This window comes from Sciurus carolinensis, unplaced genomic scaffold, assembly GCF_902686445.1.
Source record: "Sciurus carolinensis unplaced genomic scaffold, mSciCar1.2, whole genome shotgun sequence".
In the NCBI taxonomy this organism is placed as follows: domain Eukaryota; kingdom Metazoa; phylum Chordata; class Mammalia; order Rodentia; family Sciuridae; genus Sciurus; species Sciurus carolinensis.
In genome coordinates, this window is record NW_025920159.1 from 90,830 (window position 1) to 162,918 (window position 72,089).

Consider the following 72,089-nt stretch of genomic DNA (forward strand, 5'->3'; position numbering starts at 1 on the left):
CGAATATACGAATGATGATTCCTATTTTTGACAGCACAAGAACCATGAGCACAGGCTTTCCCAACTTCACTGCACTTTCCCCCACTACCTGCAATTTAAGCCAGTTGATCCAGGATATGCAACACTAATCCCTGCACTGTTTCTCCTGAGGACATCCATGAATGTTAACAAGAGTCCACAAAAGTGATCCATTCCTCTTGTCAGTGGAGCTCCAATGATATTGGGTGAGTATGTTGTCAAAGCCCTGTGATCATCCTGAATGCTATCAATTAGCTAATTTTGATTTAGCCCCAAATCCTAAATTTGTTCACCAAGAAATCACAGTCAAGCCCCTGCAACTCAAAAGTGTCAGAGACATTACAGGGACAAGAACAGCTGTCCTTTGTGTTCACCTCCTGGCTTTCCAGTAGGCATTGAGGTACAGGTGGTAAGTGCTCTGGTGTGGAAGTCCCCTTCATTGGCAGAGTGTATTGCAGTGTGTCTAAGAAGCCTAGAGTGTGCCAGGTACAAGTGCAGTTGTCATTTTGAATTTCCTGCCACTGAAACCTGGTGCACAATGCACAGCTGTAGATTGTTCTGAAGAATTACCTTAATAGAAATTCTCTTGAGAGACCTGTGCTCTCTGTCCTCAGAGAGAGTAGAATGATTTCATGGAACAAGTACTCTGAGGAAATGCAGGTGAGTGTTGAACACTGCTTTCTTGGAGCACAGTAGCCTGCTGCAGGTGTTGGTGCCATAGTGTTGCATGTGAAATTGGTGCTGTTTTAGAATGTTGATTCCTTTTGTGACGAGAGGAGAAAAGATAAGAAAAAGAGAGATGATGGAGGGTTGGGAGGCTCAGAATTGGATGTGTTTGTTTGTTATTTCCACAATCCCATAGTGCTGGGGACTCGAACCAGGCCTCGAGCATGCGATCTAGGCACTCTACAAGTTGGGCTATATGGCCTACGCTAGAATGGCTTCTCTGAGTTACAACACTTGATCACCTACAGTCTTAATTTGTGAAATTGTATGCAGAGAAGTAATCATGAAAAAAACAAACTATCTTCAAGGAATTCTTAATTATCCTCTTCCCCAAAATCCACCGAAATGTTTTTGCATGTCAATACACAGGGCTAGCCCTGTGTCCTGAGAGAAAGATTTTTCCCCTCTTCATTAAGGATGAAAATGGAAGTAGGTGATTGATCCATGAGTAGAAAAATATATCAGGGATCCAAGTACTCCAGGTAAAGGGGCAGAATCTGGACCATGTGGGATTGAGAATATGCTCTATTGGTGAATACCATTGGAGATATGGGGGATCATTCACACATGAACCTAGCCATTACTTTCAAAATCAACTGACACATTCCTAAAAAGTATTTTTTTTCTTATTTTTACTTTTGACCTTTTCTTTGAAAAATTTTAAAAAGCAGAGAGCTGTGCTTAATGCACAAGCCAGATCAGGTGCTGGATCTTGCCCATATTCTCAGGAAACAGTGAGGCATAGGAATTTGTGCCTCCTGTTCTTCTCCTGTTTCCCTCAGTAAAAGTGCTTCAGTAATTTAGCCTGATACTCTTGGGAGATATAAACAGGCAAAGGCATGTGGCGATGGATCATATGTTCTGGGGTCCCAGAATGGAAATGTGGTGACAAAGAGAAAACATTCCTTATCCAATTTCTATCTTCTTCTCGTTATATTTTCAGTTATTTCTCTCCAGATTTATTACAGAGTGATAAGTGGCTAATGTCCTATCCTTGATTCTTCATTCATTTTGTTGCAATCAATTTCCCTCAGAAAAATGTAACCATTGTTTACCAGTTCTCCTGTGACATGAGAGCCATTCATGGGAGAACTCGTCTAATCAAAGGGGAAGGAGCAGACACTGGTCAGGGAGGATGTGAATGGCCCAGTGTTTTGAAACCCTGGAAGGAGAAGGCACTTGATAGCACTCCCCAGAATGATGGTAAAGCCCTGGGCAACATGATCTTTCACAAGTGGGTCCAGTGACATTGTGCCTGCACCCCAGATTCCCCCTGAGGTCATAGAGGATCAGAATGATAACATGGAAGCGTCACCATCCCATGGCATCCAGAGAACTTTCAGCTCCTGATCACTTCAAATCCACATTGAAGACATGCTGTGGCTCATCTCTGAGGGTAAGAGGATAGATGAAGAGAGCGGGTGCCAGGGTCTTGCGATTTTGAAGAAAGGATTCTATCCTTGTTTCCTGGTCAGTGAGAAAACAGGTAGTAAGCGGTATAGAGCCTCATGAGCCATAAATTCCCCCATGTCCAGGCAGGACTAGGGATCCCATTAAAGTTTGAGAGCTCGCACTTCCACCCAGGTCCACGAGGTGGCGCTCTGCTCTGTTGGCCACATCGTTCTTGCTGACAAGAAGCTCATCTGGCTCCTGATGCAGGCTAATAGCCTCCACAAATTCCACTGGAGCAAGCTGGGACCAAGGGGTGCTTGAGAGCACGTGGGTCATCAATCTTAGCACTGGCACCAATGGATTTGCGCTCCAAACCCACTACTCCCGTACTGGGAAAACCCGGATCTTCTTCAGAGTCAGGAAACTAGCCTAGGGGTCTAGCAGCCACACGGAGAGAAGCTTGGTGATTGCTCAGCTCAGTACAACATGTAGTGCTGGGCCATGTTTGAGGTGATCATTGATTTGGGACACAACACATTCCATCTGTCAGGTTTCTTCTCCTGTCCTACGAATTCTGGAAAGGAGACTGATGGAACCTGGGATGACCATGTTCCATGTGAAGGTGTGTGATTCCTCTGGTGGCTCATGCAGTGAGCAGGGAGTCATTCACTCATCATGTTGGAAGGAGGACAGGACGAACCTGACATGCAAGGAGAGTTGTTCTGTGCTCACTCTAACTGCCAGGCACCTCCTCCTTGGCTGCTGCCTTACAACTAGACTGCACCCTGAAACTTACCTCCTGGGATAATTCCAGGGTCACATCACATCGAAACAAGATGAAGAAATGACTTGCCACACTTTATTCACAAATTGGTTAGTCTTCATGAGCAGACAAATACCCCTCTGTCCCAAGAGCCTGTGGGATATTGCCAGGAGTCTTACACCCAGACCCAGGATGGAGAAGACCACAAGCTGTAGATGAATTAACATCCTGGTGACTGCATGATGAGCACAGATTAACAGGGCATAGCAACAGGTTGAACATAGGTCGTGCTCAAGGTGGATTGGTTCAAAACTTCCAAACTGCATATTCAAAAGAGGAGAGTAAGTACATTGGGGGACCAGAAAACTTGAAGTGTGTTGATGCTGGAAAACAACCTCACAGAAGAGACCCTATGAAACTCAAAATCCAAATTGGTCAACCCACAAACTCCACAACATACATTCAGCCTCATCATACACTTCAAATACAGGATGTAGTTATTGCCCCCTCATTCTCTATGCAACCATAAACACCTAAGCTCATTACTTTTCTTAGAACAACATGCCCATGCACATTCCTGTCTCTTTTCTGTTGCTCCCTAAGGGACAGCCTAATATACGAATGATGATTCCTATTTTTGCTGGCACAAGAACCATGAGCACAGGCTTTCCCAACTTCACTGCACTTTCCCCCACGACCTACAATTTAAGCCAGTTGATCTTGGGATATGCAGCACTAATACCTGCACTGTTTCTCTTGAGGATGTCCACCAATGTTAACAAGAGTCCACAAAAGGGCCCCATTCCTCTTGTCACTGGAGCTCCAATGATATTGGGTGAGTAGGTTGTCAATGCCCTGTGATCCTCCTGAATGCTATCAATTAGGCTAACTTTGATTCAGCCCCCCCAAATCCTAACTTTGTTCACCAAGAAATCACAGTCAAGTCCCTGCAAAGCAAAAGTGTCAGAGACGTTACAGGGACAAGAGCAGCTGACTTTTGTGTTCACTTCTTGGCTTTCCAGTAGAAATTGAGGTACAGGTGGTAAGTGCTCTGGTGTTGAAGTCCCCTTCATTGGCAGAGAGTGTCGCAGTGTGTCCAAGAAGCTTTGAGAGTGCCAGATACAAGTGCAGTTGTCATTTTGAATTTCATGCCACTGAAACCTGGTGCACAATGCACAGCTGTTGATTGTGTTGAAGAATTACCCTCACAGGCATGGTCATGAAAGACCCGTGATCTCTGTCCTGAGAGAGAGAAGAGTGACTTCCTGGAACAAGAACTCTGAAGAAATGCAGGTGAGTGTTGAGCACTGCTCTCTTGGAGAACAGTAGCCTGCTGAAAGGTGTTGGTGGAATTAGGTTGCATGTGTATTTGGTGCTGTTTTAGAGTGTTGATTCCTTTTGTGACGAGAGGAGAAAAGAGAAGAAAAAGAGAGATGATGGAGGGTTGGGAGACTCAGAATTGGATGTGATTGCTTGTTATTTCCGCAATCCCGCAGTGCTGGGGACTCAAACCCGGGCCTCGAGCATGCGAGTCAGGCACTCTACAAGTTGGGCTATATGGTCTATGCAGGAATGGCTTCTCTGAGTTTTACCACTGGATGACCTACAGTCTTAATTTGTGAAAATTTGTGCAAAGAAGCAGTCATGACCAAGCCAAATAATCTTCTAGGAATTCTTAATTCTCCTCTTCCCAACAATTCCCCAAGGAACTTTTTTGCATGTCAATACACAGGCCTAGCCCTGTGTCATGAGGGAAAGATTTTTTGCCTCTTCATTAAGGATGAAAATGGAAGTAGCTGATTAATCCATGAGCAGAAAAATATATCATGGATCCAAAGATTCTAGGTAAAGAGACAGATGCTGGACCATGTGGGATTGAGAATATGCTCAATTGGTGAATTCCATTGGAGATATGGGGTATCATTCACACATGAACCTAGTCATTACTTTCAAAATCAACTGACACTTTCCTAAAAAGTATTTTTTTTCTTATTTTTCCTTTTGAACTTTTCTTTGAAAAATTCTAAAAAGCAGAGAGCTTTGTTTTTTAATGCAAAAGCCAGATAAGGTGCTGTATCTTGCCCATGTTCTCAGGAATTGGTGAGACAGAGGAAGTTGTGCCTCCTGTTTTTCTCCTGTTTTCCTCAGTAAAAGTGCTTCAGCAATTTAGCCAGATGCTCTTGGGAAATATAAACAGGCAAAGGCATGTGGTCATGGCTCATATGATCTGGGTTCCAGAATTGAAACGTGGTGATAAACAAAAAACATTCCTCATCCAATTTCTGTCTTCTCCTCGTTATGTTTTCAGTTATTTCTCTCAAGTTTTATTACAGAATGATAAGTGGCTAAAGTCCTATCGTTGATCCTTCATTCATGTGGTTGTAATCAATTCCCTTCAGAAAAATGTAACCATTGTTTACCAGTTCTCCTGTGACATGAGAGCCATTCATGGGAGAAACTATCTAATCAAAGGGAAAGGAGCAGGCATTGGTCAGCGAGAATATGAAGGGCCCTGGGTTTTGAATCTCCATTAGGAGAAGGCACTGATTGCACTCCAAAGAATGATGGTAAAGCCCTAGGCAACATGATCTTTCCAGAGTGGGTCCAGTGACATTGTGCCTGCACACCAGATTCCACCTGAGGTCATAGAGGAGCAGAATGAGAACATGGAAGCGTCATGGTTCCCATGGCATCCAGAGACCTTTCAGCTCCTGGCCGCTTCAAACCCACATTGAAGATATGCTTCAGCACATCTCTGAGGGTAAGGAGATTGATGAATGGAGTGGTTTCCAGGGTCTTGCGTTTTTGAAGAAAAGATTCTATCCTTGTTACCCCGGCAATTAGGAAACAGGTTGTAAGCGGTATAGAGCCCCATGAGCAATAAATCCCCCCATATCCAGGCAGGACCAGGGATCCAACTGAAGCCTGAGAGCTCACACTTCTGCCCAGGTCCATGAGGTGGTGCTGGCCTCTGTTGGCCACATTGCTCCTACTGACAAGCAGCTCATCTGGCTCCAGATGCAGGCGAATAGTCCCCACAAATTCCAGTGGAACAAGCTGGGACCGAGGGGTGCTTGAGAGCACGTGGATCAATAATCGTAGCACCGGCACCAGTGGATTTGCCCTGGGACTGCACTCCTCCAGGACTGGGACAACCCGGGTTTTCTTCAGAGTCAGGAAGGGACCTAGCAGCCACACAGAGAAAAGGGTGGTGAGTGCTCAGGTCATTAGAGCATGCAGTGCAGTGGCATAGTTGAGGTGATCATTGATTTGGGACACATCACATTCCATCTGTCGGGTTTCTTCTCCTTTCCTACGAAGTCTGGAAAGGAGACTGGTGGAACCTGGGATGTCCATGTACCATGTGAAGGTGAGTGACTCGTGAGGTGGCTCATGAAGAGAGGAGGGAGTCATTCATTCAGCATGACATACAAGGAGAGTTGTTCTGTGCTGACTCCAACTGCCAGGCACCTCCTCCTTAGCTGCTGCCTTACAACTAGGCTGCAGTCTGAAACTTACCTGCTGGGATAATTCCAGGGTCACATCACATCAAAACAAGATGAAGAAGTGACTTGTCACACTTATTCACACAATGGTTCATCTTCTTGACCAGACAAATAACTCTCTGTCACAAGAGCCTGTGGGATATTGCCAGGAGTCCTCTAACTAGCCCCAGGATGGAGCAGACTACAATCTGGGGATGAATTAACAGCCTGGTGATGGCATGATAAGCATAGTTTCACAGGGCATAACACCAGATTTGAACATAGACTGTGATCAAACTGTAATGGTTCAAAGCCTCCAAACTGAATATTCAAAAGAGGAGAGTGAGTACATTTTGTGGGCCAGAAAAGTTGAAGTGTGTTGATGCTGGAAAACAACTTCAGAGAAGAGACCCTATGAAATTCACCATGGATCATGGTCAACCCACAATCTCCACAACATACATTCACCCTCATCATACACTACAAATACAGGATGTAGTTATTTTCCGCTCATTCTCTATGCAACCATAAACACCTAAGCTCATTACCTCTTTTATAACAAAATGTCCATGCAAATTCCTTTCTCTTTTCCCTTGCTCCCAAAGGACAGCTGAATATACGAATGATGATTCCTATTTTTGCTGGCACAAGAACAATTAGCACAGGCTTTCCCAACTTCACAGCACTTTCACCCACAAACTACAATATAATTCATTTTATACTGGGATATGCAACACTAATCCCTGCATTGTTTCTCTTGAGGATGTCCATCAACTTTAACAAGAGTCCACAAAATGGTTCCATTCCTCTTGTCACTGGAGTTCCAATGATATTGGGTGAGTAGTTAATGCCCTGTGATCCTCCTGAATGTTATCAATTATGCTAACTTGGATTCAACCCCAAATCCTAACTTTTTCACCAAGAAATCACAGTCAAGCCCCTGCAAGGCAAAATTGTCAGAGACGTTACAGGGACAAGAGCAACTATCTTTTGTGTACACCTCTTGGTTTTCCAGTAGAAATTGAGGTACAGGTGGTAAGTGCTCTGGTGTGGAAGTCCCCTTCATTAACAGAGAGTATCACAGTGTGCCCAAGAAGCCTTGAGAGTGCAAGGTACAAGTATCATTGTCATTTTGAATTTCCTGCCACTGAAACCTGGTGCACAATCCATAGCTGTAGATGGTGCTGAAGAATTACCCTCATAGGCATGCTCATGAGAGACCCATGATCTCTGTCCTCAGATAGAGTAGAGTGACTTCATGGAAAAAGTACTCTGAAGAAATGCAGGTGAGTGTTGAACACTGCTCTCTTGGAGCACAGTATCCTGCTGCAAGGTGTTGGTGGAATTGGATTGCATGTGAAATTGGTACTGTTTTAGAATGTTGATTCCTTTTGTGATGAGAGGAGAAAAGAGAAAAAAAGAGAGACAATGGAAGGTTGGAGGCTCAGAATTGGTGTGTTTGTTTGCTATTTCCCCAATCCCACAGTGCAGGGGACTAGAAACCGGGCCTCGACAATGCGAGGCATGCACTCTACAAGTTGGGCTATATGGCCTGTGCTGGAATGGTTTCTCTGAGTTACAACACTTGATCACCTACAGTCTTAATTTGTGAAATTGTATGCAGAGAAGAGAAGCAATCATGACCAAGCCAAACAATCTTCAAGGAATTCTTAATTCTCCTCTTCCCAATAATCCACCAAGGAACTTTTTTGCATGTCAATACACAAGGCTAGCCCTGCAAACTGAGGGAAATTATTTTCCTGTCTTCAATAAGGAAGAAAATGGAAGTAACTATTGATCCGTGAGCAGAAAAATATATCAGGGATCCAAGGACACCAGGAACAGGGGCAGATGCTGGACCATGTGGGATTGAGAATATGCTCAATTGGTGAATACCATTGGAGATATGGGGGATCATTCACACATGAACCTAGCCATTACTTTCAAAATCAACTGACACGTTCCTAAAAAGTATTTTTTTCTTATTTTTTCTTTTGACTTTTTCTTTGAAAAATTGAAAAAAGCAGAGAGCTGTGCTTAATGCACAAGCCAGATCAGGTGCTAGATCTTGCCCATATTCTCAGGAATTGGTGAGACAGAGGAAGTTGTGCCTCCTGTTTAAGCCTGTTTACCTCAGTAAACTGCTTCAGCAATTTAGCCAGATGCTCTTGTAGATATAAACAGGCAAAGGCATGTGTTGACGGCTCATATGATCTGGGGTCCCAGAATTGAAACGTGGTGGTAAACAAAAAACATTCCTCATCCAATTTCTGTCTTCTCCTCGTTATATTTTCAGTTATTTCTTTCAAGATTTATTACAGAGTGATAAGTGGCTAAAGTCATATTCTTGATCCTTCATTCATTTCATTCCAATCAATTCCCCTCAGAAAAATGTAACCATTGTTTACCAGTTTTCCTGTGACATGAGAGTCATACATGGGAGAACTCGTCTAATCAAAGTGGAAGAAGCAGGCATTGGTCAGGGAGGATGTGAATGGCCCGGTGTTTTGAAACTCTGGTAGGAGAAGGCACATGATTTCACTCCCCAGAATGATTGTAAAGCCCTGAGCAACATGATCTTTCACGAGTGGTTCCAGTGACATTGTGCCTGCACCCCAGATTCCACCTGAGGTAATACAGGATCAGAATGAGAACATGGAAGCGTCATGGTTCCCATGGCAACCAGAGACCTTTCAGCTCTTGGCCGCTTCAAACCCACACTGAAGACAAGCAGAGTCTCATGTCTTATGGTAAGAGGACAGATGAAAGTAGTGGGTGCCAGAGTCTTGCGTTTTGGAAAAAGGATTCTATCCTCATTGCCCGTCATTGAGGAAACAGGGAGTAAGCGGTATAGAGCCTCGTGAGTGATAAATTCCCCCATATCCAGGCAGGACCACGGATCCCATTGAAGTCTGAGAGCTCGCACTTCCACCCAGGCCCACGAGGAGTCACTGTGCTCCGTTGGCTGCATCATTCTTGCTGAGAGGCAGAACATCTACCTCCTGATGCAGGCTAATAGCCCGCACAAATTCCAGTGGAACAAGCTGGGACCGAGTGTTTCTTGATAGTCCGTGGGTCAACAATCTTACCACCGGCATCAGTGGATATGCGCTCTGACCCCACTCCTCCAGCACTGGGACAACACAGGTTTCTTTCAGAGTCAGGAAACTAGCCTAGGAACCTAGCAGCCACATGGAGAGAAGGGTGGTAAGTGCTCAGCACAGTAGATCATGCAGTGCATCACCATGGTTGAGATGATCATTGATTTGGGACTCAACACATTCCATCTCTCGGGTCTCTTGTCCTATCCTATGATTTCTTGAAAGGAGACTGATGGAACCTCAGATGTCCATGTTCCATGTGAAGGTGAGTTACTTCTATGGTGGCTCATGAAGGAAGTAGGGAGTCATTCACTCATCATGTTGAAAGGAGAACAGGATGAACCTGACATGAAATGAGATTTGTTCTGTGCTCACTCAAACTGTCAGGCACCTCCTCCTTGGCTGCTCTCTTACAACTAGGCTGCAGCCTGAAACTTATCTGCTGGGATAATTTCAGGGTCACATCACATCAAAATAAAATGAAGAAATGACTTGCCACACTTTATTCACATAATGGTTCATCTTCTTGATCAGACAAATAACCCTCCATCCCAAGAGCCTGTGGGATATTGCCATGAATCTTACACCCAGACCCAGGATGGAGAAGACCACAAGCTGGAGATGAATTAACAGCCTGTTGACAGCATGATGACCACAGTTTCACAGGGCATAACACCAGATTTGAACATAGACTGTGCTCAAAGTGCAATGGTTCAAAGCTTCCAAACTGAATATTCAAAAGAGGGAAAAAAAGTACATTTGGGGGACCAGAAAATTAGAAGTGTGTTGATGCTGGAAAACAACTTCAGAGAAGAGACCCTATGAAACTCGCAATCCATCCTGCTCAACCCACAAACTCCATGGCATACTTTAAGCCTCATCTACCCTACAAATACAGGAAATATTTAGTGACCTCTCATTCCCTATACAACCATAAACACCTAAGCTCATTACCTCTCCTAGAACAACATGCCCATGCACATTCCTGTCTCTTTTCTGTTGTACCCAGGGGACAGCCAAATATATGAATGATGATTCCTACTTTTGCTGGCACAAGAACCATGAGCACAGTCTTTCCCAACTTCACTGGACTTTCCCCCATGACCTACAATTTAACCCAGTTGATCCTGGGATATGTAACACTAATCCCTGCACTGTTTCTCTTGAGGATGTCCATCAATGTTAACAAGAGTCCACAAAAGGGCTCCATTCCTCTTGTCACTGGAGTTCCAATGATATTGGATGAGTAGGTTGTCAATGTCCTGTGATCCTCCTGAATTCTATCTATTAGGCTAACTCTGATTTAGTCCCAAATCCTAACTTTGTTCACCAAGAAATCACAGTCAAGCCCCTGCAAAGCAAAAGTGTCAGAGACATTACAGGGACAAGAATAGCTGACTTTGTGTTCACATCATGACTTTCCAGTAGACATTGAGGTACAGGTGGTAAGTGCTCTGGTGTGGAAGTACCCTTCTTTGGCAGAGAGTATCACAGTGTGTCCAAGAAGCCTGGAGAGTGTCAGGTACAAGTGCAGTTGTCATTTTGAATTTCATGTCACTGAAATCTGGTGCCCAATGCACAACTGTAGATTGTGCTGAAGAACTACCCTCCTAGGCATGCTCATGGGAGGCCCATGATCTCTGTCCTCAGAGAGAGTAGAGTGATTTCATGGAACAAGTACTCTGAAGAAATGCAGGTGAGTGTTGAGCACTGCTTTCTTGGAGCACAGTAGCCTGCTGCAAGGTATTGGTGGAATTGACTTGCATGTGAAATTGGTACTGTTTTAGAGTGTTCATTCCCTTTGTGATGAGAGGAGAAAAGATAAGAAAAAGAGAGATGATGGAGGGTTGGGAGGCTCAGAAGTGGATGTGTTTATTTGTTATTTCCACAGTCCCACAGTGCTCGGATCGATCTGGGCCTCAAGCATGCGATTCAGGCACTCTACAAGTGGGGCTACATGGCCTGCGATGGAATGGCTTGTCTGAGTTACAACACTTGATCACCTACAGACTTAGTTTGTGAAATTTATGCAGAGAAGCAATCATGACCAAGCCAAACTATCTCCAAGGAATTCTTATTTGTCCTCTTCCCAACAATCCACCAAGGAACGTTTCTGCATGTCAATACAGGGGCATAGCCCTGTGTCCTGAGGGAAAGATTTTTCCCCTCTTCATTAAGGACAAAAATGGGATTAGCTGATTGATCCGTGAGCAGAAAAATATATCAGGGATCCAATGATGTCAGGAGCAGGGGCAGATGCTTGACCATGTGGGATTGAGAATATGCTCAATTAGTTAATACCATTGGAGATATGGGGGATCATTCACACATGAACCTAGTCATTACTTTCAAAATCAACTAACACTTTCCTAAATAGTATCTGTTTCTTATTTTTTCTTTTTACCATTTCTTTGAAAAATTCTAAAAACAGAGAGCTGTGCTTAATGCACAAGGCAGATCAGGTGCTGGATCTTGCCCATATTCTCAGGAATTGGTGAGGCAGAGGAAGTTGTGCCTCCTGTTCTAAACCTGTTTCCCTCAGTAAAAGTGCTTCAGCCATTTAGCCCGATGCTTTTGGGAGATATAAACATTCAAAGGCATGTGGTGATGGCTCATATGATCTTGGGTCCCATAATTGAAATGTGGTGACTAAGAGAAAACATTCTTCATCCAATTTCTGTCTTCTCCTCATTATATTTTCAGTTATTTCTCTCAAGATTTATTACAGAGTGATAAGTGGCTAAAGTCCTATCCTTGATCCTTCATTCATTTCGTTGCAATCAATTCCCATCAGAAAAATGTAACCACTGTTTACCAGTTCTCCTGTGACATGAGAGCCATACATGGGAGAACTAGTCTAATCAAAGGGGAAGTAGCAGGCATTGGTCAGGGAGAATGTCAAAGGCCCGGTGTTTTGAAACTCTGGTAGGAGAAGACACTTGATTGCATGCCCCAGAAAGATTGTAAAGCCATGGGTAACATGATCTTTCACCAGTTGTTCCAGTGACATTGTGCCTGCACCCCAGATTCCAACTGAGGTCCCAGAGGATCAGAATGAGAACACAGAAGTGACACAGTTCCCATGGCAACCAGAGACCTTTCAGCTCCTGGCTGCTTCAAACCCACATTGAAGATATGCGGTGGCTCATCTCTGAGGGTAAGAGGTTAGATGAAGGGAGCGGGTGCCAGGGTCTTGCGTTTTTGAAGAAAGGATTCTATCCTTGTTTTTCTATCCTTTTTGCAATGAGCGATAAATCCCCCCATATGCAGGCCGGACAAGGGATCCCAATGACGTCTGAGAGCTCGCACTTCCACCCAGGTCCATGAGGTGGCGCTGTGCCATGTTGGCCACATTGTTCTTGCTGACAGGCAGCTCATCTGACTCCTCATGCAGGCTAATAGCCCCCACAAATTCCAGTGGAACTAGCTTGGACAAAGGGGTGCTTGAGAGCACCTGGGTCAACAATGTTATCACCGGCACCAGTGGATATGCGCTCTGAATCCACTCCTCCAGGACTGGGACAATGCAGGTTTCCTTTAGAGTCAGGAAATTAGCCTAGGGACCTAACAGCCACACGGAGAAAAGGGTGGTGAGTGCTCAGTTCAGTAGAGCATGCAGTGCAGCGCCATGGTTGAGGTGATCATTTATTTGGAAAACAACACATTCCATCTGTTGTGTTTCTGCTCCTATCCTACGAAGTCTGGGTAGGACACTGATGGAACCTGGGATGTCCATGTTCCATGTGAAGGTGAGTGACTCCTCTGGTGGCTCATGAAGAGAGGAGGGAGTCATTCACTCAGCATGTTAGAAGGAGAATAGGATGAACTGATTGCAAGGAGAGTTGTTCTGTGCCTATTCCAACTGCTAGGCACCTCCTTCTTGGCTGCTGCCTTACAACTATTCTGCACTCTGAAACTTACCTGCTGGGAAAATTCCAGGGTCGCATCACATCAAAGCAAGATGAAGAAATGCCTTTCCACACTTTATTCACAAAATTGTTCATCTTCCTGACCAGAAAAATACCCCTCTGTCCCAAGAGACTGTGTGATATTGCTAGAGTCCTATAACCACACCCAGGATGGAGCAGACCACAAGCTAGGGATGAATTAACAGCCTGGTGACTACATCATGAGCACAGTTTCACAGGGCATAACACCAGATTTGAGCATAGAACAAGTTCAAAGTTGAATGATTCAAAGCTTCCAAACTGAATATTCAAAAGAGGAGAAAAAGTACATTTGGGGGGCCAGAAAATTTGAAGTGTGTTGATGCTGGAAAATAACTTCAGAGAAGAGACCCTATGAAACTCGCCATCCATCATGGTCACCCCATTAACTCCATGACATACATTGAGCCTTATCATACCCTACAAATTCAGGAAGTAGTTATTTCCCGCTCATTCTCTATAACCATAAACACCTACACTCATTACCTCTCCTAGAACAACATGCCCATGCAAATTTCTGTGTCTTTTCTGTAGCTCCCAAGGGACATCTGAATATAGGAATGATGATTACTACTTTTGCTGGCACAAGAACCATGAGCACAAGCTTTCCCAATTCACAGCACCTTCCCCCACGGTCTACAATTCAAGCCAGTTGATCCTGGGATATGCAACACTAATCCCTGCACTGTTTCTCTTGAGGACGTCCATCAGTGTTAACAAGAGTCCACAAAAGGGCTCCATTCCTCTTGTCACTGGAGTTCCAATGATATTGTGTGAGTAAGTTGTCAATGCCCTGTGATCTTCCTGAATGCTATCAATTTGGCTAACTTCGATTTAGTCCCAAATCCTAACTTTGTTCACTAAGAAATCACAGTCAAGTCCCTGCAAAGCAAAAGTGTCAGAGACGTTACATGGTCAAGAGCAGCTGTCTTTTCTGTTCACCTCTTGGTTTTCCAGAAGACATTGAGGTACAGATGGTAAATGCTCTGGTGTGGAAGTTCCTTTCATTGGCAGAGAGTATCACAGTGTATCCAAGAAGCCTAGAGAGTGCCAGGTACAAGTGCAGTTGTCATTTTGAACTTCGTGCCACTGAAACCTGGTGCACAATGCACAGCAAGATTGTGCTGAAGAATTACCCTCCTAGGCCTGCTCGTGAGACACCCGTGATCTCTGTCCTCAGAGAGGGTGATTTCATGGAACGAGTACTCTGAAGAAATGCAGGTGAGTGTTGAGCACTGCTCTCTTGGGCACAGTAGCCTGCTGCAACTTATTGGTGGAATTGGGTTGCATGTGAAATTGGTTATGTTTTTGAGTGTTGATTACTTTTGTGACGAGAGGAGAAGAGAGAAGATAAAGAGAGACAATGGAAGGATGGGAGGCTCAGAATTTGTAGTGTTTGTTTGTTATCTCCACATTCCCACTGTGCTGGGGACTCAAACCCGGGACTTGAGCATGCGAGGGAGGCCCTCTACAAGTGGGGCTATATGGCCTTCCCTGGAATAACTTCTCTGAGTTACAACACTTGAGCACTCACAGTCTTAATTTGTGAAATTGTATGCAGAGAAGCAATCATGACCAAGCCAAACAATCTCCAAGGAATTCTTAATTCTCCTCTTCCCAACAATCCACCAAGGAACTATTTTGCATGTCAATACCCAAGCCTAGCCCTGTGTCTCCAGGGAAAGATATTTCCCCTCTCCATTAAGGATGAAAATGGAATTAGCTTATTGATCCATGAGCAGAAAAATATATCAGGGATGCAAGGAAGCCAGGAACAGGGACAGATGCTTGACCATGTGGAATTGAGAATATGCTCAATTGGTGAAAACTATTGGAGATATGGGGGATCATTCACACATGAACCTAGCCATTACTTTCACAATCAACTGACAATTTTCTAAAAAGTATTTTTTTCTAATTTTTCCTTTTGTCCTTTTCTTTGAGAAATTCTGAAAAGCAGAGAGCTGTGCTTAATGCACAAGGCAGATCAGGTGCTGGATCTTGCCCATATTCTCAGGAATTGGTGAGGCAGAGGAAGTTGTGCCTCCTGTTCTAAGCCTGTTTCCCACAGTAAAATTGCTTCAGCAATTTAGCCTGATGCTCTTGGGAGATACAAACAGGCAAAGGCATGTGGTAATGGATCATATGATCTGGGATCCCAGAATTGAAACGTGGTGCCAAAGAGAAAACATTCCTCATCCAATTTCTGTCTTCTCCTCGTTACGTTTTCAATTATTTCTCTCCAGATTTATTACAGAGTGATAAGTGGCTAAAGTCCTATCCTTGATCCTTCATTCATTTCGTTGCAATCAATTCCCCTCAGAAAAATGTAACCACTGTTTACCAGTTCTCCTGTGACATGAGAGCCATACATTGGAGAAATCGTCTAATCAAAGGGGATGTAGCAGGCATTGGTCAGGGAGGATGTGAATGGCCCGGTGATTTGAAACTCTGGTAGAAGACACTAGATTGCATGCCCCAGAATGATTGTAAAGCCATGGGCAACATGATGTTTCATGAGTGGGTCCAGTGACATTGTGCCTGCACACCAGATTCCACCTGAGGTCATAGAGAAGCAGAATGAGAACACCGAAGCATCACGGTTCCCATGGCAACCAGAGACCTTTCAGCTCCTGGGTGCTTCAAACCCACATTGAAGACATGCAGTGGCTCATCTCTGAGGGTAAGAGGATAGATGAAGGGAGCGGGTGCCAGGGTCTTGCGTTTTTGATGAAAGGATTATATCCTTTTTTTTCTATCCTTGTTGCAATGAGGAAACAGGTAGTAAGCAATATAAAATCTCATGAGTGATAAATCCCCCCATATTCAGGCAGGACCAGGGATCCCATTGAAGTCTGAGAGCTCGCACTTCCACCCAGGTCCACGAGGTGGTGCTGTGCTCCATTTTCTGCATCGTTCTTGCTATCAGGCAGCTCATGTGGCTCCTGATGCAGGCTATTAGCCCTAACAAATTCCAGTGGAACAAGCTGGGACCGAGGGGTGCTAGAGAGCACGTGGGTCAACAATCTTAGGATTGGCATAAGTGGATTTGCCCTCTGATCCCACTCCTCCAGGACTGGGACAACCCGGGTTTTCTTCAGAGTCAGGAAACTAGTCTAGGGACCTAGCAGCCACACGGAGAAAAGAGTGGTGAGTTCTCAGCTCAGTAGAGCATGCAGTGCAGCGCCATGGTTGAGGTGATCATTGATTTGGGACACATCACATTCCATCTGTCGGGTTTCTGCTCCTATTCTATGATGTCTGGAAAGGAGACTGATGGAACCTGGGATGTCCATGTTACATGTTAGGGGGAGTGACTCCTCTGGTGTCTCATGAAAAGAGGAGAGAGTAATTCACTCAGCACGTTGGAAGGAAGGAGAGGACGAAACTGATATGCAAGGAGAGTTTTTCTGTGCTCACTCCAACTTCCAGGCTCCTCCTCCTTGGCTGCTGACTTACAGCTAGGTTGCACCCTGAGACTTACCTGCTGGAATAATTCCAGGGTGACATCACCTCAAAACAAGATGAAGAATTGACTTACCACAATTTATTCACAAAATGGTTCTTCTTATTGACCAGACAAATACCTCTCTGTCACAAGAGCCTGTGGGATATTGCCAGAAGTCCTCTAACCAGTCCCAGGATGGAGCAGACCACAAGCTGGGGATGAATTAACAGCCTGGTGACAACATAATGAGCACAGTTTCACAGGGCATAACACCAGGTTTGAACATATATCATGCTCAAAGTGGAATAGTTCAAAACTTCCAAACTGAATATTCCAAAGAGGTTAGTAAGTACATTTGGTGGGCCAGAAAAGTTGAAGTGTGTTGATGCTGGAAAACTACTTCAGAGAAGAGATCCTATGAAACTCGCCATCCATCATGGTCAACCCACAAACTCCACGGCATACTTTCAGCCTCATCATATCCTACAAATACAGGAAGTAGTTATTGCCCGTTCATTCTCTATGCAACCATAAACACCTATGCTCATTACCTCTTTTAGAACAACATGCCCATGCACATTTCTGTCTCTTTTCTCTTTCCCCCAAGGGACATCCAAATATACAAATGTTGATTCCTATTTTTGCTGGCACAAGAACCATGAGCCCAGGCTTTCCCAACTTCACAGCACTTTCCCTCATGACATACAATTTCAGCCAGTTGATCCTGGGATATGCAACACTAATCCCTGCACTGTTTCTCTTAAGAACATCCTTCAATATTAACTAGTGTCTTCTAAAGGGCTCCATTCCTCTTGTCAGTGGAGCTCCAATGATATTGAGTGAGTAGATTGTAAATACCCTGTGATCCTCCTGAATTCTATCTATAAGGCTAACTTCAGTTCAGCCCCAAATCCTAACCTTTTTCACCAAGAAATCACAGTCAAGTCCCTGCAAAGCAAAAGTGTCAGAGACGTTACAGGGACAAGAGCAGGTGTCTTTTGTGTTCACCTCTTGTGTTTTTCCAGTAGACATTGAGGCACATGTGGAAAGTGCTCTGGTGTGGAAGTCCCCTTCATTGGCAGAGAGTACCGCAGTGTGTCCAAGAATCCTGGAGAGTGCTAGGTACAAGTGCAGTTGTCATTTTGAATTACCTGCCACTGGAACCTGGTGCACAATGCACAGCTGAAGATGGTGCTGAAGAATTATCCTCATAGGCTTACTCATGAGAGACCCGCAATCTCTGTCTTCAGAGACAGTAGAGTGACTTCATGGAACAAGTACTCTGAGGAAATGCAGGTAAGTGTTCAGCAATGCTCACTTGGAGCACAGTAGGATGCTGAAAGTTGTTGGTGGAATTGTGTTGCATATGAAATTGGTGCTGTTTTAGAGAGTTGATTCTTTTTGTGATGAGAGGAGAAAAGAGAAGATAAAGGGAGACGATGGAAGTTTGGTGGCTCCGAATTGGATTTGTTTTTTTGTCTTTTCTGAAATCCCTCAGTGATGGGGACTCAAACCCGGGCTTTGAGCATGGAGGCAGGCACTCTACTAAATGGATATATGGCCTGGACAATACTGTTTCTCTGAGTGAGAACTCTTGATCACCTACATTCTTTATTTTTGAAATTCTATGCACAGAAGCAATCATGACAAAGGCAAACAATGTCCAATTAATTCTTAATTTTCCTGCTCACAACAATTGAGCAAGTCACATTTTACATATCAATACCCAAGCCTAGCCCTGTGTATTGAGGGAAAGATTTCTCCCCTCTTCATTAAGGATGAAAATGGAAGTAGCTGCTTGATTCGTGAGCAGAAAAATATATCAGGTATCCAAGGATGCCAGGAACAGGGGCAGATGCTGAACTTTGAGGGATTGAGAATATGCTCAATTGGTGATTACGAATGGAGATATGGGAGATCATTAACACATTCAAAATGAACTGACACGTTCCTAGAAAGTATTTTTTTGCTTATTTTTTTGACCATTTCTTTGAAAAATTCTAAAAAGCAGTGAGCTTTGCTTTATGCACAAGCCAGTTCTGTTGATGTATCTTGCACATGTTCTCAGGAATTGGTGAGGCTGATGAAGTTGTGCCTCCTGTTCTAAACCTGTTTCCCTCAGTAAAATTGCTTCAGCAATTTAGCCAGACACTGTTGGGTGTTATAAACAGACAAAGTTATGTGGTGATGAATCACAAGGTCTGGGTTACCAGAATCGAAACGTGGTTTAAAAAAATATATTCCTTATTGAATTTCTATCTTTTCCTCGTTATGTTTTCAGTTATTACTCTCAAGATTTATTACAGAGTGATAAGTGGCTAAAGTCATATCCTTGATCCTTCATTCATTTTGTTGCAATCAATTTCACTCAGGAAAATGTTAAAATTGTTTACCAGTTTTCCTGTGACATGAGAGTCATACATGGGAGAACTCGTCTAATCAAAGGGGAATGAGCTCGCATTGTCAGGAAGGATGTGAAAGGCCGGGGGTTTTGAAATTCCAGTAGAAGGCACTTGATTGCATCCTCCAGAGCATTTATAAAGTTTTGGACAACATGATCTTTCAAGAGTGGGTCCTGTGACATATCGATTGCACCCCATATTCCACTTGAGGTCATAGAGTAGCAGACTGAGAACATGTAATCCTCACAGTTCCCCCGGCAAACAGAAATCTTTCATATCCTGGCCTTTTGAAACCCACATTGAAGACATGGAGTGATTCGTCTGTGAGGGAAAGAGGATAGATGAAGGAAGTGGGTGGCAGGGTATTGCGTTTTTGACGAAGGATTCTATCCTAGTTGCTCAGGCAATGAGGAAACAGGTTGTAAACGGTGTAGAGCCCCATGAGCAATATATCCCTCCATGTCCAGGCAGGACCTGGGATCCCATTGAGGTTTGAGAGCTCGCACTTCCACGCAGGTCCACGAGGTGGCGCTGTGCTCCATTGGTCGCATCGTTCTTCCTGACAGGCAGCTCATCTGGCTCCTGATGCAGGCTAATAGCCCCCACAAATTACAGTGGAACAAGCTGGGACTGAGGGGTGCTTGAGAGAATGTGGGTCAACAATCCTAGGACTGGCACCAGTGGATTTGTGCTCCGACTGCACTCCTCCAGGACTGGGACAACCCAGGTTTCCTTCAGAGTCAGAAAACTAGCCTAGGGGTTTAGCAGGCACACAGCAAAAAGGTTGGTCAGTGCTCAGCTCAGTAAAGCATGCAGTGCAGCACCAGGGTTGAGGTGATCATTGATTTGGGACACAACACATTCCATCTGTCGGGTTTCTTCTCCTGTCCTACGAAGTCTGGATAGGAGACTGATGGAACCTGGGATGCCATGTTCTATGTGAAGGTGAGTGACTCCTCTGGTGGCTCATGAAGAGAGGAGGGAGTCACTCACTCAACTTTTTGGAAGGAGAAAAGGACAAACCTGACATGCAAGAGAATTTTTCTGTGCTCACTCCAACTGCCAGGCACCTCCTCCTTGGCTGCTGCCTTACAACTGGGCTGCCCCATAAAACTTAACTGCTGGGATAATTCCAGGGTCACATCATATTAAAACAAGATGAAGAAATGACTTGCCACACTTTATTCACAAAATGGTTCATCTTCATGACCAGACAAATAATCCTCAGTCCCAAGAACCTGTGGGATATTACCAGGAGTCCTCTAACCAGCCCCAGGATGGAGCAGACCACAAGCTGGGGATGAATTAACAGCCTGGTGACTACATCATGAGCACAGTTTCACAGGGCATAACACCAGATTTGAACATAGACTGAGCTCAAAGTTGAATGGTTCAAAGCTTCCAAACTGAATATTCAAAAGAGGAAAAAAAGTACATTTGGGGGGCCAGAAAAGTTGAAGTGTGTTGATGCTGGAAAACAACTTCAGAGAAGAGACCCTATGAAACTCGCAATCCATCCTGCTCAACCCACAAACTCCATGGCATACTTTCAGCCTCATCATACCCTAAAAATACAGGAAATAGTTATTGCCCGCTCATTCTCTATGCAACCATAAACATATAAGCTCATTACCTCTTCTATAACAACATGCCCATGCACATTCCTGTCTCTTTTCTGTTGTTCCCAAGGGACATCCAAATATACGAATGATGACTCCTATTTTTGCTGGCACAAGAACCATGAGCCCAGGCTTTCCCAACTTCACTGCACTTTCCCCCACGACCTACAATTTAACCCAGTTGATCCTGGGGTATGAAACATTAATCCCTGCACTGTTTCTCTTGAGGACATCCATCAATGTTAACAAGAGTCCACAAAAGGGCTCCATTTCTCTTGTCACTGGAGTTCCAATGATATTGGATGAGCAGGTTGTCAATGCCCTGTGATCCTCCTGAATGCTATCAATTAGGCTAACTTCGATTTAGCCCCAAATCCTAACCTTGTTCACCAAGAAATCACAGTCAAGCCCCTGCAAATCAAAAGTGTCAGAGACATTACAGGGACAAGAACAACTGTCTTTTGTATTCACCTCTTGGCTTTCCAGTAGACATTGAGGTACAGGTGGTAAGTGCTCTGGTGTGGAAGTCCAATTCATTGGCAGAGAGTATCACGGTGTGTCCAAGAAGCCTGGAGAAAGTCAGGTACAAGTGCAGTTGTCATTTTGAATTTCTTGCCACTGAAACCTGGTGCACAATGCACAACTGTAGATTGTGCTGAAGAATTACCCTCCAGGGCCTGCTCATGAGGCACCCGTGTTCTCTGTCCTTAGAGAGAGTAGAGTGACTTCATGGAACAAGTACTCTGAAGAAATGCAGGTAAGTGTTGAGCACTGCTCTCTTGGAGAACAGTAGCCTGCTGCAAATTATTGGTGGAATTGGGTCGTATGTGAAACTGGTTCTGTTTTTGAGTGTTGATTCCTTTTGTGACGAGCAGAGAAAAGAGAAGAAAAAGAGAGACAATGGTAGGTAGGGAGACTCAGAATTGGTTGTGTTTGTTTGTTCTTTCCACAATCCCACAGTGCTGGGGATTCGAACCCGTACCTCGAGCATGCGAGGCAGGCCCTCTACAAGTGGGACTATATGGCCTGAGCTGGAATGGCTTCTCTGAGTTACAACACTTGATCACCTACAGTCTTAGTTTGTGAAATTGTATGCAGAGAAGCAATCATGACCAAGCCAAAGAATCTCCAAGGAATTCTTAATTCTCCTCTTCCCCACAATCCACCAAGGAACTTTTTTGAAGGTCAATACCCAGGCCTAGCCCTGTGTCCTGAGGGAAAGATTTTTTCCCTATTCATTAAGAACGAAAATGAAAGGAGCTGATTGTTCCGTGAGCAGAAAAATATATCAGGTATCCAAGGATGCCAGGAACAGGGGCAGATGTTTAACCATGTGGGATTGAGAATATGCTCAATTGGTTAATACCTTTGGAGATATGGGGGATCATTCACACATGAACCTAGCCATTAATTTCAAAATCAACTAACACTTTCCTAAATAGTATCTTTTTCTTATTTTTTCTTTTTCCCATTTCTTTGAAAAATTCTAAATAGCAGAGAGCTGTGCTTAATGCACAATCCAGATCAGGTGCTGGATCTTGCCCATATTCCTAGGAATTGGTGAGGCAGAGGAAGTTGTGCCTCCTGTTCTAAGCCTGTTTCCCTCAGTAAAAGTGCTTCAGCCATTTAGCCAAATGCCCTTGGGAGATATAAACATACAAAGGCATGTGGTGATGGCTCATATGATCTGGGGTTCCAGAATTGAAACGTGTTGGCAAAGAGAAAACATTCCTCATCCAATTTCTCTCTACTCCTCATTATATTTTCAGTTATTTCTCTCAAGATTTATTACAGAGTGATAAGTGGCTAAAGTCCTATTTTTGATCCTTCATTCATTTATTTGCAATCAATTCCCATCAGAAAAATGTAACCACTGTTTACCAGTTCTCCTGTGACATGAGAGCCATACATGGGAAAACTAGTCTAATCAAAGGGGAAGTAGCAGGCATTGGTCAGGGAGAATGTGAAAGACCCGGTGTTTTGAAACTCTGGTAGGAGAAGACACTTGATTGCACTCCCCAGAATGATTGTAAAGCCATGGGCAACATGATGTTTCACGAGTGGGTCCAGTGACATTGTGCCTGCACACCAGATTCCACCTGAGGTCATAGAGAAGCAGAATGAGAACACGGAAGTGTCACGGTTCCCATGGCAATCAGAGACCTTTCAGCTCCTGGCCCTTTCAAATCCACATTGAAGACATGCTGTGGCTCATCTCTGAGGGTAAGAGGTTAGATGAAGGGAGCGGGTGCCAGGGTCTTGCGTTTTTGAAGAAAGGATTCTATCCTTGTTGCCCCGGTGATGAAGCAACAGGTAGTAAGTGGTGTAGAGCTTCCTGAGCGATAAATCCCCCCATATCCAGGCAGGATCAGGGATCTCATTGAAGTCTGAGAGCTCGCACTTCCACTCAGGTCCACGAGGTGGCGCTGTGCTCCCTTTTCTGCATTGTTCTTGCTGACAGGCAGCTCATCTGGCTCCTGATGCAGGCTAATAGCTCCCACAAATTCCAGTGGAACAAGCTGGGACCGAGGGGTGCTTGAGAGCACCTTGGTCAACAATGTTAGCACCGGCACCAGTGGATATGCGCTCCGACCCCACTCCTTCAGGACTGGGACAATGCGGGTTTCTTTCAGAGTCAGCAAACTAGCCTAGGGACCTAGCAGCCACACAGAGAGAAGGGTGGTGAGTGCTCAGCTCAGTAGATTATGCAGTGCAGCGCCATGGTTGAGGTGATCATTGATTTGGGACTCAACACATTCCATCTGTCGGGTTTCTGCTCCTATTCTAGGATGTCTGGAAAGGAGACTGATGGAATCTGGGATGTCCATGTTCCATGTGAAGGTGAGTGACTCCTTTGGTGGCTCATGAAGAGAGGAGGGAGTCATTCACTCAGCATGTTTGAAGGAGTACAGGATGATCCTGACATGCAAGGAGACTTGTTCTTTGCTCACTCCATCTGCCAGGCACCTCCTTCTTTTTTCTGCCTTTTAACTAGGCTGCACCCTGAAACTTACCTGCTGGGATTTTTCCAGGGTCACATCAAATCAAAACAAGATGAAGAAATGACTTGCCACAATTTATTCACAAAAAGGTTCTTCTTCTTGACCAGAAAAATACCTCTCTGTCACAAGGTCCTGTGGGATATTGCCAGGAGTCTTCTAACCAGTCCCAGATGGAACAGACCAGAAGCTTGTGGATAAGTTAGTAGCCTGATGATGGCATGATGAGCAGAGTTTCACAGGGCATAACACTAGGATTGAACATAGACGGTGCTGAAAGTGGAATGGTTCAAATCTTCCAAGGTGAATATTCCAAAGTGGAGTGTAAGTTTATTTGGTGTGCCAGAAAAGCTGAAGTTTGTTGATTCCTGAAAACAACTTCAGAGAAGAGTCCCTATGAAACTCGCCATCCATTATGGTCAACCCACAAACTGCATGACATACACTGAACCACATCATACACTAAAAATACAGGAAAAAGTTATTGCCCCCTCATTCTCTATGCAACCATGAATACCTGTGCTCATTCTCCCTTTTTGAACAACATGCCCATGCAAATTCCTTCTTCTTTTCTGTTGCTCCCAATGGACAGCTGAATATACAAATGATGATTCCTATTTTTGCTGGCACAAAAACCATGAGCATAGGCTTTCCCAACTTCACAACAATTTTCCCCTCCCCTGACCTACAATTTAAGCCAGTTGATCCTGGGATATGCAACACTAAAACCTGCACTTCTTCTCTTGAGGATGTCCATCAATATTAAGAAGAGTCTACAAAAGGTTTCCATTCCTTTAACACTGGAGCAGCAATGATATTGGGTGAGTAGGTTGTAAATGCCCTATGATCCTCCTGAATGCTATCAATACAATTCAATATTGATTCAGCACCAAATCCTAACTTTATTCACCAAGAAATCAGAGGAAAGCCTCTGCAAAGCAAAAGTCTGAGAGAAGTTCTAGGGACAAGAGGGGCAGTCTTACTTTGTGAAAATTTATGCAGAGAAGCAAACATGAAGGAGCCTATGTCAAAGAATTCTTAATTCTCCTGTTTACAACAGTCCAGCAATTAATTTTTTGCATGTCAATACCGAAGTCTAGTGCTGTTTCCTGAGGGAAAGTTTTTTCTCTCTTCACCTAATGAAGAAAATGTATGTAGCTGATTAATCCATGAGTAGAAAATTGTATCAGGGATCCAAGGATGACAGGAGGAGGGGCAGAGAGAGGAATATGTAGGATTGAGAATATGCTCAATTGGTGACTAGAAATGGAGATATTGTGGATCATTCACACATGAATCCATAGTCATTAAATTAAAAATCTTCTGACTCTGTCCTCAATAGAATATTTTTTTCTTAATTTTCCTTTTGGCATTTTCTTTGAAAACTTCTAAACAGCAGAGAGCTGTGCATAGTTCACAAGCCAGTTCAGGTGCTAGATCTTGCCAATTATCTCAGGAATGGTTAAGGCAGAAGAAGTCATGCCTCCTCTGCTAAGCCTGTTTCCCACAGTGAGGGAGTGCTTCAGCAGTTTAGCCAGATGCTGTTGGGAGATATAAGTAGGCAAATGCATGTGGTGATGGCTCATGGGTTCTGGGATCACAGAACTGAAAAGTGGTGGCAAAAAGAACATTCCTCCTCCAATTCCAATCTTCTGCTCATTATATTCTCAGTTATTACTCTCAAGAATTTTTAGAGAGAAATAAGTGCCTGAAAGTCATATCCTTGATCCTTCATTCGTTCAGTTGCATTCAATTCCACTCAGAAAAACAAAACAATTTGTTACCAGTTCTCCTGTGACATGACAGCCATACATTGGAGAACTCCTCTAATCAAAGGTGAAAGAGCAGGCATTGTTCAGCTAGGTTGTGAAGGGTGGGGGTTTTTCTGGGCTCTAGTAGTTGAAGGCACTTGGTTGCACTCTCCAGAGGGTTTGTAAAGCCTTGGGCATCTAGAACTTTAATGAATGGTCACGTGAAATGGCGTCTGCACACCAGATTCCACCTGAGGTCACAGAGGAGCAAACTGCGAACCTGTCGGCATCATGGTTCCCATGCCAACCCATGACCTTTCTGCTCATGGTCACTTCAAACCACATTCAAGACATGTGGTGGCTCAGCTGTGAGTGTAAGAGGATAGATTAAGGGAGCGGGTGCCAGGGTCTTGGGTTTTGGAAGACATGATTCTAACCTTGTTGCCTGGGTGTCGAGGAACCAGGCTGTAAATGGTATGGAGCTCCATGGGCGATAAATCCCTCCATGTTCAGGCAAGACAAAGGATCCCACTGAAGCCTGACAGTCCACACTTCCACCCAGGCATGCTAGCTGGTGCTGGTCTTTGTTAGATGCACCATTCATGCTGATAGCCTACTCATCTGGCTTCTGCTGCAGCCTGTTATCCCCCATGAGGTCCAGGGGAACAGGCTGGGGCCGCAGGGTACTTGAGAACACTTGGGTCAACATATTTATCACAGGCACCAGTGGATTTGCCCTGTACCCCACTCCTCCAGGACTTGGAAATCCTGGGTCTTCTTCAGAGTAAGGAAACTAGCCTAGAGGTCTAGCAGCAACATGGAGAGATGGGTGGTGTGTTCTCAGCTCAGTATAATATGCAGTGCAGCACCATGGTTTAGGTGATCATTGATTTGGGACACATCACATTCCATCTGTCAGGTTTCACTTCCTAACCTACAAGTCTGGAAAGGAGACAGGTGGAATATGGGATGTCCATGTTCCATGTGAAGGTGAGTGGCTCATCTGGTGCCTCATGAAGACAGGAGGTAGTCATTCAATCAGCATGTTGGATGGAAAACAAGATGAACCTGACATGCAAGGAGAGTTGTTCTGTGCTCACTCCAACTGCCAGGCACCTCCTCCTTGACTGCTGTATTACAACTAGGCTACACCCTGAAACTTACCTGCTGGGATTTTTCCAGGGACACATCAAATCACCACAAGATGCAGAAATGTCTTGCCAATCTGTGTTCACAAAATATTTCATCTTCTTGACCATACAAATACCTCTCTGTTGCAAGGGCCTGTGGGAAATTGTCATGAGTCCTCTAACCATCCCTGGGAGGGAGCAGACTACAAGTGGGGGGATGAATTAACAGCCTGGTGATGGCATGAAAAGCACAATTTCACAGAGCATAACACCAGGTTTGAACATAGACCATGGTGAAAGTGGAATGGTGCAAAGCTTCCAATCTGAACATTCAAAAGTGGAGTGTAAGGTCATTTGGGGGGTGAGAGAAGGTGATGGTGTTGATGTTGGAATAAACATTCTGAGAAGAGACACTATGAAGCTCACCATTGTTCATGGTCAACCCTCAAAATCCCCGACATATATTCAGCCTCATCATACACTACAAATACAGGATGTAGTTATTGCCTGTTTATTCTCTATGCAACCATGAATACCGACCATCATTCCCCTTGTTAGTACAACAATGCGCTTGCAAATTCCTGTCTCTTTTCTGTTGTTCCCAAAGGACAGCCTAATATACATATGCTGAATCTTTTTTTTTCTGGCACAAGAACCATGAGCATAGGCTTTCCAAACTTCACAGCACAAGAACCATGAGCATAGGCTTTCCAAACTTCACAGCATCTTCCCCCAGGACCCACAATTTAAGCCACTTGATTATGGGATTTTTAACACTAATCCCTGGCTCTCCGAATGAAGAGTGCACCAAATTCTCAGAAAGATAATCACCAAAATGTCTACGAATATTCAAGTGTAATGAGCCTACATTGGCAAAACATGAATATCAAAGCAGAAGTTGTTCCATAATAGCCAACATTTTAATAGAATTACTGAAAATGTTATGGGATCTCAAGCATTTGTAAATTGTCAAATTCGATTTCTTTCTTGACTTGTTTCTATCCACCAACAACATGCCATATGCCTAATGTCTCTGATTTCCTTCTTCCAGTGTGATTTCTTGCAAACATGGGCTCTTGTATGATTCTTTACCCCCAAAAGCACAATTCATTAATTCCCAGATCAGTGGTAAACATGAGAACAACTCACATTCCGAGTTGTTTTTATGCCACACCCAATTCTACACTGCATCTCTTGAGGACGTCAATCAATATTAACAAAAGTGTATTAAAGGGCTCCATACCTCTTGAAAGTGGAGCTAAAATTGTGATGGGATGACAGATTTGGCTCCATGAGAATGTTACAGGCCAGACTCTAAGGGAAATGACTAAACAGACTCCATTTTGCTCTGAGACTCCATGTTATGTAGGAAATAAGTTTCTCCCATGGGAACACCCCGCCTCTGTGCCCATCATAAGTTACTTGGTGTGACATTTTCAATAATATACAATGGCAACTCCTATGTAGTAACAAATTGTTCTCTTTTGATTCCTATTGCTCCTAAACAATGTACCAAGTAAACAGTAATTTTGTGGATGTTAGCAACCATTCTTTACTTTGTACCTAGGTAAGTTTCATTTTGACCCACTTCCCCCTCTGTCGATGATCTCATGATGTTAATGTGTAATTTCAAATCATAGCAACAGACACTTATGATTAATGTGATTTTTGGTATAAGAACCCCTACAACCCTGTTGTCGGGGCTGTTCTCTCAATAGCCATTTTTTGGGACATTGTGTGAGATAGCTGGCTGGCTTAATAAGGACTCTCAAATTTGGACTTCTCAGTGGTGATCAGTCTGGGAAAATCTTTATATTTGGATAAAATAGGTCTGATTAAAAGTTAACCTAGGTGCACCAGATCAAGCTGCACCCCATAACATTTGGAGTCCCCAGCGAGATCCTCGCTGCCTGGTGGGTAACCACCACTCACCACTGACCTGGAAACTCCTGTGGAGGGCAGAGGTCACAACGTTGCTCCTAGGGGAAGGCCTCTGAGAGACGTTCCTCCGACCCAGGTTGCACGGTCTGTGGAGCCCCGTGCCAGGACTAAACTAAATTCTCTGAGAGACTCACCTGTTACTGCACCCCTGGGGGACCGGTAAGTCTGTTTCTGGTGTATCTGCATCTGGGGACTGTGAGGAAGGCTGGACGCAGCAGTACTTCCAGAGTCTGGGACTGGCAAGACGTTGCTCAGTTCCTTTGGTCTGGAATCTGGAGTGGCCACTTATCTGTGTCTTTGGTGTTTTATCTGTTCTGTGTTTGTCCTTTTCCATTTTTTTGTTGTTGTTGCCCTTAAGTGTAAGCATGGGTCAGTCTCCCTCATGTCAGTCATGTACTTCCCTCCAGAGCATGTTAACTAATTTCCAGGAATTTCAGAAGAGAGCTAGTGACTACGGAACCCGCTGTGATGTCTTTTTGCTCTCTAAATTCTGTGAGAGAGAATGACCAATTTTTGAGGTCAGATGGCCTTCTCAGGGGACCACCAAATTGTCTTTGGGCAGCCTGAACATCCTGATCAAATGTTTCATTGTCAAATTTGGAAAAAAAAAAAGGTTAAAAAGGTTTTTAACCATGTTCACTAAAGCTCACATTAAAATGTAAACTGCTGCCAATTGGGGCTTCCAACTATTGGAGTTGGTCCACCAAAATGCCAGGCTAAAATTTTTATGGCTGCTATCCAAGAGACCAAAAAGCTGGCTTAGAACATGACCCCAACCTGAGGGGACTCTCCCAGGAGACTAATGGAAGCAGCTCCCTTGCTGTCTCTTTGGGAAGCTCCTTCAGGAAGGGTCAGCATAACTTTGTCTATATTCTCTTAATTCTTTTTCATCTCAGGATGGAGGTCAAAAGGACTTTTAAAATCCTATTGTTTATGAGTTCATAATTTTGATCTGGTGCACCTAGGTTAATTTTTAATCAGACCTATTTTATCCAAATATAAAGATTTTCTTAATGCTGTTTCATTCAGAGGCCATTTTTCAAGGGTTAACTCTCAGTCTAATGAGTTTTAAGAAATAAGCTATAAGGTCTTTGTCCATCTGTTTATTTTATGTATATGTACATCAGTGTATTGTGATGTCTACATATATTTGGTACCAAAATTGACATATGAGCTCATAAATTAAAATTTTAAAAAATGGATCCAAATATTTTTGATTCACATGATTTAAAAGGTTTTTAAATTGGGTAAACAAAAATATGGCTTTCAAGTTACTAACACAGCTTTGTTTCCATGTGGTCAAAAAATACATAAAATAATAATTTTATAAAATGTCTAATATCCATTGTTTCTAGGTTTTTCTTCAATAGGAAAGAAATGACTGATATGGCTCAATACAATTCTCTGATAACTTGGCTTTTAAAAAGTAACCAAATTAGATTTAACATATATGTGATTGATCATAGGTGTGTTTGTTAAAGACTTAAAACATTTTTGGTGTTTTCATAAATTGGTAAATAAAAAAAGGGTTTAAATTTACTTTATGTTATCACTGAAAACATGATTACTAAAAGTCTAATTATTCTATAAAAAGGGTCCAAAAGTTTCAACTGTATTTAAATAGAGTTCTGTAAGTAACAAAGTATTTCATCAGATTAAAATGGAGTAATTTATCTGAATTCAGAAATTTTTAAAGGTTGTTTCAGAATATAAATTTTAAAAGGGGATGAACAGATAAAAACATTACAAGGTTTAAGATATAAAAATATATTTCATAAAAATGTTTCTAGATAAAAAAGCCTTTATGTGATAAAATAAGGCTGTAATACATCTAAATAAACAACAAGAGTGTCTAAGTGATTAAAAATGTTAATTAAGAGTAAATTTTAAAAGATTTACATGTGTATGTAAGTAACACAAGAGTTAAAACTATTCAAGGTTTTTTCCTAAGGTCAAATATTAATGTACTGATATAAACCAAATTTCAGTCTATATGCTAAAATGACCAATAATTCTGAAAGCATTAATTTACTCTTAACATTATATCTGTTATGCTTTATTCTCTAGAGCAACTAGTCTTAAAAATTAGAGGTTTGTACAATTCTGGTTAAACACCAACTGTTAGAGTGTTGTACTACATTACAAAGTCTAAATTTTCTTTAAAAGTTAAACATGCTTAATAGAAAAATATCAATGTAATTATGATTCTATTATTCTTATTCATATATTACATGTGTTCATATCTTCCAGATATACAAGTCTTTAAAAGGTTTAAAAGAACATTTTATCAAGCTGGTGTTCTCCATCTAAAGTTGTAATGGTAATTTTAAACTTATTCAGAATAAGAAATTTTATTGGGGATTTATTTATATCATTTAGTGTTCTGTAACTGGACCTGAAACTTATGTTACCTTCTGCACTAGGATAAAAATGTAAATGTATTTCTAAGAGATAATGAGAGTCTGATCTGTTTAAAAGTTAATATCATAAAACAGGAAAAACATTTTGCCTCTTTACAAAACAAAAGGAAAGTTAAAAGCTCTCTCAGCTTTCTTTGATTCATGTTTTAGGTGTAATATCATACTGTGTTAATTAACATTCATATAGACTTAGGAAACAATATATGTAAACTTTATAAAAAGATATTTTAAAAAAGATAAAGATCAGCTTCAGAACTAGACTGCTTTACCTAAGATTTACGAAGAGCTCTGCCTTATCTGAGATAAGGCTCTGCTTCCTACCTTACTACATGTTACAGTGACTCCAAAATAAGTCAGACTTCAGCTCATAAGTTATATTCTAAAGATTGATTTTTTGTTATAAAAATTACTGTGATCTCAAACACGGAATATAATATATAGCTCAACCAAAATTTAAGATAGCTATCACACAACTAAATATGTTTTTACTATTGTCAATTCCATTTTGTGTTTTCCTTATAAACTCTGTAACTTTTGACTGATTAATGTTTTACAGAGGTACTACTTCAAGAACAATCTAAATTAATTTGTGATAATAAGTCATCACCTATAGAACAGATAATATAGACCCCAGTTTAATAAAAATTAATAAATAACTATAAAGTCATAGACATTAAATTTAAAACCCAGTACTCTTACTGTATAACTGGTGAAACTGACTTGCTGTATGTTTAAGATCAAAACCTAAAGACTGAGATTAAAATAAAGGGGTCAAGAAAATAAATATTTGGTTCTTGCCCTCAGAGTCAGCCTAAACCCAGGGAACAAGACAACTTCTCTAAGGAGCTTTGCAACTCTGGGCCACACAACCTTCTAATCAGGGAGATTAATGAGACCACTAGAGAATGAAAAGCCAATCAGTGCACCTGCTGCAGAGGAGGGTCCTTGGGAAAGGGAGCCATCCCTAATGCTTCCAAAGGAAGCCACCTCATCAAGGAGACCCTACCAGGTGAATGGCACTAAAGGAGCTAAGAAGCTGCTCTCAAGTTCCCCAAGAGTGACCCCTGTGGGAACTCAGCTGACTCTTAAAAGCAGATAGGAACAAGGTCAATTTGACCAGCTTGTCTTAAACACCTAGCAAAACAGTTAAAACCAAAACACAGTCATTCCTGGATATTTTAAAAACTAAACAAGAGTTATTTTAATGTAACTTTAGATGTACACTTGTAGTAGCCCCCCCTCAAAATAAGTAAGAATAGAGGTAACAAAAAAGATTCTTAGACAAAAATGCCTGATAACTATCAAGAGAAACTGCCAGAGTTATAAGTTTTTATTCAGTTTAAGGCCTACAGATCATCTAACCTCCAGTACAGGTAGACTTAATTAATGTTTGCTAGTATGAGTATCTAACTCTAAGTAACAAGAATAAAGGGATCTCTACTAAATAAAAAGATCATGCCAGTAAAAAAAATTTTACAAAAATCAGGTGACATTAAGTAACTTAACTAAATATTGTGCTTACATTCCTGATAACTCCGACAGTGTTAAAGATTTACAATTGAGGGCTTATCCTCTCCAGACTTGTTAAGCTTTGTTAGGCCTTTTTATGGGAACAACCTCTCAGGTCTTCCACCTCCTGGTAAGAGATTATTCATTTCTATCAGCTTCATGATATTCATTGACATGTTCCAGATGCTATTTATTTTGCACTCATGGTTTTTTTTTTCTTTCATAGAACAAGACTTTTGCCCCTAGAATGGAACTTTTTACTGCTTGCCCCACCCCACATCACCCCCTCTCAGCTTGAAGCAGCAAGAGTGGTCTTCACCCTTTTTTCTTACAGCAAAAAAAAGCCCCTAAAATTACAGGAGTAATAATAAGAATTTTAAAGACAGTCAATATAGATAGGTAAATTGGGTTAAATCACAAAAATAAGGACCAGTATTGACTTAGAAAGTTGGAGGCAATTGACCTCTGAGAGATTAAAAGGTTAATGCTTCCAGAGCCCTTCCTCCACCCTTACCAAGAAGCTGCTCCTTTTCTAACCTGTTGTTAAGTCTCTGTAACAGATTCAACTTATAAGAAAACCAGCCCCAAGAGACCACTGATTTCCAACACCTATTTCAGTCAGAAGACTGTCTACATCAAATTGGTCCAGAAAGGACTATCACGTGGCTGAAATTGAAGGGACCTTACTCACAACATGGACTCATCACATGTGAGTCAAGACAACAGAAAAATGGACAGTCCTCAGAGACCCCAACCACCATCTAAACATAAGACTGAAAAAATGTTAATTGTGTTTTTTCTCTTGCTTGGACTATGTCAGGAATAACTCTGTGCTTAACCGTTCAACATTTTGAGATTGCCAAATGGGCTAAATTCTGTATACTATTATGATGGAGAGGGATAAAAGGAAAATATGGGGCTAATATCTAAACAAGCATCCCCTGTATTAGTTCCCCCTCCTAGTGGAAATATGTATAATGGGTTCCACAGCTATAGGAACCACTGCACTGATTACTGGAAATCAGAATTTCAAAATTTTAAGTACACAAACAGATTTGGACTTAAATATGTTAGAGATAAAAACCAGTCTGTTAAGCTAATGGTGTTGCACACTCACTATAATCACCTATACACTACTAATAAATCAATGATTTGATTATGTACAAAAAAACCAGTGGGGAATGTGATGGGCTGACATATCTGGCTCCATGAGAATGTTACAGGCCAGACTCTAAGGGAAATGACTAAACAGACTCCATTTTGCTCTGAGACTCCATGTTATGTAGGAAATAAGCTTCTCCCATGGGAACACCCCGCCTCTGTGCCCATCATAAGTTACTTGGTGTGACATTTTCAATAATATACAATGGCAACTCCTATGTAGTAAAGAATTGCTCTCTTTTGATTCCCATTGCTCCTAAACATGTACCATGTAAACAGTAATTTTGTGGATGTTAGCAACCATTCTTTACTTTGTACCTAGGTAAGTTTCATTTTAACCCACTTCCCCCTCTGTCGATGATCTCATGATGTTAATGTGTAATTTCAAATCATAGCAACAGGCACTTATGATTAATGTGATTTTTGGTATAAGAACACCTACAACACTGTGGTCAGGGCTGTTCTACCAATAGCCATTTTTTGGGGCATTGTGTGAGATAGGCAGCTGGCAGGCTTAATGAGGACTCTCAAATTTGGACTTTTCAGTGGTGATCAGTCTATTCTTAAATTGCGCCCCATAACAAAATGGTATTGGGACAGTCAGTTGTAAATCCCCTGTGATCCTCCTAAATGCTATCAGTACAGGCTTAATTCGATTCAGCCCCAAATCCTAACATTATTCACCAAGAAATCATCTGCAAAGCAAAAGTGTCAGAGAAACTCCAGGGACAAGAGCAGCTGTCTTTCGTGTTCATCTCTTGGTTTTCCAGTTGACATTGAGGTACACATGGAAAGTGCTCAGGTGAGGAAGTCCCCTTCTTTGGCAGAGAATGTGGGAGTGTGTCCAAGAAGCCTGGAGAGTGCCAGGTACAAGTGCGGTTGTCATTTTGAATTTTCTTCCACTGAAACCTGGTGCAAAATGCACAGTTGAAGAAGGTGATGAAGAATTATCCTCATAAGCATACTCTTGAGAGACCTGTGATCTCTGTCCTAAAGAGAGTAGTGTGAGTTCATGGAACAAGTACTCTGAAGAATGCAGGTGACTGGGCAGCACTGCCCTCTTGGAGTGCGGTTGCCTGCTGCAAGGTATCAGTGGAAATGCGTTGTATGTGAATCTGGTGCTGTTTCAGAGTGTTGATTCCTTTTGTGACTAGAGGAGAAAAGAAAAGGAAAAGGGGAGAGGATGGAAGGTTGAGAGGTTCAGAGTTGATTTCGTTTGTTTGTTTGTTATTTCCACAATCCCACAGTGCTGGGGACTCAAACCCGTGTTTCAAGCATGCGAGGCAGTCACTCTACGTGATGGGCTACATCACCAGCACAGGAACGGAATCTCTGAGGTACAAGCTTGATCACCACGGTCTTACTTTGTGAAAATATGCAGAGAAGCAATCATGAAGGAGTCAAACAATGTCTAAGAAATTCTTTTTTTGTGTGCATGAAATATATGGTTTATTTTGGAAAGCGGATGAACCCCCAGTTACTAACGAATCCTATTGTATTGGTAAAAGCCAAGCCCGAGAAACATTCCTTGCCAAAAACCAAAGATGTTGACAGACTTGACATTTATCTCTGACAGCTCTGACGCTAAGAGTTATCTGATGTTTCAGTACAGTGGGCCTCCTGGGTGTAGCAGAATAATAGCAGGATATTCCTAGCATTGTAACAGTAGGATAGCTGTAAAAATGTTTCTACCTCTAGCTTTTTAGAGCACAAAGAAGCTTCTTAATAACTCATAAGCCTTGAACAATTAACAATGTCCCTATAGTTAAACTTCCTGATTATGAGACCCTCTATAGTAAACTTTTGGAGCTGGTTTTAGGTCACTGTTCTCCATCAGAGGGCAGATTCCCACCTGGCCCCAGCTTTGTTTAGAAATATCTCTGTTTTCTTTGTCTCTGTGTTTTTCTCCATCTCCTGTCACCCCTATTTGATGGGTTTTAGCTCAGTGATAGAGTACTTGCCTAGCATGTGTGAGGCACTGGGTTCAAGCCTCAGCACCATATAAAAATAAATGAACAAAATAAAGGTATTATGTCCATGTACACCTTAAAAAAAAAAAACAACTGCACACTATAAATACAAGGGTATATCCAAAGCCTGATACACTATATCTAAAATTATGAAACAAACATCAACTAAGATAAAGATTTCTGCTATCACTACTTCTGTAATACATCATACTAGAAGTAACTTACAATAAAATAAAGCAAGGACAAAAAAGAAAAAAGCTATATTGAACAGAAAAGAAGAAATAAAATTAATTATTTTCATGTTATGCAATTATATACATAGATAATTCAAAATAATTCTTAGTGAAACTATTAGAATTTTTTTATTGTATACAAATGGGATACATGTTGTTTCTCTATTTCTACATGGAGTCAAAGCATACCATTTGTGTAATCATAAAATTACATAGAGCAATGATGTTTGATTCATTATTTTTTCCCTTCCCCCCACTCCTCCCACCCCTCTTTTCCCTCAATACAGTCCTTCTTTTCTCCATTCTTACCACTCTCCTTATTCCTAACCCTAAACCTAACCCTAACACTAACGCTAACCCCTCCCACCCCCAATTATATGTCCTCATCCACTTATCAGCGAGATCATTCATCCTTTAGTTTTTTGAGATTGGCTTATCTCACTTAGCATGATATTCTCCAATTTTATCCATTTGCCTGCAAATGCCATAATATTATCATTCTTCCTGGTGGAGTAATATTTCTTTGTATATATATGCCAGAGTTTATTTATCCATTCATGAACTTAGGGCATCTAGGTTGGTTCCACAATCTGGCTATAGTGAATTGAGCAGCAATGAACATTGATGTGACTGTATCTCTGTAGTATGCTGATTTTAAGTCCTTTGGGTATAGGCCAAGGAGTGGGATAGCTGGGTCAAATGGTGGTTCCATTTCAAGCTTTCTGAGGAATCTCCACACTGCTTTCCAGAGTGGCTGCACTAATTTGCAGTCTCACCAGCAATGTATGAGTGTACCTTTTTTGCTTCGTCCTCGCCAACACCTATTGTTGCTTGTGTTCTGTATAATCGCCAATCTAATAGGGGTGAAATGAAATCTTAGGGTAGTTTTGATTTGCATTTCTCTTATTAATAGAGATGTTGAACATTTTTTCATATATCTGTTTATTGCTTGTATATCTTCTGTGAAGTGTCTGTTCATTTCCTTAGCCCACTTGTCGATTGGCTTATTTGTATTCTTGGTGTAGAGTTTTTTGAGTTCTTTATAGATTCTGGAAATTAGTGTTCTATCTGAAGTATGAGTGGCAAAGATATTCTCCCACTCTGTAGGCTCTCTCTTCACATTACTGATAGTTTCCTTTGCTGAGAGAAAGCTTTTTAGTTTGAATCTATCCCAGTTGTTGATTCTTGCTTTTATTTCTTGTGCTATGGGAGTCCTGTTAAGGAAGTCTGATCCTAAGCAAACAAGTTGAAGGTTTGGACCTACTTTTTCTTCTAGAAGATGTAGGGTCTCTGGTCTGATTCCAAGATACTTGACCCATTATGAGTTGAGTTTTGTGTAGGGTGAGAAATAGGGGTTTACTTTCATTCTGTTGCATATAGTTTTCCTGCTTTCTCAGCACCATTTGTTGAAGAGGTTATCTTTTTTCCATTGCATATTTTTGGCCCCTTTGTCTAGTATGAGAAAATTGTATTTATTTGGTTTTGTGTCCATGTCCTCTATTCTGTACCATTGATCTACCTGTCTATTTTGGTACCAATGCCTGGCTGCTTTTGTTACTATTGCTTTGTAATAGAGTTGAAGATCTGGTATTGTGATACCCCCCGCTTCGCTCTTTCTACTGAGGATTGCTTTAGCTATTCTGGATTTTTTATTCTTCCAGATGAATTTCATAATTGCTTGCTCTATTTCTGCAAGGTACATCATTGGGATTTTAATTGGAATTGCATTGAATTTGTATAGCACTTTAGGTAGTATGGCCATTTTGACAATATTAATTCTGCCTATCCAAGAACATGGGAGATCTTTCCATCTTCTAAGGTTTTCTTTAATTTCTTTCTTTAGAATTCTGTAGTTCTCATTGTAGAGGTCTTTCACTTTTTCTGTGAGATTGATTCCCAAGTATTTTATTTTATTTTTTTTTTGATGCTATTGTGAATGGGGTAGTTTTCCTAATTTCTCTTTCTGAAGATTCATCACTTATGTATAAAAATGCATTGGATTTATGAGCATTGATCTTGTAACCTCCTACTTTACTGAATTCACTTATGAGATCTAAAGGTTTTCTGGTGGAATTTCCAAGTTCCTCTACATATATGATCATGTCATCAGCAAACAGGTATAATTTGAGTTCTTCTTTTCCAATTCACATCCTTTTAATTTCTTTGTTTGTCTAATTGCTCTGGCAAGTGTCTCAAGGATGATGTTGAATAGAAGTGGTGAAAGAGGGCATCCCTGCCTTGTTCCAGTTTTTAGGGGGAATGCTTTCAGTTTTTCACCATTTAGAATGATACTGGCCTTGGGCTTAGTGTAGATGGCCTTTACAATCTTTAGGAATTTTCCAACTTCCCCAATTTTTTCTATTGTTTTGAGCATGAAGGAATGCTCTATTTTATCAAATACTTTTTCTGCATCTATTGAAATAATCATGTGATTCTTAACTTTAAGTCTGTTGATATAGTGAATGACATTTATTGATTTCCAGATGTTGAACCAACCTTGCATCCCTGGGATGAAACCCACTTGATTGTGGTGCACTATGTTTTTAATATATTTTTGAATGTGATTTGCTCAAATTTTGTTGAGAATTTTTGTGTAGATGTTCATTAAGGATATTGGTCTGAAATTTTCTTTCCTCAATGTGTCTCTGTCGGGTTTAGGTATCAGGGTAATATTGGCTTCATAGAATGAGTTTGGGAGGGTTCCCTCCTCTTCAATTTCATGGAATACTTTGAGGAGTATTGCAATGAGCTCTTCTTTAAAGGTTTTTTAGAACTCGGCTGAGAACCCATCTGGTCCCAGACTTTTCTTTGTTGGTAGGCTTTTGATGACCTCTTCTATTTCATTGCTTGAAATTCATTTATTTAAGTTGTGTATGTCTTCCTCGTTCAGTTTAGGTAATTCATATGTCTCTAGAAACTTGTTGATGTCTTCGAGGTTTTCTGTTTTGTTGGAGTATGGGTTTTCAAAAGAGCTTCTAATTATGTTTTGTATTTCACTCGTGTCTGTTGTGATATTTGCTTGTTCATTCCGAATTTTAGTAATTTGAGTTTTCTCCCTCTTTCTCTTTGTTAGTGTGGCTAAGGGTTTATCAATTTTGTTCATTTTTTCAAAGAACCAACTATTTATTTTGTTAATTTTTCTGATTGTTTATTTTGTTTCAATTTCATTGATTTCAGCTCTGATTTTAACTATTTCCTTTCTTCTACTACTTTTGGTGTTGTTCTGCTCTTCTTTTTCTAGGGCTTTGAGCTGTACTGTTAAATCGTTTATTTGTTGATTTCTAATTCTCTTGTTTAATGCGCCCCATGAAATAAATCTTCCTCTAAGCACTACTTTCACAGTGTCCCAGAAATTTTGATATGATGTGTCTTTGTTCTCAGTTACTTCTAAGAATTTTTTTATTTCCTTCCTGATGTCTTCTGTTATCCATTCATCATATAATAGTGTATTATTTAATCTCCAGGTATTGGAGAAATTTCTGTTTTTTATTCTGTCATTTATTTCTAATTTTATTCCATTATGATCTGATAGAGTACAAGGTAGTAACTCTATATTCTTGTATTTGCTAAGAGTAGCTTTGTTGCATAAAATATGTTCTATTTTAGAGAAGGATCCATGTGCTGATGAGAAGAAAGTGTATTCATTCATTGTTGGATTGTTTTTTCTATATATGTTCATTGAGTCTAAATTGTTGATTGTGTTATTGAGATCTATGGTTTCTTTATTCGATTTTTGTTTGGAAGATCTATCCTGTGGTGAGAGAGGTGTGTTAAAATCGCCTAGTATTATTGTGTTGTGGTCTATTTGATTTCTGGAATTAAGAAGGATTTGTTTGACGTACGTGGATGAGCCAATGTTCGGGGCATAGATATTTATGATTGTTATGTCTTGCTGTTTTATGCTTCCCTTAAGCAGTATGTAATGTCCTTCTTTTCCCTTTTGACTAGTTTTGGCTTGAAATCCACGTTATCTAAAATGAAGATGGATACTCCAGCTTTTTTGCTGTGTCCGTGTGCATGGAATGTTTTTTCCCATCCTTTCACCTTTAGTCTATGGGTGTCTCTTTCTATGAGATGAGTCTCTTGCAGGCAGCATGTTGTTGGATTTTTCTTTTTAATCCAATCTGCCAGTTTATGTCTTTTGATTGATGAGTTCAGGCCATTAACATTCAGTGTTATTATTGTGATATGATTTGTATTCCCAATCATTTGACTCATTTTTGTTTTTTGACATGATTTGATTTCTCTTTTATTTGGCTATTCCTTTAGGCTAGTTCCTCCCGTTGCTGATTTGCATCATTGTTTTTCATCTCTTCCTCATGGAATATTTTGCTGAAAATGTTCTGTAATGCTGTCTTTCTTTTTGTAAATTCCTTTAGCTTTTATTTATCATGGAAGAATCTTATTTCATCGTCAAATCTGAAAGTAAGTTTTGCTGGATATAAGATTCTTAGTTGGCATCCATTTTCTTTCAGGGATTGATAAATGTTGCTCCAGGTCCTTCCAGCTTTTAGGGTCTGGATTGAAAAATCTTCTGATATTCTTATTGGCCTCTCCCTGAATGTAATTTGCTTCTTTTCTCTCATGGCCTTTAAAAGTCTGTCTTTATTTTGTATGTTAGGTATTTTCTTAAAAATGTGCCTTGGTGTGGGTCTGTGGTAATTTTGCATATTTGTGTCCTATAAGCCTCTTGTACTTGGTTTTCCATTTCGTTCTTCAGATTTGGAAAATTTTCTGATATTATTTCTTTGAATAGATTGTTCATTCCTATGGTTTGTTTCTCTAAGCCTTCCTCAATCCCAATAATTCTTACATTTGGCCTTTTCATGATATCGCATGGTTCTTGTAGATTCTGTTCATGATTTCTTACCATCTTCTCTGTTTGGTCAGCTTTGTTTTCAAGATTAAATATTTTGTCTTCAATGTCTGAGTTTCTGTCTTCCAGGTGTTCTATTCTATTGGTTATGCTTTCTATGGAGTTTTTAACTTGGTTCATTGTTTCCTTAATTTCAAGGATTTTTTTTTCAGTATCTCTAACTCTTTATTGAAATGATCTCTTGCTTCCCATATTTGCTTTTTTAACTGTTAATTGGTGTGATCATTTAATGCCTGCATTTGCTCTTTCATCTCCTACTTCAATGCCTGCATTTGCTCTTTCATCTCCTTGTTTGCTTGCCTGATTGTTTTAATTATGTACATTTTGAACCCCCTTTCTGACATTTCTTCTGCTGTGCTGTCATAGGGTTTTATTGATATAGTATCTAGGTTTGTTTGGGACATTTTCTTCCTTTGTTTTCTCATATTGGTCAGATGTCAGTGGGACTCTGAGATATTGCAGATTTCCTCTATTGGCTTATAGTGTCCCTGTAGATTTCCAGTGTATCACCTCCCAGACTTCAGTAACCTGAAGTCTTGGAGTAACTTGATAATGCAGTGCTTCTGAACAAAGCTGCCCCTAGCCTGCTACTGGTTCCAGGCCTTGGATCTGGCTCTGTGCATAGAGGCTCTCACTGGGGGGCCTGCACCACGCAGCTGGCCGTTTGGGAGGAGCCCACCACCGGAGTGTGTAAGGCTATCTGTGGAAGACTCTAGCTGCAGTGCCCTACTCTGATAAACTGCCCCTATCCATGCCTGCCATCCAGGCCAAGCTTCACTCGGTGGGGGAGACTTACCCATGCCTCTATTTTAGTCTGAGTCTCTCAATGCCTCCTCTTCTTGAATCCTGGGTTCTGGAGCGACTGGAGATGCAGTCACCCTCTAGTCCGCCATCTTGGATCACCCCGTGGAAAGAGCCTGTTGCCAGAGGGGGCTGGGCCACCTGGAGAAGCCTCTGGCTGCCCTGCCCTGATCCCAAAGGCTGCCTGGTGGTCAGAACTCTCCATTGGCTTGGGGACTTGTGACTGGCTCTGTGTAGAAATGCTCTCACTGTGCGGTCTGCTCCGAGAGGCTAGCCTTGAAAGGTGCCTCCCACCAGAGGGGGCTGGGCTGCTTGGGGAAGTCCCTGGCTGCCCTGTCCTGGTCCCTGAAGCTGCTTGCGGTCTGGATCTCACCATGCTGGCTCTGGGACTTGGAGCTGGTTCTGTTCAGAAAGCTAAAAAATTCTTAATTCTTCTGTTCACAACAATCCACCAAGGGACTTTTTTGCATATCAATACCCAAGGTCTATTGTTGTGTCCTGAAGGAAAGATTTTACTCCTCTTCATTTAAGAGTGAAACCGGCTGTAGCTGATTGATCTGTGAGCACAAAATTATATCAGAGATCCAAGGATACCAGGAGCAGGGGCAGAGGCAGGACTATGTGGGATTGCGAAAATGCTCAATTGGTGACTACGAATGGAGATATTAGGGACCATTCACACATGAATACTTAGTCATTACATTCACAATCTTCTGACTCTTTCCTCGATAGAATATTTGTTTCTTAATTTTCCTTTTGGCATTTTCTTTGAAAACTTCTAAACAGCAGAGAGCTCTGCATAATGCACAAGCCAATTCCGGTGCTTGATCCTAGCCATCATTTCAGGAATGGGTGAGGTAAGGAAGTTTTGCCTCCTGTGGTAACCCTTTTACCCTCAGTGAGGCAGTGCTTCAACAATTTAGCCAGACGCTGTTGGGTGATGTATACAGGCAAAGGCATGTGGTGATGGCTCTTGGGGTCTGGGATCCCAGATCCAAAACATTGTGGCAAAAAGAAAACATTCCTCATGAAGTTTCAATCTTCTTCTCATTATGTTTTCAGTTATTACTCTCAAGATTCATTACAGACAGATAAGTGGCTGAAAGTCCTATCCTTGATCCTTCATTCATTCAGTTGCATTCAGTTCCTCTCAGAATACGTAAAAATTCAGAAACCTTTCTCCTGTGACATGAGAGCCATACGTGGGAGAAATCCTCTAATCAAAGGTGATGGAGCATGCATTGGTCAGTTAAGTTGTGAAGGGCCAGGGCTTTCTAAGCTCTGGTAGGAGAAGGCACTTGGTTGCTCTCCCCAGAGTGTAAAGCCTTGGGCAACATGATCTTTGATGAGTGGCTCCAGCAACATAGTGCCTGCACCCTAAATTCCCCCTGAGGTAACAGAGGAGTGGCCTGAGGACACAGTGGCTTCAATGTTCCCATGGCAACCAGAAACCATTCTGCTCCTGGCCACTTCAAACCCACATTCAATACATGCTGTGTCTCAGCTGTGAGGGTAAAAGGATAGACCATTGGAGCAGGTGCCAGGATCTTGTGTCTTTGAAAAAGTGATTTTATCCTTGTTGCCTGGGTGATGATGAATCAGGCTGTAAGCGATATGGAGCCCCATTTATGATAAATCCTTCCATGTCCAGGCAGGACAAGGGATCTCATTGAAGCCTGACAGCCTGCACGTCCACCCAGGCCCTCTAGGTGGTGCTGTGCTCTGTTGGCCGCACCTTTTAAGCTGACAACCCACTCATCTGGCTCCTGCTGCATACTCTTAGCCCCCAGAAAGCCCAGTGGAACAGGCTGGGACCAAGGGATGGTTGAGCATGTGGGTCAATAATAAGTCTAATGTTTGTATAGTCCAGAGCACCTAATCATGCTATACAGGCTACCCAGATTGATGGAACTACTCATGTCATAAAGTTTAGTAAGTTCATAGAAGATGCAAACACCATAGAAAGTATATTTCTTACAATATCCTTAGTATGCACTAAATGCTATATGTTAGCATTTATAACCATTATAGCAAATGTCTTGTGGCTTTTAATAATAACATTATCAATTATTTTGGATCCAAAATTAATAGTTTCCTTGATTACTTTCAAGTTTATATAATATGGAAAATGTGCCCTCTTAAACTAATAAAGAGACTGTCCTGTGGTCTTTCACTATTAATATTGCATTTATACCACAGCATTAAAAAGTGCTATAATTGTTATCTTTGATCATTAATAATAATATGATTTCCATTCTATATAATCTAATCCTAAAAAATAACTGTCTCTCCTGGGACCCTTAATAAGAATATGATAAAATTGTGTCCTTTTAATGCAATTGCTACTATGTGGTCTTTAGTAATAAAGAAATTCTTACACTACCATGTTAAACTAATGCAGTTGACCCCCTTGTCCCTTAAAAATGATTATAATTTTCATAGTGGACATATAAACATATATAATAGCTACCCTGTGGACTTCAGCATTAATGCAATATCCCTACCATGGCCCCCAAATGTAACAGAATATAACTGATATATCCATACACGGGCATAAAACCTGATAAAGAGCTGTTATGTGCTCTTTAGTATTAATGTAATTCACTTATTACAACATCAAAAATGGACAACATCAAAAATGGACATTCAGAGGACTCAAATATAGTATCCAAACTATAGTATCCACTCTAAATATAGAAGCTGTGTTGTAGTCTTTAAATCAAATGTGCTATTCCTATCTAGAATCTAAAACTATTATACTAGGTCCATGTACTTTTAAATATGAATATGACATGCATATTATGGTTTCTAAAGCCAATGAAATGTATGTTCTATGACCTTTAATCTTACTCTATAACATCCTTTACATAAACCCTGAAACCAATATAAAAAGTTCCTTGTGAATTTTAATATTTATTTAATACTCAATATAATATCTAAAACCAATAAACAGGTGCTCTGTAGCATTTAAGGTTAGCATAAATTTTATATTATACAACCTTAAGCTAATCAAATATCTGCACTGTAGCCATTAAGCTACTAAGATATTCATGATATAGTATTACAATTAATGCATTAACTACCATGTTTACTTTAATCCTAACACAATATGTATACTTGAGCTTCTAAATGTGACATAAATATTTATCTGTGGCCTTCAATACTAATGTGATATATATACTATTACATCTCAAACTGATGTGATTGTTGCCCTGTGCCCTTTAATATTGATGTAATACTCATACTACAGAAAGTACAAATATAAATATAAATTTATAAATTCCCTGAGCTTTTAATACTTGTACATTATCCATAGTACAGCACTTAATATAATAGCTTCCATATACCTTGGATATTGGAAGATGTGTGCTATAGCATCTATAACAAATATAGTAGCCTACCTGTAGTCCTTTATACAAAAATATTATCAATGATAAAGCATCTCAAGGTAATATAATATCTGCAATAAGTTATTCATCATAATGTAATACTCATATTACAGGATCCAAAACTGATATACTAGCTGTACTGTGAACTGTAATTCTATTATAGAATCCATACTACAGCATCTATAGAGTGATATTAATATCTTTTTTTCTGACAGCTGAATATGCCCATTGCATCTTGATCCTCAAGCAATACTGAAAATGAAAAGATGTGTATAAGTGTGTTCTCATCCACATGCCCCACCCAATTGTAACTGATTTTAGGTGGAATGATCCATGCATGTATGAATTTAAACATGATAAAATACTGATATGCAGTCCCTGGATTCTGATCCTTATGCCGAGTATCACTCTGACTTTGTCTTTGATTGATCTGTAATTTCTCATCTCAACACTGAGAAATCTGGGTCATAGCTTCTGCCATGCGATTAATTCATTTTTCCTTTATGAGAAATATGCTCATTATTGCTCCAGATTACATGATCTAAAATAATAAAAACAAAGAAACAAATTTGGTCTTTAGCCCCAGTTCCTGGTGCAGAGTTTCTCAAATCCTAATATTTAGTAAGCAATAATGGTGGTAAGTACATCTTTAATGCTAACATTAGATGGTTGACTATGATTCTTAGCAAGGGCTGTCTATATCTTGAAGAATGTTTAGGGTGATAAGAAGGTCTTTGCTTTAATAAGGACTCTTGTTAGGTCTCTAGAGCAGCATCAGGATAGAGGATGGTTGTGAGGAAAACCAAGTCCTGAATATAATCTTGCAATTTTCAGTTCCTCACCTAACTTGGGGAAAGAAGCTGGATTATGAATTAATATCCATCAGGCCTAGAAGACTAAGGCATCCACAAATGTCTGCACAAGATGTAATCAAGGAGTTTCTGAGCACAACAAAGCACAGGAAGGTTATTTCCCCCAAACTCCATGTGGACAGATTCTCCTATACTCAGGAACCTCCTGAGTCTCATCTTGTGCACCTCCTCTTCTGACCATAATTTTGCCCTTTCTAGAGTGTCAAGAAACATGGGTCATACAGCATGCTGTCTCTTCAGCCAGGTTTGTTGCATCTTGCAGCAGAATAAATAGTATGAATCTGTATCTTTGTAGCTTTGTGGTTCACTCATTTTTGTTCTAGGCTTGTTGAGCACTCAGATATGGAAAGATATATGGATATTTTATCTGCTCAGCATCAAAAGTTCTGATATCCATAATGGCATCATAGCTTGGTTTGACATGCTTCCTCAGAGCAGTTTTCCAAATGCAGAAAAATTATGGGGACCCTGGCCAGAGACTATACTTATTTTGCCTTAAAAAGCACTGGCACATCATCTCAAAAGTGACTGTGAAGTGTATTTCCAGTAATGCCTGAAAGTTCTGGTGACCCAAATCCTACAGCTTTTAGTGTAATAACTCTTCTTAGAGTTTACCAATGCTAATTGAAGTGCCAAACTACCTATCATTTTAATTTATGAGGTCTGTATTTTTCTGTCATCTATAGGATGGTCCACCTCTCTCCTAAACAAACTGTACACCCCAGAGGATAATTTGCCTCCATGCTTCATGAAGTATTTCACAAAGAAAATGAAGGTCAACTGGAACCACAGGAATGTGGGCAGCACAAGTGACACAAGTAAATGGCCAGAATGGATCTCCATTTTCAATGCCACAGAATTACCACAACCCTCATGACTTCAGTTCTGAGTCATCACTGCAATCCTGGATGAATGGGGCCAGAACTGGCTGTGGAGAGGTCATGTGAAGGAGAAGGAGAAACACCTGCAGGTGTTAGAGACTTCCGCCAAGTCCAGGGCTGCTGCTAGTGAGCCTCACTTGGGAACGTGCAGAGAGATAAGAGAGAGAACACATTGAGTCCATGATGCAAATTCCCAGAAGGTTCCATTATTTAAAAGAGTGTCAAAGCATTCCCAATAACTGAAATGGTATAGGAGGCAACTGATCAAATCTTGTAAAATATGTGGTCTTCATCCAATGTCTTTATTGATGTCCCACCACCAATAAAGCAACTGCATGAAAACATTCCTCAACCATACATAGGGATCCCTGCCATTGGCAATTTGGCCCTTCAGATCTGAGATGCAGGCTTGCACCTGAGACCCAGTCAAGTGGCTCCTAATTCCCAGGGTCTATATGTCAGGATCACCATGCCCTGAGTGCAAAGGTACCAACACAAAAATCTGAAGAGGGGCAGATGGAGCCTGTGCTACTTTGAAGTCCCTCACTAACCTGAAGGTAGAAGTCAATGTCTCTGGACTGTGTTTACAGGGTGTCCTGATCTCAGGCTATCATTGACTGTCCTGGGTTTCATACTCTTCCTTTAAACATTGCATTTGCCTAATTTGGATTCCAGTAAGAAAACTGTGGTCATGCATATATCATTTGAAAATGTATAATTTTTTCTAGGTGGGTCTAGCTGTGAGCAAATTGTAGTTTTAAAATAATATATGTTCTTTTTTTTTCTATTGAGAGTTTAGCATGCTACACCTTTGCATTGGATGCTATGTTTAGAAAGAGAATAGTACAGCACTCAGATCATGGTGCTTCAGTGATTGAAACTGGCATTGCTGTGCTTTAGAATGTAAAAGCCAGCACTGGGCTGACTCGGTACAGATTCATGTTGAGGATCTTGGTAGAAAGATGTGTTTGAAGTAGAGGACTAACACTTGGGTAGGCTTTATTGATATACTTGTTCATGGGACTTATTTATTAAGACAGTGAATCTGTTTCCAGCTCAATTAAACCCTGCTAAAACCCAGAATTTATCACACCTTCTCTGTGTTTTCTTCTTTGCCCTGTTTTACAGAGTTAAGATCCCATCAGAGCAATTTTGAGACACTTTTTTAGGAGTGGCCAACAAAGATAAATTATCACCAGCTGTCCATGTTATCTTAATGGTTGTTTATAGTGACATGGAAACTGATGGAACTTTGGCCTACTTAATGGTCTCATCAGGCATGCCATGACTCATTCATGGCTCTTCCTCCTCCCTGAAGTAAATTAGTGGAATAGAAAATGTTATTACCTAATGCCATAAAATGAATTCCTGTAGGAGTAGGAAATGAGGGGAGAAATATCCATGCCTTTGACTTCTACCAATTTAAAAAACAGGGATCATTTCCTCTTTTCAAATTGACTGGAGCCTCAGTGTGTATCAAACCCAGAATGATTCATAGTTGCAGATCTTCATTCCATTGATTCATCCCCATTTGTTATTCCCCAGTAAATTTCAAAGAACACAAAAGCAGCTAGACATGCCTTATCCTGGGAACTTTCCCAAAGGGGCATTTGTGCATATGTGTGTTGATTTTTAATTCTTTTCAGGCCAGTTGACTATCATCTGTCTCTCACCTTTGGTGTGAAGGTAATGAGCAGCAACTTAGCTCCATGTGCACAAGGAAGATTGTCCTGAGTCTCCTATAATGGTTACTTAATGCTTGAAGTTCCTTAGGAGAAGGGAAAGATATCATTTTGTGTTTCATTCAACAATGAGTACAGGCAGCTGAGTGAAGATGCATTTGATTAGTGAGTATCCTGTGCAAGGAGTGGTCTCCTATTCCCTTTTCAGTCCTCAAAACTATATTGTCTGTCCTTCTCTCTGATCCAGTAGCCTTATGTTTTAAACAATATTGCCTTCTGAGATGCTTCTTTGCTTTCACTGCTGGGGCCTTCTTTCCAAATTTTAGTTGAAAGTATAGGAGAAAACTCTGTCTTCAACTACACACAGAGAAAAAAAGGATGTGGCTTGCTTCTACTCTGAGAGAAGCATTGTAGTCTTTCCCTAAAGACATGGAGAAAATGCAGTCCTCTCTTATGTTTATGACCATGCTATTGGGCAAATTCTTGGCCAATTAACACCATCCTTGCTTCTTGATATAACAAGTGCATCAGTGAATCTTATAACCAAAATATTTTCACCTACATGAGGCACTTAGAAATGGAAGTCCAGAAATTCTAGCACCTTGCCATTTCAAAGTGTCCCCCAGCATCTGCCAGCTGCCACACCAAATTTTTCTGCAAAGCTCTAGAATCCCAGCAGTGCTTTATGGTCTAGATATATGGAATCATTTAGAAACAAGAATTTCCATGACTCCACCTTCAAAGTGAAATCTCATGACCCTTGCTGATTTCTGTTTCTTTGAAACCAGATGCTGATATAGATTCAATAAAAGTACAGGGAGCTACAGAACTTTGGCACCAGGATGCTGTGGTGGTTGGGATATCTTGTAAATTTAAACATTTTATACAATGCGAAGAGACATTTAGACAATTGTACATTAATACAAGAACCATTTTCAGGTCTATATCATTGGGAGGCTATCTCTATAAATCAACCATCGAAACCCTTCCATTGGTGCAGAGTGGAAACATGGCCAAGAGAGGAACTCACTCTCTTTCACTGTGGGACTTGAGTTATAGTAGACTTGCATGTCATCCTCTGTTCATCATGTTCTTTTTTTTTTTTTAACTGTATGTTTGTGCATTGCAACACATGACTCTAGTGTTAGGTTTTCCCATGGAGTACATTTATGTATGTGCTCATATATCTGCTGACAATTTCAAAAGCAGATGCTAGAATAATCCCTGGAGATGTTGGGAAGCTATAAAGGCCCTGCAATGCATAATGACTTCTTCAGGACCACACACATGAGCAGAAAGAGGGGTTGGGTCTGAACCAAGCTCTGTCTCCTCAAACCAGGAGAGCTTGCTACACTAGACCTGTTTGGGGACCTGATCCAGTATATGTTGGTGTAACTTTGTCCACTTGTGCATATGTCATGGGAAGATGAGAGCAGCCTACACTGCATGGAACTTTTGGAAATATCTTACATGAGAAATGGTCTCAGGTAAACAGTCCCCAAGGAAGTGACTTTATTTCTTGGGCAATGGAACACACACACGTGGAACCCAGTAGTTAGGCACTCACAGTCTACATACAGTCCTATTCTGCTCATTTTTGTTGAGACAGCAAGTTCAGAGCCATGAGTTCTTGTTGCCTACTGATCTGTGGATGCTCAGGTATTAAGAAAACTATGAGTAGGGACATTTCCTGAGTGTTGAAGCACTGAATCAATGCTGGGTTTCAAAAATTCTGGTGATTTTTCCCACATAGAGCAGAGTTGAGACAGGAGAGGCTATTGCAAGTGAGTGGAGACTAGCTCACCACACAGATTCCCATTTTGATAACCCCAAACTTAACAGGAATTTTTGTTTGTGTGTGTTTGTGGTATGTGTGTGTGTGTGTGTGTGTGTGTGTGTGCTGGTGAATGTGTGGTGTATGTATATATTTGTGTCTGTGTGTATATGTGTGCATGTGTGATATCACCTGAGAATATGAAGGGAAAATCTTTTGTTCTGTTTTCCCTTGACACTCTGACTGCTGTTTCTGTGTTAAAATATCCCTTTTGGCTTCCCGAACCTATGGAGAAGATGTTGTATACTAATCACTAGATGTGTCCTGTATATTTGAAATATTTCTAGCACTCATCATGCAGGACCTTGTAGATTACCCACACCTGGCCTGCAGAAAGGAAAACCACATATGTCCATGGATGACACACTTCTAATCTTCTGTTGGTGATACCACCGTTTACCAGTGACAAGTTTGTCTCCCTCTATTTTTGAAGTTTGAACACTAGAGAAGCATGCCAAGGCAAGCATATTAAGCAAGTTTTATTTTAAAAGTAATAATAATGCAGGCTTATTCCTGGAGGGAGAATGGGAACATGACTGATATTGTAAAGTCCCATGAAGTGAGCACAACCTACGTGTTTTATAGGTTAAAGTCTCTTTTTTACTTCAGTTCTCTCCCCCACCTTATCTCTCCTTCCTGCCTACATGACTAGGCCTGGTTTTGCAGGTGAGATGTAAAAAGTGAGAAGAGGATAGGGCAGGAGGAGGGTCAAAGTAATTCAGCCAGGCAAGGGCCAAGGGGGTATAAGGGCAGATAAATCAGTGTGCTCTAGAGAGTCTTAACATTCCTTTCTCCCAGGGGCTGTCTCCCACTTCCAGAGGCAGGTGGCTTCCATGGCCTTCACTTTCTTGATTTGACCTGATCCCCTATTTCTACACTAACTGCCTGTCCCCAACCCTGGCTTCATTGGTATGAAACTCTCCTGCCAGATATCAAAGAGAAATGACTTCAAAAATTATTTGAGTGGTCTTTGGATCAAAATGAGGGCTTCTGTCTCAAGAGTGTTCAATTGGGAGGCAGTTTAGAGAAAGAATAGACAAACCCCAGATTCCACTCTTTGTGCTAGGAATAGCATTGGACTGAGGTCTGGCTTATACTGCAGAAGGAACCCAACAAGAAGTGTTGGGATTTTTGGTACCCAAGGAATAGTGATGTAAATGAGGCTTCAGAGACAGGCCCTGAGAGGAACCCTCCTCAACACAGCCAATCCCAGGCAGGACTAGCCACACTTTTCTGTATAGATGCTGGACAGCAGTGTGCAAAGCCCATTTATATTAATTATACTTCTTTACAAGCCTACTCAAAACACCTCAGAGAGCCTACACTTCAAACCTAAGAGAACATTTTTGACTCACTTCAAAGGACTTTTCTATACACAGCAAATAGCCCTTTTACTCACTTAACACACTCACCACTAAGCCTTTCTACAAGCCTCATAAAGCCCTCCTACATCCTTCAGAGAGCGCTTCCTATACAACAAAGAGAACCTGCCTTTATACCTCTGAGAACCATTCCTACACACCTCAAACTCACTTACATCCACATTTAAGTAATCCCTACCTACTTACATCAGGAGTCCTACCTACACAATTCAAAATTCCATTCTTACACACTTTAGGAACACTTTTTCCACACTTTATTGAGCAACACTTAAACAACTCAGAAATCCCTCCCTCTACACCCCTGAGAATACTACATACAAGTGCCAGTGAGATGTTAATTCAAACCTCACAATGTTCATGCTACAAACCTCAGCAAATCATATTTCTCCACAACTCAGATAGAACACACTTCTCACCAAAATGCCCTCCTTACTCATCTCTGAGGGTTGGAGTGACACATCTCAGAGATCCCTTGGGATACTCTGCTGAATGATTACCATAAACACTTCACATTGCCTCTACTATCCCCAAAGAACACTCCCATTACACATCAGTATGTTCTATCTAGTCATATCAAATTGATCCACCTATTCACTTCAGAGGGTCCTAACTAAACAACAGAGATAGCACTTGTATGCAGGCAAAGGCCCTCCTACACCCCTCATAGATTCCTCCTGCACACCTAATAAAGACCTTCTTACACAATGCAGAGCACATGTATGACAAACCACAGAGCCCTTTCTTCACATCTCAGAGGTCCCTTTGTACACACTTCACAGTCACCTCTACACACAACTCAGAGCCCTACCTACTTACATCAAGTACACTTTGTACACAATTCAGAGGGCACCCCCACACACTTTAGAGACTTTCTACACACATTTACCAACCCCATACAACTCAAAGAATTGATGCTACAAACCAAACACTGCACCTCTACACACCTCAGAATGCTCTACTTCCAAAATACAGAGGTCCCTGTTTACACACCTCCCAGAGCCCTCCTTTCACAGTTCAGTTTGTCTTCCTTATTTACCTCAGAGATTTATCCTTACTCACCTTAGTGTTCCATCAATACACACCTCAGAAAATTCTTAACACTTACCTCAGAGCCCCCTCCCTATATGTTGCACTCAAGAGTCCTCCCTACAAATCTCAGAGACTTTCATACAAATATCAGAATGCCCTTTCAAAAAATCTCAAGAAAAACTTACATAGATTTCTCATGCAGCCCTCACTATTCACCAAAAAGCCCTCCATATTCAAATGAGGGCCATAACTACAAATATCAGAGAGTTTCCATGATCCTCTTCTGAGTGTCCTCCAAAAACACCTCAGAGATTCTCTCTACTATCCCCAGGGATCCCTCCCATCAAACTTTACAATGTTCTCCCTACTCATATCAGAGAGATTTCACTATTCACTTCAGAGGACCCTTCTTATACAACTGAGAGAGCATTTCTACTGAGTCTTATAGTCCTCCTATTTCCTGCATAGTTCTCTCTACACAAATAACAAAGACCTCACTCCACACCTCTGAAAGTCCTCCCTACAATCACCATAGTGCCATCTCTCTGCATATCAATGAGCCCTCACTACACACCTCAGAGTACCTACATAACAAAGCTCAGAGAGTTCATCCTACTCATCTTAGCAATTTCTAACTTCAGACTATATATAACCCCCTCCACACCTCATGGAGTCCTCCCTTCTACATCTAGTTTTCCTCCTTACTTATCTAAGAGAGCTCTCACTACTCACTTCAAAAGGCCCTACATACAACTCACTGAGCCCTTTCTACTCAAATCAGCACACACTATCTATACACCTGAGTGAGCACTCCCAACTCATCTGAGAAGATCCTCAAACTCATGTCTTTTAGCCCTCTAACCCACATCATAGAACTATCCTGCATGCCTCATAGAACTCACACAACACAGCTAAGAGGTGGTATGCTACCAAACTCAGAGAACCTACTCTACATACCTAAGTATACCCTTCATATAAATCAAAGTGTACTACCATACTCACATCAAGAGCAGTCCCTAAACATCTCAGAGAGATTTTCCTACATAACTCAGAGAGTATAAACTGTACTTCTTTGAAAGTCCCCCCCACTAAATGTACACTAACAGCTTGGAATTTGGTTCATACAAAATCAGACCACCCTCCCTACACATCTCAGAGTGCTCTCCTGGTACATTGAAGAAAGCCTTAACTATTCATCTCAAGAGAAGTACCTGCACACCTCAGAGAAACATCCCTGCATACCTAAGTGAGTTCTCACTTTACACCTTTTCAAGCACTCTCTAAAAACTTCAGAGAGCCTTTCTACTAACATCAGAAAACCCTCACTACAGTCATCATAATGCTATTTTGACTGGCCTCCTATATACACCACAAAGAGGTGTACTTAATTGATCAGTCCCACTCATGTCAATAAGCCCTCCTACAAAATTCCTCAAGTCCTCTTACACACTTCAGAGGGTCCACCCATCATATCTCATATAGCCCTCCTTATAAAATAAAGAGAACCCACCTTCACACCTCAGAGAACCTTTTCTATACACCTCAAACACACATCCCTACACATCTGAAAACTGTCTCTCTACTTATATCAAGAAGCCTTTATATAGAACTCAAAATCCTATCCTTATACACCTTGAGGGCAATTCCTCCACACTTCATTGAGCAACACCTAAACAACTCAGAAAGTTCTCCTTATGCAACCAAGAGTGTACTCCCTAAAAATGACAGAGATATTAATTCAAACCTCAGAAGACCTGTGCTACACACCTCACCAAACCCTACCCACACATCTCAAATAGACCTCATTACTCTTTAAAAAGCTGTCCCTATTCACCTTTGAGGGTTTTACCTACACACCTCAGAGATTCCCTTTACTGTCCTTAGGGTGTTCTCCCTACTCATATCAGATGGATATCTCTATTCACATCAGAGGGCCCTCACTACACAACTGGATTGCACTACTAAACAGGGAAAAGTGCTTTATAACACCTCAAATATACCTTCTGCACGCCTAATGGAGATCTCACTACACACCTCAGCAAGCCTGAACAACAAACCTCAGAGATTCCTTCCCTTCACACACACCTCACAGACACATAAATACACATCTCAGAAAGTCAACCCAACTTATATCAAGCACCTTTCTGCACAACTCAGAGGTACATACATACACACCTGAGAAACGCTTTCTACATAATTGAGCGATCCATACAAAAGTCAGAGAATAACACCACATGGTGCCTCTCTACATTTCTCAGGTTGCCCTAATTTTATAATTCAGAGGGTTCTGTTACACACCTCATAGAGCCATCCAATAAAATCTCAGTTTGTTCTCCCCATTAATCTCAGAGATCTCTCCTTACTCACTTTAGAAATATATCCCTATACACTTAAGTGAGTTCTTAATACTCACTTTTGGTACCTTTTGTATACACCCCAAACAAAAGTCCTCCATGACCCCTGCACCTAGGTCAGTGCCGTTACTGCTTGGTCATAATTGTGGCGTGAGCTGACAGGTGATTCAGGCTGCTTGAATCTGGGAGGTAGCAGGTGAGCACCCAACCCACCTGCCTTGCAGAGCAGGGTGGCAGGTAGCAAACCTGCCCAACCACCAGGCCAAATACAGACACCATGACTGGACAACCCCAACCAACCAACACGCTGAGGTTTGTCACCAATAGGGAGTTAGACAGAGGCTTCTTTATAGGCAGGTGCAGCCATTTTGAATTACTCCTGAGGACGTGGCCATCATCATTGGAAGGGAAACTCCCTTCCTGAGACACCTACAGGAGGCTAGAAGAACTTTGATAAAACCCAGGAGCCAAGAAGAGGAGGTATTGAGAGTCTCAGGACCTACTGAGGGTCACTGGGAAATATACAGCTGGCCACCACCTGTAGAAGGCCAGCTTCCTAGTGGAGCACCACATTATAAATTTCCTCCAAGACTTGAGGCTACTGAAGGCTAAGAGGTGAGTTATTGGATGGATATCTACAGAGACAATATTAATCAATAGAGGAAATCTGAAATATCCCAGAGTTTCACTACTAGAGGGATATATATCTGAACAATATGAGAACACAGGTGAAGAAAATGTCCCAAACAAACCTAGATGATATAGCAATAATACCCAAAGACAGCACGGCAGAAGAAATGCCAGGAAGGGAGTTCAGAATGTACATAATCAAAACTATCAGGGAAGCAAACGGGGAGATAAAAGAGCAAAAGCAGGCATTAAATGATTGCACCAATCGACACTTAAAAGAGCAAATATAAGAAGCAAAAGATAATTTCAAAAAAGAGTTAGAGATATAGAAAACAAAATCCTTGAAATGAAGAAAACAATTAATCAAATTAAAAACTCCATAGAAAGCGTAACCAACAGGATAGAACACCTGGAAGACAGAACCTCAGATATTGAAGACAAAATATTTAATCTTGAAAACAAAGTTGACCAAACAGAGAAGATGGTAAGAAATCATGAATAGAAAATACAAAAACTAAGGGATATCATGAAAAGGCCAAATTTAAGAATTATTGGGATTGAGGATGGCTTAGAGAAACAAACCAAAGGAATGAACAATCTATTCAATGAAATAATATCAGAAAATTTCCCAAATCTAAAGAATGCAGTGTAAAATCAAGTACAAGAGGCTCATAGGACTCCAAACACACAAAATTACAATAGATCCACACCAAGGCACATTATAATGAAAATACCTAACATACAAGATAAAGACAGAATTTTAAAGACTGTTAGAGGAAAGAATCAAATTACATTCAGGGGAAACAAATACGGATATCAGCAGATTTTTCAATCCAGACCCTAAAAGCTAGAAGTGCTTGGAACAACATTTTTCAAGTACTGAAAGAAAATGGATGCCAACCAAGAATCTTAGCTTCAGATTTGATAATGAAATAAAATCCTTCCATGATAAACAAAAGCTAAAAGAATTTACAAAAAGAAAACTGGCATTACAGAAAATTCTCAGCAAAATATTCCATGAGGAAGAGTTGAAAAATAATGCTGTAAATCAGCAAAGGGAGGAACTACCCTAAAGGAAAAACCAAATAAAGGAGAAATCAAGTCATGTCAAAAAAAAAAAAAATGAGACAAATGACCGGGAATACAAATCGTATCTCAATAATAACCCTGAATATTAATGGCCTGAACTCATCAATCAAAAGACATAGACTGGCAGATTGGATTAAAAAGAAAGATTCAACAATTTGCTGCCTGCAAGATACTCATCTCATAGAAAGAGATTCCCACAGACGAAAGGTGAAAGGATAGAAAAAAACATACCATGCACATGGACACAGCAAAAAAGCAGGAGTATCCATTCTCATATCAGGTAATGTGGACTTCAAGGCAAAGTTAGTCAGAAGGGATAAAAATGGATATTTCATATTGCTTAAGGGAAGCATCAATCAGGAAGACAAAACAATCATAAATATATACACCCCAAACAGTGGCTCATCCATATATGTCAAACAAACCCTTCTCAAGGCCAGAAATCAAATAGACCACAACACAATAATACTAGGCGATATTAACACACCTCTCTCACCACTGGACAGATCCTGCAAACAAAAATTGAACAAAGAAACCATAGATCTCAAAAACACAATGAAAATTTTTGACTTAACGGACATTTATAGAATATACCATTCAACAAAGAGCGAATACACTTTCTTCTCAGCAGCACATGAATCCTTCTCTAAAATGGACCATATATTATGCCACAAAGCTGCTGTTAGCAAATACAAGAAGATAGAGATAGTACCTTGTGTTCTATCAGATAATAATGGATTGAAATTAGATAGAGTAAAAGCAGAAACTACTCCAACAACTGGAGATTAAATAATATGCTATTGTAAGATGAATGTATAACAGAAGAAATCAGGAAGGAATTAAAAAATTCTTAGAGGTAAATGAGAACAAAGAAACAACATATCAAAATCTCTGGGACACTATGAAAGCAGTTCTTACAGGAAAATTTATTTCATGGAGCACATTCAATAAAATAAGGAAAAAATAAACAAATAAACAACCTAACACTATGGCTCAAAACCCTAGAAAAAGAATAAGGGTAACACCAAAAGTAGTAGAAGACAGGAAAGAGTTAAAATCAGAACTGAAATCAATGAAATTGAAACAAAAGAAACTACCAAAAAATTGACAAAATAGTTGTTTCTTTGAAAAAATAAACAAAATTCAGAATTCCTTAGCCACACTAACAAAGAGAAGAAGAGAGAAAACCCAAATTACTAAAATTCGGAATGAACAAGGAAATATCACAACAGACACAATTGAAATACAAAACATAATTAGAAGCTATTTTGAAAAATCTCTACTCCAACAAAATAGAAAATCTCAAAGACATGTGTCGGGGCGCCGCGGACCCCTGGCCCTAGGTGTGGCTTGGCTGCCTGGGTGTGGCATAGCTGGCTTGGCTTACTTAGATGCGTATCCAAGATGGCACCTGGCAGCTTGCCAGTGCGGTTGCATGCAGCTGACTTGTGAGACAACAACTAGCGTCACTTTGAGGAAGTTGTTTGGATTGGTTAGGCTCCCTCGTAAACACTGCATGTCTAGTGTATGCCCTAATTGCCTCTCTGTACCTGTCCACGCTCTCCCCGCATGCACTTGTATCTGATTGGTTAAAGGATTGTATATATTGAGCTGCGGAAGGAGAAGAAGGAAGTAAGTAAGCACGCAAAATAAAGAGCTCAAAAGAACCAGGTTTGCGTCTCGTCTCTCTGCGGGCAGGGAGTGCGACAGGTGGCGCCGAAACCCGGGAGCCCTAAAAATAACTCTAGAGTAAGTATAAGGTAAGTATTTAATAAAGTAAATTAAACAGTAAGAAGGCCTTAAAAGTTCGCGGAACAGCGACTAGTTAAAGTTCGCGGTGCAGCGACTAGCTATAAAGGTTCGCGGATCAGCGACTAAGGTTCACGGAACAGTGACTAGCCAAGGGGTTTTGTGTTGTCTGTGTGTATGAAGTGATGGTAGATTTTCTGTGTAGTAAGTGTCTTTGTTACATCAATTGTGTGGTTTGTTCGTGTGATTGGGTTAGCTCTTAGTGTTGCAAGTTTTAATCATGGGAACAGAACTGTCTAAAAATAGAATGCAGCAGCCTCTTAGAGAGCTGTTAAAGAACCATGGAACACCGTTAAAAACAAAAACAGCTCGAATGTTCCTGGATACCATAGAAAAAGTCTCTCCGTGGTTCTTAGATGAAGGTTTATTAAACATTCCTCAGTGGGAGCATTTGGGAGAGGATTTAAGAATAGCAGATAGACAAAAAACATTACCGGTGGGAACACTGGCCATTTGGTCTCTGATAAAATCTTGCCTACAACATAAAGACAAATGAAATATTAAGGGACCCCTAGAAGAGGGAAGTCAGGTTTTAGAAGAAATTAAAGAGGAGCGTTCTCACCGCTCGGAGGGGAAGTGTGACTCAGATGAGGGAAAAGAGTCAGAAGGGGAACTGTCAGGGGGGGAGTTAGAAAAAGCTCTTGAGAAGTTAACCACGCGGGCCGAGCGCCCCCTAGTGCCTTTAATACCTAATGCACCTCCCAGGGACTCTATGGATGGGGAGCAATCTAACAGACACCTAGACTGGGCATCTCATACACCCACCATGTTTCCGGTGTTTGAGGAAGTACAAAATCAACGTTTCCATCAACCACTAGACTTTAAAATTGTAAAACAATTAAAGGAGGCAGTAAGTACTTATGGCCCTCAATCTGCCTTTACAGTGGCTCTGGTAGAAACTATGATGTCTCAGAATCTCATACCTTTAGATTGGACTAATTTAGCTAGAGCCACTTTATCAGGAGGACAGTACCTTATGTGGAAAACAGCCTGGCAAGAGCTTTCCATGGATACTGCAAGGCATAATGCAGCAGCAGGGAATCCACAGATAGATAGAGATATGTTAATGGGAACAGGACCATATGAAGGGTTACAGCACAGCTTAATTACCATCCAGCAGTGTTTGCTCAAATTGCTGTGGCTGCTACCAAAGCATGGAAAACCTTACAAGGATCTGGAGACTTACAGGGACAATTGTCCAAAGTGACCCAGGGAAGTAATGAGCCTTATGCAGACTTTGTAGACAGATTAATTCAAACAGCTTCAAGAATTTTTGGAGACGCTGACCAAGCAATGCCTTTGATAAAACAGTTAGCCTATGAACAAGCTAATAAATGGTGTAAGGAAGCTATTAGACCATGGAAATCTAAAGATTTATCCACTTATCTAAGAGTTTGTAAGGATATTAATGAGTCCACTGGACAGAGTGCTGCATTTGTGGCTGCAATTGACAGACAGACCTCAGCGCTTACTACAGCCTTAGCTTTAGGTGGTCAAGGAAAGCAAGGGTTTAAGAGAGGACCTCTAGATTCCTGTTTTGTATGTGGACACATGGGTCATCTGAAGGCTACTTGTCCTTATAAAGCTCCTGTGCAAAATCCTAGCCACAATCCAGCCCCGGGTATTTGTCCCCGATGTAAAAAGGGAAATCATTGGGCGGGAGAATGTCACTCTGTAAGAGATAAAGAAGGAAACCCATTGCCACCAAACCCCATGTTACAAAAAAACGGGGTGAGGGGCCCACCCCGGGGCCCGCAACAAATATACGGGGTAATTCAGCAGATGCCACGTCAATGGTACCCGCCAACAGAAAAAGGGATGAAAATCAAAAAAGAAGGGCAATCGCAGGAAGTGCAGGATTGGACGTCTGTGCCACCTCCAGACTTGTACTAACACCAGATATGGGAATTCAGATGATAGACACGGACTGGGAAGGTGATATTCCTGCAGATTCAGTAGGGTTGCTTTTAGGTAGGAGTTCCTCTACTTTAAGAGGTCTGATAGTCCATCCAGGAGTAATTGACCCTGATTTTAAAGGACAAGTTAAGGCTATAATTTCTTCACCTAATGGGATTACAGTCATTTCCCCGGGAGATAGGATAGCACAGATGTTAATTTTACCTAGTCAGCATTCCCAGTGGCCTAGTAAGGAGACAATAAGAGGAGCTAAAGGATTCAGGTCTACTGGAGGACCCTGGGCTAATTTTACTATGGATCTTCAAGACAGGCCTATCATGCAATTGATAGTAGGGCACAAACCTTTCATAGGGCTATTAGACACAGGAGCTGATAAAAGTATAATCAGTGAGGCTGTTTGGCCTAAAGGCTGGCCAGTAATTACAGCTAGTCAGAACCTACAAGGGTTAGGTGTAGCTCAGTCACCTGGCCAAAGTGCAGCTTCGTTGTCGTGGAGAGACAATGAAGGACATTCAGGAATTTTTCAACCATATGTCTGTAAAATACCTATCTCTTTATGGGGAAGAGATGTCCTCACCCAAATGAATGCCAAATTAACTACAAATATTAATTCAGAGCCTGTACAACATATGATGAAGAAAATGCAATATACTAAAGGCCAAGGATTAGGACGAGGACAACAGGGATTGTTACAGCCCTTGCCATTGCCTCCTCCAAAAAATAACTTTCAGGGTTTGGGTTTTTCGTAGGGGCCACTGTTGTTACACCGATTCCAATAGTTTGGAAAAATAATGAGCCACAATGGATCCCACAGTGGCCCCTTACTACAAAAAAGTTACAAGCGGCTCATGATTTAGTAAAAGAACAATTTCAGGCAGGACATTTACAACCCTCTACTTCTCCTTGGAATACCCCTATATTTGTCATAAAAAAGAAATCTGGTAAATGGAGATTATTACATGACCTGAGAGCCATTAATGCTCAAATGTTTCCCATGGGTCCTATACAAAGAGGATTGCCTCTAGTTACAGCTCTTCCAAAAAATTGGCCTACTATTATTTTAGATTTGAAAGATTGCTTCTTCTCTATTCCGTTACACAAAAGGGATTGTTGGCGGTTTGCGTTTACTTTACCCTCTCTCAATCATGCACAGCCTGACCAAAGATTTGAATGGACTGTATTGCCACAGGGCATGGCTAATAGTCCTACGTTGTGCCAGATATATGTAGACAAAGCTTTGAAACCTATAAGAGATGACTTTCCAGATTTATTGATTTATCATTATATGGATGATATCCTTATCTGTCATAAAAACAAACAATTATTAGAAAATGCCTTGCAAATATTGATCTCCACCTTAAAACAGTATAGTTTAAATATTTCTCCAGAAAAACTACAAATGGGAGAAGCACAAGAATATCTAGGTACCAAACTTACAGCTACTATGGTAAGGCCCTTAAAGTTAACTATTAGAACTGGTGCACTTAAAACCTTAAATGATTTTCAAAAACTTCTTGGGGATATTAATTGGGTTAGACCATATTTAAAGCTTACCACAGGAGAATTAAAGCCTTTATTTGATATACTTAAGGGAGATCCTGATCTTAACTCTCCAAGAGTCCTTACTTCAGAAGGAAAAAGAGCCATTGCTATAGTGGAACAAAGATTACAAATGGATTACACAGATAGGTGTGATCCATCCCAGCCTCTTATGTTGATTATTATCTCAGAACAACATAGTCCATATGGAATTCTGTGGCAAGGAGGACCTTTACAGAGTATTAATCTCCCAGCATCGCCTACAAAACAATTACAAACATTTCCAAAAGCAATAGCTCAGTTGATATATAAGGGGTTTGAGGCCTGCGTTACTATATTTGGAGGCCACCCTAAGGTCATTATTATCCCCTATACCAAACTACAAGTTCAGTGGTTAATTCAACATGATGATGACTGGGCTGTTTTGTATTGCTCAACTACAGCAACATTTGAGAACCATTATCCTAAACATCCCTGGATACAATTTTGTAAAAATGTTCCAATTATATTTCCAAAAGTTACTAAAACACAGCCTTTGCCTCATTGTCAAACTATATTCACTGATGGATCTAAGAATGGAGTGGGAGCAGTGATAATTGGTGATAAAATTGAAACTATAATTCTTCCTCCTTCATCTGCTCAAGTGGTGGAACTTGCTGCAGTAGTCTTAGCATTTAATATCATGGTAAATCAGCCTTTTAATTTGTTATCTGATAGTTATTATGTGGTACAATCAGTGCCTTGTTTAGAAACTGTGCCATACATTCCTGATGGATCTGCAGTTGCTCCTTATTTTCGAACTTTGCGTGCCTTAATTTTAGACCGCAAGTATCCCTTTTATGTAGGACATATTAGATCTCATTCTGGACTGCCAGGACCACTTGCTCAAGCAAATGCTCAAGCTGATAAGGCTACAAAAACTATCTTTGCTTTTACAGTAACAGAACAAGCTAAGTTGTTTCATTCTCAATTTCATGTTAATTCTACCACTCTTAGAAGAAAGTTTAATATTTCTAAGGATCTTGCCAGACAGATTGTTAAAACATGTCAACACTGTGCTCCTCTATTGCCAGTACAGTCTGTTGGGATAAATCCCAGGGGACTGTTACCTAATCATATTTGGCAAATGGATGTTACTCATTTTTCAGAATTTGGAAACCTTAAGTATGTTCATGTTTCAGTAGACACCTCTTCAGGGGTGATCATGGCTTCTGCTCACACTGGTGAAAAGGTTAAAGATGTTATACAGCATTGCTTACAAGCATTTGCAGCCTGGGGCATTCCAAAAATCATCAAAACTGATAATGGGCTGGCTTACACATCCAAAAGTTTCCTTCAATTTACACAAAATTTTGGTATACAGCTTATCACAGGAATTCCCTATAATCCTCAATGACAAGGCATAGTGGAACGCACTCATTTAACGTTAAAAAATTGTTTAATAAAACAAAAAGGGGGAATAGGTGCTGACTTTAGAGCACCTAAAGATAAACTAAATTTAGTACTTTTCATTTTAAATTTTTTAAATGTGGATAAGATTGGAAGTACGGCTGCAGAGAGGCATGCTAATCCCACAAGTACTCAAGTGTGGGTAAAATGGAAAGATATTCTCACAGGAACATGGAAAGGCCCAGATCCAGTTCTTTGGTGGGTCCGAGGGTCTGTTTGTGTCTTCCCGCAGGATCAGCAAACACCGATCTGGATACCTGAAAGGTTGACTAGACTGGTGCATCAAAGCAATGATGAAGAACATCGTGCTGATAAGCATCCTATTGATGATGACAATGACGCCGGTGAAGACTCGAGACATGTGGGCAATAGTTAAAGCTTGGCCATATCCTTTGCCGCTAACTAACACCTCCTCTACCCTCCCACCTTTGTTTTCTACAGGACCTAGGACTGGATTGCCAACTGTCATCATGGATCCCAAGGAAGAACCTTATAATTTTTCTACCCTTTCTTTGCCAGGTACCCTTTGCTTTGATATCTCTACCAATAACAAATTTGTTAATGACACTTCTCTTAGGCCTTGCATTCAATTACAGCGTGAAGTGCAAGGGTTATTTTTAAGACAGCCTACTAAAGGGATTGGTTTCCAAGAAAGTATGACTATAACCCAGGGTAAAGTTACAGGGACAAGTAAGGTTATTACTTCTGGGCAAGTTGTCTTTCTTGAAGGATTGATTCCAAAGCGACTGAAACTGCCATCTACTGGATTTCATACACCTCGTATTTTCCCTCCTTGTGATCCCAAATTTTCTAGTCCTCCCATTTGGACAGGTTGTCAACATGCTGAAAGAGCAGCTCCTATTCAACATGGATTTTATTTCACCCCAAACTTTACATACCAGCAATCTGTAAACAATTTTATCCAAAACCTCGCCTACTTTGGTTTTTGCCAAAGTATAAATCCTTTTGATAATTGGTTTATATTTACCTCCCAAGCAGGATATACTAATCTTCAGCCTTTGTTTGCTCTGCAAGGAGGTTCGTTTAAGTCCTGTTATTGGAATCACACTTCAGATTATACGGGCACAGGCCCTTCCCAGGTCAATAAGATAGCTTGTAACAATACTATAACATTGTATTCCACTCCTGTATGTGTCTACCCTCCTTTTATGTTCCTATTAACTAATGTTTCTAATGGCACGACCCTCAACTGCTCTGGAACTAATTGCTATCTTTCTCAGTATTGGAACGCAACAAAATATTACCGAGCTGTCATTATGCATATTCCTACCTTCTTGCCTATGCCATTCTCTGTTACGGATGATGAATTGCCAGTATTGCTTTCCAGAAATAAGAGAGATTTTGGAATCACCGTGGCAGTCATTACCGCCGTAGTTGCATCAGCGGCAGCAGCCACTGTGGCGGCTGTAGCTTTAACTACGTCAGTGCAGTCTGCAGCTATGCTCAATAATGTGGTTCAGCAGACTGCTACTGCCTTATCTACTCAGCAAGCAGTGGATCAACACTTAAAAGCAGGGATTCTTTTAGTAAACCAGCGAGTGGACTTGCTTCAGGAACAGATGGATATCTTACAAGAACTGTTAAACGTGGGATGTATTTATCATCTGACGGGATTGTGCGTTACACCTGTAGCTTACCATAACTTTAGTTATGCAGCAGACTTGTCTAGGATCTTATCTGTTCAGCTACGTACCAACTGGTCTTATAAATTTGATAATCTTACTGCTATTCTTAGATCTCAAATTGTTAGCCTTAACGCTACTAGAGTTGATATAGCCCCAATGTCTGAAGTGCTAAGTTGGTTATCCTCTTCTTTCAGTTTTGTAAAGCAATGGGCAGGAATGGGAGCTTTTTGTATGTTAATGATTATTGCTGTTGTCTTCCTCACACGCTTTATCATGCGCATGCGCCAAGATCAAGATAGAGATCGCATCATCTTCCATCAGGCCATGGCCGCCCTAGAGGTCGGCAGTTCCCCACAAGTATGGCTCACGATGCTGGACCGGTAGTCATACGGGTAAGGAAGGAGGTGACCCCGTACCAACCTAAGACAGGAGCTGTAGCATGCTCTGCAGTTATCCGATGATGGGTAAGGACGGTGGTTGACCACTCCGCCTAAGACAGGCACGGTCCCGAGCCTTTTTCTTGTAAAAGAAAAAAGGGGGTACTGTCGGGGCGCCGCGGACCCCTGGCCCTAGGTGTGGCTTGGCTGCCTGGGTGTGGCATAGCTGGCTTGGCTTACAGATGCGTATCCAAGATGGCGCCTGGCTGCTTGCCAGTGCGGTTGCATGCAGCTGACTTGTGAGACAACAACTAGCATCACCTTGAGGAAGTTGTTTGGATTGGTTAGGCTCCCTCGTAAACACTGCATGTCTAGTGTATGCCCTAATTGCCTCTCTGTACCTGTCCACACTCTCCCCGCATGCACTTGTATCTGATTGGTTAAAGGATTGTATATATTGAGCTGCAGAAGGAGAAGAAGGAAGTAAGTAAGCGTGCAAAATAAAGAGCTCAAAAGAACCAGGTTTGCGTCTCGTCTCTCTGCGGGCAGGGAGCGCGACAGACATGAACAAATTTCTAGAGACATATGAATTACCTAAACTGAACAAGGAGGACATACACAATTTAAATAGATCAATTTCAAGTAATGAAGTAGAAGACGTCATCAAAAGCCTACCAAAAAAGAAAAGTCTGGGACCTGATGGATTCTCATCCGAGTTCTACAGAACCTTTAAAGAAGAGCTCATTCCAATACTCCTCAAAGTATTCCATGAAATAGAAGAGGAGAGAACATTCCATACTCAATCTATGAAGCCAATATTACCCTGATACCTAAACCCGACAGAGACACATTGAGGAAAGAAAATTTCAGACCAATATCCTTAATGAAGATCGATGCAAAATTCTCAACAAAATCTTAGCCATTTGCATACAAAATTATATTAAAAAGATAGTGCACCATGATCAACTGGGTTTTATCCCAGGGTTTTATCTGGAAATCAATAAATGTAATTCACCATATCAACAGACTTAAAATCAAGAATCACATGATTATTGCGATAGATGCAGAAAAAGCATTTGACACAATGCAGCATCGCTTCATGCTCAAAATACTGGAAAAAATAGGGATAGTGGGAATATTCCTTAACATTGTAAAGGTCATCTACACTAAACCCATGGCCAATATCATTCTAAATGGTGAAAAACTGAAAGCATTCCCCCTCAAAACTGGAACAAGGCAGGGATGCCCTCTTTCAACACTTCTATTCAACATTATCCTTGAAACTCTAGCCAGAGCAATTAGAAAGACCAAGGAAATTAAAGGGATATGAATAGGAAAAGAAGAACTCAAACTATCACTATTTGCTGATGACATGATTGTATATTTAGAGGAACCAGAAAATTCCACCAGAAAACTTTTAGAGGTCATAAGTGGATTCAGTAAAGTAGCAGGATATAAGATTAATGCTTATAAATCCAATGCATTTTTATACATAAGTGATGAATCTTCAGAAAGAGAATTTAGGAAAACTACCCCATTCACAATAGCTTCCAAAAAAATAAAATACTTGGGAATCAATCTAACAAAAGAGGTGAAAGACCTCTACAATGAGAACTACAGCACACAAAAGAAAGAAATTGAAGAAAACCTTAGAAGATGGAAAGGATCTCCCATGTCCCTGGATAAGCAGAACTAATATTATCAAAATGGGCATACTATCAAAAGTGCTATACAAATTCAATGCAATTCCAATTAAAATCCCAATGATGTACCTTAGAGAAATAGAGAAAGCAATTATGAAATTCATCTGGCAGAATAAGAAACCCAGAATTGCTTAAGCAATCCTTAGCAGGAATAGTGAAGCAGGGAGTATCGCAATACCAGATCTTCAACTCTACTACAAAGCAATAGTAACAAAAATGGCATGGTATAGGCACCAAAATAGACAGGTAGATCAATGGTACAGAATAGAGGACATGGACACAAACTCAAATAAATACAATTTTCTCATAATAGACAAAGGGGCCAAAAATATGCAATGTAGAAAAGATAGCCTCTTCAACAAATGGTACTGGGAAAACTGTAAATCCATATGCAACAGAATGAAAGTAAACTCCTATCTCTTACCCTGCACAAAAATCAACTCACAGTGTATCAAGGACCTCAGAATCAGACCAGAGACCCTGCATCTTATACAAGAAAAAGTAGGTCCAAATCTTCAACTTGTTGTCTTAGGATCAGACTTCCTTAACAGGACACCCATAGCTCAAGAAATGAAAGCAAGTATCAATAACTGGGACAGATTCAAACAGAAAATCTTTCTCTCAGCAAAGGAAACTATCAGCACTGCAAAGAGGGAGCCTACAGAGTGGGAGAAAATCTTTGCCACTCATACTTTGGATATGTAAAGAACTCAAAAAACTCTACATGAAGAATACAAAATAACCCAATCCACAAATGGGCTAAGGAAATGAACAGACACTTCACAGAAGATCTGCAAGCAATCAACAAACATATGAAAAAAGTTCAACATCTTTAGTAATAACAGAAATGGAAATCAAACCACCCTAAGATTCTATCTCACCCCAATTAGAATGGCAATTATCAGGAATACAAGCAACAATAGGTGTTGGAGAGGATGTGGTGAAAAAGGAACACTCATACATTGCTGGTGGGGTTGCAAATTAGTGCAGCCACTCTAGAAAGCAGTGTTGAGATTCCTTAGAAAGCTTGGAATGGAACCACCATTTGACCCAGCTCTCCCACTCCTTGGCATATACCCAAAGGACTTAAAATCAGTGTAGTACAGAGATACAGTCACAACAATGTTCATGCTGCTCAATTCACAATAGCCAGATTCTGGAACCAACCTAGATGTCCTTCAATTGATAAATGGATAAAGAAACTGTGGTATATATAAACAATGGAATATTTCTCACCTGTAAAGAATAATAAAATTATGGCATTTGCAGGCAATTGGATGAAATTGGAGAATATAGTGCTAAGTGAGATAAGTCAATCTCAAAAAACCAAAGGATGGACTGGGGAGATAGCTTAATTGGTAGAGTGCTTGTCTTGGAAGAACAAGGCCCTGGGTTCAATGCCCAGCACCGCAAAAAAAAAAAAAAAAAAAAAAATCCCAAAGGACTAATGATCTCACTGATAAGCAGATGATGACACATATGGGGATGGGAAGGGGGCAAGAATGGAAGAAGGAGGGACTGTATAGAGGAATAAGAGGGTTGGAGGGTATGGGGGGAGAAAAAAATGACAGAATAAATCAAAAGTATTACCCTAGGTAAATGTATGATTACACAAATGTTATGACTCTACTTCATGTACAGAGAAACAAGATGTATCCCATTTGTTTATAATAAAAATGAATTAAAAAATGAGTCCTCCGTACAAAGCTCAAAATGCCCTTTCAACAAATCTAAAAAAAAAAAAATCTATGTATGCATCTCAGGTAGCAAACACCATTTGCCACAAATCCCCGTGAATTTATTCAAAGGCCACAACTATAAAGCTCAGAGATTCCTTGTGATACTTCTTTGAGTGCCTCCCCAAACCCCTGAGAGATTCCCTGTATGATCCCTCCCAACAAAATTTTGTGTTTTCTCCTTAACTTCACTTCAGAGGGCGCTCCATGTACAACTGATATTTTAAAAGTTAAGGGGTGAACAAATACAGAGGTAAGCATACAGGATGGCATATAATAAGGACTGGCTTCCCTGGAAAAGCCAGTACAATTTTATTATCTACTTCAGGGATATATCAGGTTGTGGGCTGGCAGGGAGCCAAAGGGCATGCTTGGTATGCCTGGAGAAAAACAGGAAACTATTACAATTGGCTACATGTATGCTTGAGCTTGTGATTGCTTGACCTTTAACAGGATTGGGTGGACATATCTGATCAAAATTGCTTATGCATGAGACTGCTTATATATAGAGTGTGTTATCCAAATAAGAAAAGAAAGCTCCTTTATGACAATCTGAGGTGTACGTGTCTTTATTTCCCACTGGATGGTGACATTTGGTGGCCCGTACAGGGAATGGCGAGTGCTCAGGTAAGTAATAAAGGAGAAAAACTTTCACTAGCACAGCCAACTAGCAGTCAACTAGCAGGTTTTCCTATTCAAGGAAACAGTGGCCTTAAGGTTCTAACAGAAGGCTCCCCTAGTGAGGGAACTTAACAAAAGGCTGCCCCAAGAGACAGAAAAGGACATCCTATACAAAATGAATGTGTGTAAGGTCTTAGTTGTGTTAATATTTTTGTTACTTTTTCTTGTTTTGTTTCTGTTTGCTGTTGTGGTGGTGCTCAGAGAGGCCATATTATAGTCATGGGATTGGAAATTTCATGGATTTACATGGAAGGCTGTCTTAAGTCATTGTTAAGAGAAAATGGAACCCCGTTAAAGTCTAAAACTGTGCAAATGTTCCTTAAAACTATAGAAGAAGCCTGTTCTTGGTTCTTAAAAGAAGGGCTCCTTACTGTCCCTCAGTGGGAGCGTTTGGGAAAGGATCTCTGTAAACAAAATGAAAAAACGCCTCTCCCTCTTGGTACTTTGCCTATATGGACATTAATTCATTTCTGTCTGACTTCCAAAAAACCAAAATTTCAAGAACAGTTAAGAGAAGGGGAAGAGCTATTAGAAACTGTAAAAGAAGAACAATCTAGTTGAGCTTCTGAAAGAGAAAGTAGATGTTCACACTCAGAACAGGGACGTGACTCTGAAGAACAGGAACTATCTGAGATAGAGCTAGAAAAGAAGTTCTCTCAGTGGCATTTAGCCCCTGCCATGCTGCGCTCTCCGGTGTACAATCCAGGTCACCACTCTTTTCCAAGTTGTAGGGGCGCATGTACTTGCTGCACAGGGGCGGCCCCCGACAGTGGGCTGATGTAGAATCTTGATCAGTGTTCTCAATATTCCCAGTATTTGAAGATCAAAACAATTAGAGATATCATCAAATATTAGTTATAAAATTAGTGAAACAGTTAAAAGAGGCAGTTATGTCCTATGGAGTACAAGCTGCATTTACCATTTCTTTATTAGAGAATCTTGCAAGTCAAAATCTTACGCTGACTGATTGGGGTAATTTAGCAAAAGCATGTTTATCTGGGGGGACAATATCTTATGTGGAAGGTGGCCAACCAGGAGTTATGTTCTGATACTGCCTGAAGTAATGCAGTTGGAGACAATCCTCAATGGAATCTAGACATGCTGACAGGCCAAGGACCATATGAAGGGCAAGGTAATCAGATTAATTTCCACACTGGTGTGTACCAACAAATTAGTGTTGCTGCCACTAAAGCTTGGAAAATGCTTTCAGGTGCTGGCAATCTCCAAGGACAGTTATCTAAGGTTATTCAAGGCAACAATGAATCCTATGCCGATTTTGTAGACAGAATGATTCAAACAGCAGGACGTATATTTGGAGATGTAGACCAGGCTATACCTTTAGTCAAACAGCTTGCATATGAGCAAGCAAATAAATGGTGTAAAGAAGCAATAAGACTTAGGAAAAACAAAGATCTTGGAGCCTACTTAAAGGCTTGTAGGGATATTAATGAGGCTTTTATTCAAGGTCAGGTGATGGCTGTCGTGCTTGCACAGGGTCTTAGAGGTAATACCAGCTCCTGCCAAGGCCAACAGTGTTTTCAATGTAAACAATTTGGACAAATGAAAAAGGACTGCCCACAAGCTTCTATGCCAAAATGATGTTCCCAATGTAAAAAAGGGAAACACTGGGCAAGTGACTGTAAATCAACTAGAGACAAAGATGGTAACCCTTTACCTCCAAAAAACGGGAATCAGGGCCCCCGGCCTCAGGGCCCACAAATATATGGGGCTATTCAGTCTGTGCCTCGGACCCATTACCCCTTGACTCCCCAATTAGACAAACAAGAGGAAGCGCAGGATTGGACCTCTGTGCCTCCAGCAGAGCAGTATTAACTCCAGAGATGGGAGTACAACCAATAACAACTTCGGTGATTGGCCCATTACCTAAAGAAAGAGTGGGACCAGTTCCGGGTAGGATTTATTCTGTTTTCAAAGGATTAAATATTGTCCCTGGAGTTATAGACCCTGATTTTATAGGAGAAATAAAAATCCTTGCTTCTTCACCAAGAGGTGTAGCAATAATAGCTCAGGGTGATCGCATAGCACAATTGTTGGTCTTACCCAGCTGCCATGATCAATATCCATCAAAAAATGTTATTAGGGGAAATAAAGGATTAGGTTCTACTGGACAAAACAGGGTCATGTTAACATTGGATTTAAAAGATAGACCTATGACAAAGTTAGTGATAGAAGGCAAAAGTTTTGAGGGCTTATTAGATACTGGGACTGACAAAAGTATTATCAAAATTACAGAATGGCCCAAAGCCTGGCCACTTCAACAGGCAGATCAAACTTTAAGGGGATTGGGTATAGCTTCCAATTCTAACAAGGGTGCAGCCATATTAAAATGGAAGAATGAGGAAGGTCATAATCATACCGTCCAACCTTACGTCCTTCA

At 41.0% G+C, this 72,089-nt stretch overlaps 1 long non-coding RNA gene across 1 annotated transcript; it reads left to right on the plus strand.

The window, feature by feature from the left end:
* The first annotated feature begins 24,044 nt into the window (after positions 1–24,044).
* LOC124974651 (uncharacterized) lies at positions 24,045–47,557 on the plus strand. The gene is made up of 3 exons (XR_007106806.1): positions 24,045–24,203; positions 24,649–24,721; positions 46,640–47,557. It is a non-coding gene; the product is annotated as an uncharacterized LOC124974651 (long non-coding RNA).
* The last annotated feature ends 24,532 nt before the right edge of the window (positions 47,558–72,089 follow it).